General features: G+C 36.8%; 3 protein-coding genes across 4 annotated transcripts; all 3 read left to right on the top strand.

Annotated features, from left to right (window-relative positions):
• Positions 1 to 16,970: 16,970 nt before the first annotated feature.
• Positions 16,971 to 49,451, top strand: LOC131536484 (polymeric immunoglobulin receptor-like). Its single transcript, XM_058769445.1, has 3 exons — positions 16,971 to 17,521; positions 48,689 to 49,006; positions 49,084 to 49,451. Exons 1-3 carry the CDS (start codon positions 17,224 to 17,226, stop codon positions 49,449 to 49,451), a joined length of 984 nt encoding a protein of 327 aa, XP_058625428.1. The 5' UTR covers positions 16,971 to 17,223.
• Positions 33,498 to 41,487, top strand: LOC131548327 (CMRF35-like molecule 5). The gene is made up of 6 exons (XM_058789937.1): positions 33,498 to 33,631; positions 33,768 to 34,085; positions 34,913 to 35,029; positions 35,129 to 35,227; positions 36,393 to 36,448; positions 37,967 to 41,487. The coding sequence occupies exons 1-6, from the start codon at positions 33,592 to 33,594 to the stop codon at positions 38,228 to 38,230; spliced, it is 894 nt and encodes a 297-aa protein (XP_058645920.1). The 5' UTR covers positions 33,498 to 33,591; the 3' UTR covers positions 38,231 to 41,487.
• Positions 49,452 to 56,287: 6,836 nt separating the features above from the next.
• LOC131547232 (polymeric immunoglobulin receptor-like) lies at positions 56,288 to 61,634 on the top strand. 2 transcript variants are annotated; one of them, XM_058787997.1, is made up of 7 exons: positions 56,288 to 56,412; positions 56,500 to 56,796; positions 57,314 to 57,628; positions 57,706 to 58,017; positions 58,101 to 58,418; positions 58,496 to 58,771; positions 61,206 to 61,634. In XM_058787997.1, the coding sequence occupies exons 1-7, from the start codon at positions 56,370 to 56,372 to the stop codon at positions 61,457 to 61,459; spliced, it is 1,815 nt and encodes a 604-aa protein (XP_058643980.1). In that variant the 5' UTR covers positions 56,288 to 56,369; the 3' UTR covers positions 61,460 to 61,634. The 2 variants fall into 2 exon arrangements, with proteins under 2 accessions (XP_058643980.1, XP_058644701.1); XM_058788718.1 differs by lacking the exon at positions 56,288 to 56,412 and having other exon boundaries at positions 56,668 to 57,217.
• Positions 61,635 to 72,089: the final 10,455 nt, after the last annotated feature.

Genomic DNA, 72,089 nt, shown 5'->3' with positions numbered 1-72,089 from the left:
AGACATTATAGTGCACTATCCAAACTTAATTTTTTATAATTCATGAATGAAAATATTTTGTAACATGATTTTAATGTACCATTTACATGGTAATGCAATGTCTGATTTTAAAATGGGTTTCAAAGGATGAATTTTGAAATTTTAAGTTTTCTACTGATAAATAATTTCTTATGATTTCTAATTCGTGATAGAGAAAAAGGCAACTAAGAAGACTTTCTGTGACAAAGGTCAGAATTCATGTCATGATGTAGATTTTTTTCAGGTGCACTCTTGTCATAAACAGAGGTGTCAAATCCAGGGTCAGAAAGTAAAAGTCCTGCCATGTGTTTATTCCACCCATGAACTCAGCAGCTGATTTCACCAGAGGAGGAACCAACTCATTACTTTCAAGTCACAAGCAAGTTTCGAGTCAAATCCCAAGACCTCAATGAGTTGAGGTAATTAAGAGATAATTGAGAGACTAATTAAATGATGATTGTGCATTAGTGATGAACACCTGCTGTTACTGTGAATCACAGAGGATCAGATGTTGATGTTTTATTGGTTAAAATGATACCACCATCATGTAGATCAGTGTTTGCTTTAGTTGGGCTCTTGACCCTTGACTCCTGTGTTAGATCTCTCTGTAGCAATGCATGTGCTGTTGTAAAGCGGAGAGATCAGTGCTGTGCAGTGAGCAACTGTTAGTTGTTTTCATATGATGTCATGATATAATCATCAGGTGCTTATCTGTTTGCATCCAATATACTGTGTATATATATATATATATATATATATATGCATACACATACAACATTTTTCATTTTTTTAATTTATGTTCTGCTTTTGAATAAACAACTCTGTGAAGCCACAGTACGCAATGAATTTACTGCTGTAGTAGTTATAGAGAAAGAATTTTAAATCTAATGCATTTAAATATTTAAACTCCAGTCCTACTCAGACACACACAGACATCAAGAACCAGCGTATGAATCTCAACAATGGTGACAATCAACAAAATGCTTCATGCTGCAATGCATGCTGGGTAACACCACAGTATGAATAATTATTGTCACCACTGTTGAGGATCGTATGATAAGTGTTCATGTCTAAAAGCCTGAGCAATATAATTCTTAATTTTTTCCAATATTTAATATTACGATGGCATTTGTTTAATAGTAAATTCCTGCAGTTCTGTAACAGCTGAACGTCAGTAAATAAACCAAAGAGAGACACCTTCATGATGTTCATTCAAGTGACATAAAAGCCAAAAGTGTAAGCTCATCTGCTTCCTCAAGCTTTTAATTCAGCAATGTGCAAATGTTTGTTGCGAAGCAATATTGCAATTGCTTAAAAGCAATCTATTCTCAGTTACTAATAGGGTCAAGAGCCCAACTAAAGCAAACACTGATCTCCATGATGGTGGCATCATTTTAACCAATAAAACATCAACATCTGATCCTCTGTGATTCACAGTAACAGCAGATGTTCATCACTAATGCACAATCAACATTTAATTAGTCTCTCAATTATCTCTTAATTACCTCAACTCGTTGAGGTCTTGGGATTTGACTCGAAACTTGCTTGTGACTTGAAAGGAATGAGTTGGTTCCTCCTCTGGTGAAATCAGCTGCTGAGTTCATGGGTGGAATAAACACATGGCAGGACTTTTACTTTCTGACCCTGGATTTGACACCTCTGGTCATAAATTAATCTATTACTTTTCCAACATAATTTTTTAACAGAAAAAGTGGTAAAATACCTATTTAGGAGTCTTAGACCTTTCCAACGATATATAGTTTGTCATGATTAGATTAGGATTTAATTGTAAAATAGTGAAGTAAAGGTAGGCGTCCCACAGGGTGGACGGTGACAGTTAAGAGGTTAATCACTTACCCCCATGTTATTTTAGATGAAAATCGGGAGGCTTGTGACTATCCCATTGACTGGGGCAGTTTGCGTCCAGCGGATACTCACAAAAATGGTGCTACGGTGACGCTACAGTGCCCAATTGTTGAATAAAGTCGTTATTTTTGTTTTCTTTCTGTACAAAAAGTATTCTCGTAGATTCATAAAGTTACGGTTGATGGCAGATAGACTATTCTGATGATGTCTTTCATACTTTTTCATCTAAAAATCTTAAATTGGCAGACTGATCGGTGTATGACATCAGTTCCTTATGTTTTAGAAGCACTCTTGAGGTACTTTGAATCAAAGCAATATAGAAATCCTGGCCAGGACATGTCCGGGAAAAATGGCACATATGGTCATCCTAAGTAACCCTTTAACTGCCTTCTCCAATGACAGCCAGCATGTAGCCGATGGTTGTTTTAGACTCAACAGGTCATGTGCCTCCATTTCACTGCATTGATGTAGAAGGTGTATAGGTTCCTCTTCAATCTGGTTTCCGAGCACATCACAGTACAGAGACAGCGCTTATTAAGATAATAAATGATATTCGCTTCAATTCTGATTCTGGCAAAATATCAGTGCTGGTACTACTAGATCTTAGTGCTGCGTTTGACACTGTTGATCATAACATACTTCTAGAGAGACTGGAAAACTGGATCGGGCTTTCTGGGATGGTACTCAAATGGTTCAGGTCATACTTAGAAGGGAGAGGTTATTATGTGAGTATAGGAGAGCATAAGTCTAAGTGGACGTCCATGACATGCAGAGTCCCACAAGGCTCAATTCTTGCACCACTCTTGTTTAGCCTGTATATGCTCCCACTAAGTCAAATAATGAGAAAGAACCAAATTACCTATCACAGCTATGCTGATGATACGCAGATTTACCTAGCCTTATCTCCAAATGACTATAGCCCCATTGACTCCCTCTGCCAATGCATTGATGAAATAAACTGTTGGATGTGCCAGAACTTTCTTCAGTTAAACAAGGAGAAAACTGAAGTCATTGCATTTGGAAACAAAGATGAAGTTCTCAAGGTGAATGCATACCTTGACTCTAGGGATCAAACAACTAAAAATCAAGTCAAAAATCTTGGGGTGATTCTGGAGACAGACTTTAGTTTTAGTAATCATGTCAAAGCAGTAAATAAATCAGCATACTATCATCTCAAAAAACATTGCAAGAATGAGATGTTTCGTGTCCAGTCAAGACTTGGAGAAACTTGTTCATGCCTTTACCACCAGCAGGATGGATTATTGTAATCCCAGTCAACACGTGAGATCACGCGATGATCACAGTGACATCACACCATTCTCATACGGTGATCCTCACAGTGTGAGTAATATGTGAACTCATTGTGAACTCAAAATGTTGAGCAGGTTGAGAGGAGGCAGCTCAAATATCAGTCGCTGGGGGACATTCTGCTTCCTGTTTCTCAACACTATCACAGAGATATCACAGTGCTCTCACATGATGAGCTCATGAGTGCACGCCCAGCTAACAGATTTCTGTTATAAGAACTTTCTCCAAACATACAACTGACTTCCAGACACAGCCTTCGATGAAATCAACTTAAATAAACAAATCCACAGCTTCACTCATTATTCACTCATGATGTTTTATTGTTTTGTTTGACGTTACCATCAAAGTGATTAGTGTTTACTTTAGTTGGGCTCTTGACCCTTGACTTTATAACATTATATTTTTTGGGGCTGCTGTAACTGTGTTTGTGAAGCACATTTGTTATGGCAAGGAAACCCAAAAAGAGACTGCAACCAGGTGATATTGGTTTGTTATTGATGATAACAACACAGTCATCACCTAGATTCCATATGCAGTCTTGGGAAGTTGTGGCCTAATGGTTAGAGAGTCAGGCTCATAATCCAAAGGTTGCGGGTTTGAGTCTTGGGCAGGCAAGGATTGTAGGTGGGAGAGAGAATGTACAGCGCTCTCCACCCTCAATACCATGACTGAGGTGTCCTTGAGCAAGGTACAGAACCCCCAACTGCACCCCAGGAACTGCAACATAAATGGCTGCCTGCTGCTCTGGGTGTGTGCACTTTGGATGGGTTAATTGCAGAGCACAAATTCTGAGTCACGTCACTTTCACAATCATTTATGGAGAATTATAAAAGCATAAGACACAAACATTATTAACTGCTTTGATTCTTGATGTTTCTCTTTGTGTTTAAATGACAGCGTATGAATCTCAACAATGGTGACAATCAAAAGCTTCATGCTGCAATGCATGCTGGGTACCTAGTCTCTGTGCAGTGAGTGCACTTTGACCTCACATTAGTATGAGCACACAGTGAGGGCGCTGTGAGGTTACACTTTTAGCTCACTGTTACCTCACATTGTGACCTCATCACGAGTATCCTGTGAGCTCATGGTGACATCACTGTGAGATCAAATTGTTGACTGGGAATGGTTCCAAAGAAGACCATTAGACAGCTGCAGCTCATCCAGAACGCTGCTGCCAGGATTATGACTAGAACCAGAAAATCTGAGCATATCACACCAGTCCTCAGGTCCTTACACTGGCTTCCAGTTACATTTAGGATTGATTTTAAAGTAATTTTACTCGTTTATAAATCACTCAATGGCCTAGGACCTAAATACATTGCAAATATACTCACTGAATATAAACCTAACAGACCACTCAGATCATTAGGATCGAGTCAGTTAGAAATACCAAGAGTTCACACAAAACAAGGGGAGTCCGCTTTTAGCTATTATGCCGCCCGCAGTTAGAACCAGTTTCCAGAGGAGATCAGATGTGCTAAAACATTAGCGACATTTAAATCCAGACTCAAAACTCATCTGTTTAGCTGTGCATTTGTAAAATGAGCACTGTGCTACGTCCGAACTGATTGCACTATGTATAAACATTTTCTATTCTTAACTGTTTTAAATTCTTTTTAAATCAATTTTTATCTTGTTTTTATTATTATTATTTTTTTAATTCCTTGTTTTTATTATTGTGATTTTTTTTTTCACTTCCTTTTATGTAAAGCACTTTGAATTACCACTGTGTATGAAATGTGCTATATAAATAAACTTGCCTTGCCTTACTAATAGCAGAAGACCCCGTGTAGCAGACTTCTACTAAGTTGCTGGTATTGGTAATAGGAGTGAGCAACAACAACAGTTATGGACAGACGGTTGCACCACATGATATTTTGACACTTTGAATAACAGAAAAATTACAAATAACTAATCTTTTTTGAAAAGTTAAAGTGGGTCCATGCATAGGAGAGATACTTCATATATATGGCATCTTTTTAATGCATTTAAATTTTTAGCTGAAAAAATGCAATCGGACAGAAAATTTAGGTGTCATGTCATTGACCCATTATAGAACATATTGCATATTCAGATTTGCCACAATGACAATATACAATAGGGCCAATGAGGTTTAAGGCCATTTTCCTACTCCCTTTTCTCCTTATATGACACTGAGTGCTGCGCGTCTGTTTGAATGAAAACAAAGTTTGCGGGTGAATCAGAATTTGAACAGTCAAAGCAGAAAGGAAGATTTTCCGTGAGTATTAATTTACACTCTGACCTGTTCTTGACACAAAGGTAGTTTGTAGGCTCAAGAAAACTTGCATTACAGATCATGAAGTGTACTGTGAACAATTGTATGGTCGTTTTTAAAGCTTCTTAGGAGTTTGACAGAAGTAGGTGAATCTAACGACAATGAGAGTGGAACAGTCGTGCTGGGACTTGTGAATTATTCACAATATCATACTAAATATGTACACAAACAACACTGTTAAAAGACTAAAAGGTTAAAAGTTTAAAAGGTAAATAATGAAAATGCTTAATTTGACTTTCTACTCTTCTGTATAATCGGCTGTTTCCAGAATAGGCAAAGAAGTTAGTGCCTGTGCCTCCTCAAAAATTAAATGTGAAAATCCACTACACAAAAATAAAACAAAGCCAATTTTAATAAAATATAGGATTAAAGTCTGTATGGATGTTTTTTTTCTTTCCAGTACACCTGTTCATCATTTTTAAATAGTCCTGAATACTTTAATTAGCTTGGTCAGGTGTGTTTAATTAGGGTTGTAACTAAACTCTGCAGGACACTGGCCCTCCAGGAGCCGACTTGAAGAGTCCTGCTATACAGAGAACATGAAAACTGTATGACAGGGGAGCACAACCCTGTTCCTGGAGATCTACCTTCCTGCAGAGTTCAGCTCCAACCCTGATCAAACATAACTGAACCAACTAATTAGGATCTGAAGGAGCACTTGATAATTACAGACAGATGTGTTTGATCAGGGTTGGAACTGAACTCTGCAGGAAGGTAGATCTCCAGGAACAGGGTTGTGCTCCCCTGCTGTATGAGCTCTTAGTATCAGACACTGTATCCTCCAGTAGGTGGTGCTCTTTCAGTGTGATTAATGTGATATTCAGTCAGTGGTGATGGTGGGAGGAGCCAGTAAAGCTGCTCATTACTGATAAAGAGCTGAATAAAGCAAGTACACCCGGCTGCAGCCTGCAGATCGAGGCGGGGCTGCACCTGGGGCGGGGCTGCACGTGTCGCCCCGCCCACAAAACTTATCATTGGTTAGTGGCAAAGTAATGACGTCGACGCCACGATGACGTCGACGCCGCGGTAAATAGGAAATGCAGTTGAAACAATAGACCTACATGGTATTAATACTTAATTATATAAAACAAAACTGTGAATCCGTTAATTACTTATACCTGGTAAAAATATATAGTATTAAACAATACACTGTAAATTTGTTAATTTTTGGAAAACGTTTCATTATGTACATTTCCAAACAATAATCCAAGTACTGCTTTTGACTTGTCACATTGCAATCGCAATGTCAACGAATATAGTTTATTTACAACTTTTAAGTTATTTCTATTAATGTGCATTGGTCATTTACCACTTATAAGTTATTCATGGTCGTTTTTTTTTATTTTAATTGCAGTATATGCTTTATGTATTATTAATATTTAAATAAAAGTTAAATATTCTCAGCAAGTGTCATATCTTAAGATGTTATTAAAATTAATGGTCACACTTTACAATAAGGTTCATTAAACATTCATGTATTAACTAACATGAACTAACCATGAGCAACACATTTGTTATTGTATTTACTAATATTCGTTTACGTTAGTTATTGAAAATACAGTTGTTTATTGTTTGTTCATGTTAGTTAACAGAGCATTAACTAATGTTAGCAAGATTAATAATGTATTAGTAAATGTTGAGATTAACAAAGATTAATAAATGCTGTATAAGTGCAGTTCATTATTAGTTCATGTTAACTAATGAACCATATTGATAACAAATTAATAATTTTTGGATTTACTTGACAATGAAAAGCTTATGGTAAAAATAGCAGCATTGTTTGTATATGAATAACATGCCAAGACAATTATTTCCTTGTTATTTATTTAGGTATGAAAGTTTAATTCTGATAAAGAAAGGTGAAATTTGTACATCTGTATATAACACATATTTTTGTACATATAAATGTCTGGTTAAACATTAACATCCTTTACACACTTTCTTCAGAATCAGAATCAGAAAGAGCTTTTATTGCTAAGTATGCTTGTGCATAAAAGGAATTTGTTTTAGTGTCATAAGCTTCCAGTTTACAGAGACAACAACGACACACAGACAATAAAAATAAGATGAGAATAAAAAAATACACATATATAAATATAAATAAACAAACAAATTTAACTGTTCTTAAGTTGGATTGCCTGGAGGAAGAAACTGTTATAATAAATACATGTAATAATAAATACAACAACAGCTGAGAGTATTAACATTCTGAACACTGTCTACAAAAGTAAGTATACGTCAGCCAAGGAGCTGCGTAAAAGGATAGACAGTGCACCCAAAAATGAAAATTTTGGTCTATGACTGTACATGTATATACTTCCATAGTATTTTTTTCCCCCCAATACAATGGAAGTCAATGGGGACCACCAACTGTTTGGTTACCAGTCATTGTCTTCATTTTTTGTGTGAACTCCAAACACAAAAGACTGAGGCAGTGGCTGCTGGACCGAGGAGTAAGACTGAGGCAGTGGCTGCTGGACCGAGGAGTAAGACTGAGGCTACGGCTGCTGGACCGAGGAGTAAGACTGAGGCTACGGCTGCTGGACCGAGGAAGACTGAGGCAGTGTCTGCTGCACCGATGAGGAAGACTGAGGCAGTGTCTGCTGGACCAAGGAGGACTGAGGCATTGTGTCTGCTGGACCGATGAGGAAGACTGAGGCAGTGTCTCCTGGACCGATGAGGAAGACTGAGGCAGTGTCTCCTGGACCGATGAGGAAGACTGAGGCAGTGTCTGCTGGACCAAGGAGGAAGACTGAGGCTGCGGCTGCTGGACCGAGGAGGAAGACTGAGGCAGCAGCTACTGGACCGAGGAGGAAGACTGAGGCTACGGCTGCTGGACCGAGGAGGAAGACTGAGGCAGCAGCTACTGGACCGAGGAGGAAGACTGAGGCTACGGCTGCTGGACCGAGGAGGACTGAGGCTGAGGCTGCGGCTGCTGTACCGAGGAGGAAGACCGAGGCTGGATTGGTGGTGAAGCATTGGTGGCGATGTGGCGATGTGCAAATTTGGACTACATTTTAAAATGGTGAAATCTGAAAGGGTAAAAAATGAAAATAAGTTTGTTGAAAATTGCCTAAATTGAACCTTCACTGGTTTGCATTTTGCTCTGGACGGTGGACAGTCGCAAGACAGAATTTTCATCAGCACCATCCATTTGCAAGTACATTTTTTTGTGATTTGAGCAACAAAGACCCATGGTCAATGTGCGGAATGCAGAAAATGAAGTTTACCTGAGCCTTAAAATTAAACATTCACAAACAATTAAATCAGAAGCATGCACAGTGCATTGCTGGCTGGTTCGGCACCATATTAAACTTTAACTAAAGTGACATAAGCAAAAGACAGTTAAACTCACCATGCTGTTGCACTGCCCACTGAAAGTGATTTTTGATGTGATAATACATCAGTTGTGGTATACTGGTGTAATTGCAGAATGGGCACTCACTAGTGCAGTTTTTTAAATACTGCTCACATTTCCCCTTGCTTAACACAGTTTTGTGCATTTTTGCAAGGGATTTGGCACCTGCTCTAGGACATATACTGTATAGCAGCCTAACAGTATGTAATATAAAAAAACAAGCTCTACTTTCAAGGACTGTTAAACTTAATCATATTTTTTTGTTGAATTATTATTATTAAATGTAGTTCACTGTTTATTTTAATAGATGTATACTTAATAATAATAATAATAATAATAAAATCTAAATATTTTACATTTAATCATTTTATTCACAGAAAAACAATATAAATTTGTATAGCTATTGTTAATATGAACTTGTCCTATATTACTTCTGCTGGTTCAGTTTTGCCACTGTATTTCTTTTTAAGGGGCTTATTTTGGGAACACTATATCCTAATCATAATCCCACCAAAACCACACACACTAACGTTTCTAATGCTGCCTTCAAGTGCTCTCGGAATTATCGTAAATACGAGTTTCCTCGGTAAATATGAACGCTCTTCCATTTCATAATCACAACTTCAATAGTGAGAATTATCAAATTTCCGATAGAACGTGAAGGCGGCATTAGGCCTGATGCTTTTGGGAAACGCAGACCTGGTTATTTTAAAAGCAGACCTTCACACCTTGCATGACATGGTTGAGTGATTAAAGTTATGCGATTTTATTTTGAAACTACTTCACATTTCATTTTAACAACACACTAAACACCACTTTAGAATTAAAAATTGTGATTAAACAAATTAGACAAGAACTCACCATGCAGCGAAGAACAGCGTAAATGAAAACCCGCTAGAATCGACGTTATGACTTGACGCCACTAACCAATGAGAACAGTTGTAGGCAGGACGAGACGTACAGCCCCGCCCCAGATACAGCCCCGCCTCGATCTACGTCATTACTCTGTCTGCAGGCAGCAGACGGGTGCTTCTCGAATAAAGAGGAAGTAACTAAAGCAGACAGATGTAGAGACAGAGAGATTCACACAGAGATCATTCAGCATAAAGAAGACTGAACTCAAGTCACAATGAAGATCCTCCTCATCTTCTTCACTTTCTACCTGATCTCAGGTCAGAGCTTTTCTCTTTCATCACTGCAGTAATGATGCTGTTTTCTGTTCATCAGCTTTCTGATCACATTATCAATCTGATTGACAGATGCAGTGAGAAGCTTTAATGTCACTGGATATTCTGGAGGAAGCGTGCTTGTTGATACTGGGGAACTTTGGTTCAGTGACTCTGTTAAATATATGTATAAGCTACATGAGTGGAAAACAATAATAAATTATACAAAACATGCAAAGTGGATTAATGAGGGACATTTCACACTCTTTTGTGACAGTAAGGGAAACCTCATGATCTTTATCAGAGAACTGAACAAACATGATGCTAGAATTTATCGGATTATAGTTAATGACCAGTGGTACGCTGATATGACTTTGAATGTGAAAGAAGGTCAGTTATTTCAAAATCAAAGTCTTTGTGTAGTAAAACTACTGCTAATGTTTATATTTGTATTATAAATAATTGTAATTGTTATTAATTGTTATTTCATTACATTAATTACAGATTCATGTTGCATTGTGTCAAAAAGAGTGATGGTGAATAGTGGAGAATCTGCAACCTTCAGCTGTGAATATTCACAGAATCATATTACTGATATCAAGCTCATATTCAAAGAAGAAAAAGACTTGAGAGTTGAGATGATTGACAGCACATGGAATAAGAACAGAAGATTTAGCATTTCAGATGACAAACATAAAAACAAGTTATGTGTGAGGATTACTGCTGTGACACCAGATGATGGAGGAGTTTATTTGTGTGGAGTTTGGATCAACAGACACTCGTACAATTACTCCATTATTAATACTGTTCATCTGCACATTATTGGTAAAGCAAACTCTGAATCAAATTTGGTTTTAAACAGAGCCGGACAATCCAGGGGTCAGAAAGTAAAAGTCCAAGAGGAACCAAGACATTCCTTTCAAGTCAAAAGCAAGTCTCCAGTCAAATCCCAAGTCCTCAAAGAGTTAAAGTTAATGAGATAATTAAGTGACTAATTAAATGATGAGTGTGCGTTAGTGATGAACACCTGCTGTTACTGAGAATTACAGAGGATCAGATGTTGATGTGTTATTGGTTAAAATGATGCTTGCTTTAGTTGGGCTCTTGACCCTTTTAGGAACTCAAAGTAATTTGCTTTGAAGCAAATGCAATATTGTTTCACAGCAAACATTTGTGCATTGCTGAATCAAAAGCTTGATGTAGCAGATTAGGTTACGTTTTCTGCTTTTAAATCATTTGAGTGAGCATCGTGCAGGTGTCTTGCTTTGGTTTACTGAGTGATATTCAGCATTACTGAATTGCAGAAAAAAAAAAGTTCTATTAAACAAATGCCACTTTAGTGATTATGTAGCAGAGGCCAGCAGGCAAGCGCTCCGATCTCAAGAGGTGCTTTAGCGACTGAAGCTAGAGGCCTTTAGCCTCCTTGTTAGAGCGCCCGCATCCCATGCCAGAGACCTCAGTGCAATTCCCACTCTGAACAGGGCTAGTATGACTGCAACAATTACGTATTAGGGGAGAAAGTGCCTCAGCTCAGGCTTTTAGACATGAACACTTATCATACAATCCTCAACGGTGGTGAAAATAGTTCATACTGCAGTGCATGATGGGAGTTTTTACTATGGTCTTACCCAGCATACATTGCAGCATGAAGAATTTTTTTGGTTGTCACCATTGTTGAGATTCATATTCTGGTTCATTATGTCTGTGTGCGTCTAAATAGCAGAAAAATTCAAATGTTTATATGCATTGCATGCAGTGGATTTCAAGTGAATTCTTTGTAACTGTTAGAATAACATGTTCCTTGCATCTTTAACTTTTTGAGGACTTGGGATTTGATTTCAGACTTGCTTGTGATTTGAAAGGAGTGACTTGGTTCCTTCTCTGGTGAATTAAGCTGCTGAATTTATGGGTGGAACAAAAATATGTCAGGACTTTTACTTTCTGATCCCTGGATTGTCCGCCTCTGGTTTAAAAGTCTCTACCATCTGTATTGGTGGCAGATATAATGCTATTTGTGATTGACAGCTAAAGTGGGCGTGTCTAGAGTGAGCGGGTACTCAGGAGGTGGTCTGATGATCAAGTGTGAACATCCTCAATACAAAACCAAGCCAAAATACATCTGTAAAGAATCAGATGGATGTTCAGAGAGGAAGAATCCAGGGGCCTCATTTATAAAGCGTGCGTACGCACAGATTTGATCGTAGAGTGTGCGTACACTTAAATCCACGCCAACGCTCATATTTATAAAAACGGTCTTTGACGTGGAAAAGTTCTTAGCGTCACGTCAGGGTCCGAGCAGACGTATGCACTTTTTATTGTCGGAGTAATGCAGAATTTTTCAAATGTAAGTTGTTCTTGCAGGTCGCTGTTCTAAATTATGATGATTGGTGATATTTTATATGTTAATGATATTAATTAGGAGTCGTTTACAAGGCAGAGAGCTGAAACCATTCAATTGCACGCAAGTTCAAGTTAATTTGCAATTCATAGATTTCACATCTGAAATAGGCGCGTACGCTCGTTTTCTGTTCGTACGTTCATTCTATGAATTACACGTACGCATTTCTGAGAAACGATCGTAAGATCAAATTTAGGACGGTTTCTGCACAACATTTTATAAATGGACAACACGAAAAAGATGGCGCCGGTGCGTTTGGCTTGCCGTCTTCGATCTACCTGGTTGTTTGTTATTGTTCTATTTTTATCTCTGATTGTTCATCATGTTTCAACTATACTTGTCTATGACAAGCAAACACTTTTTGATATTCGAAATGCAGCCGAAATATCGATTAAGAAGGATCTAAGGGAATCGAATGGCAGTTTTCCTCCGCCTTATTCCGGAAAGCTTACGCCGGTTACCTTGTGCCTTTCCCGGGAGAAAGCGACGTCGGAGACGTGGAAAGCGAGGTGGTGTACTTATCAGATGGAAATCGTACCTGGCGTCTTTTGATGTGTCCCATTTCTACTCCTCTGCCCACCGATACGAGTTGGTCCGGGATCGTTATTTTTCTTGGAGTTGCCTGGAGCCGTTGTACTGTTGGATTCGGCCTGTTGTACCTGTTTTCCACTCAATTCCCTCGAAGGTACGTTTGCCTCGTTTGCGTAGAGGTGGTGTGGATCTGATTAATTTTCGGCCGCTATGTCATGCATCATGGTCGGTTGTTGACCCGATTGTGGTCAGGATGGCTCAGGTTAACTCAAGATCATTAGTAAATAAGTCCTTTATATTGAACGACTTTTTTACTTCACGCGGTCTGGACTTTTTATTTGTGACTGAGACTTGGCTAAATGTCGGGGATCTCAGCCCCTTTTCGGAACTTGTGCCACCGGAGTGTATGTTTTTTAATTCTCCTCGGACTACTGGTCGATGTGGAGGACTTGCATCAGTTTTTAAAAGACATTTCGGCTGTCGGAAACTGCCGGCTGATGTATACTCTAGTTTTGAACTGCAATTGTTGCAAATTGATTTAACCAATCCAGTGCTATGTGCGCTGGTTTATCGACCTCCTAAATTACATAAAGATTTTATTTCTGAGTTTACTGAATTTTTAGGAGGAAGTATGACAGATTATTAATTCTTGGGGATTTTAATATTCATGTTTGTTGTCCTTCAAACTCTCTGGCTAAAGAATTCTTAAATCTTATTGACTCTTTTAACCCCTTAACTGTCACCCACAGTTTTGAACAGAGACATTATAGTGCACTATCCAAACTTAATTTTTTATAATTCATGAATGAAAATATTTTGTAACATGATTTTAATGTACCATTTACATGGTAATGCAATGTCTGATTTTAAAATGGGTTTCAAAGGATGAATTTCGAAATTTTAAGTTTTCTACTGATAAATAATTTCTTATGATTTCTAATTCGTGATAGAGAAAAGGCAACTAAGAAGACTTTCTGTGACAAAGGTCAGAATTCATGTCATGATGTAGATTTTTTCAGGTGCACTCTTGTCATAAACAGAGGTGTCAAATCCAGGGTCAGAAAGTAAAGTCCTGCCATGTGTTTATTCCACCCATGAACTCAGCAGCTGATTTCACCAGAGGAGGAACCAACTCATTCCTTTCAAGTCACAAGCAAGTTTCGAGTCAAATCCCAAGACCTCAACGAGTTGAGGTAATTAAGAGATAATTGAGAGACTAATTAAATGATGATTGTGCATTAGTGATGAACACCTGCTGTTACTGTGAATCACAGAGGATCAGATGTTGATGTTTTATTGGTTAAAATGATACCACCATCATGGAGATCAGTGTTTGCTTTAGTTGGGCTCTTGACCCTTGACTCCTGTGTTAGATCTCTGTAGCAATGCATGTGCTGTTGTAAAGCGGAGAGATCAGTGCTGTGCAGTGAGCAACTGTTAGTTGTTTTCATATGATGAGGTAATCATCAGGTGCTTACCTGTTTGCATCCAATATACTGTGTGTGTATATATATATATATATATATATACACATACAACATTTTTCATTTTTTAAATTTATGTTCTGCTTTTGAATAAACAACTCTGTGAAACCACAGTACGCAATGAATTTACTACTGTAGCAGTTATAGAGAAAGAATTTTAAATCTAATGCATTTAAATATTTAAACTCCAGTCCTACTCAGACACACACAGACATCAAGAACCAGCGTATGAATCTCAACAATGGTGACAATCAACAAAATGCTTCATGCTGCAATGCATGCTGGGTAACACCACAGTATGAATAATTATGGTCACCACTGTTGAGGATCGTATGATAAGTGTTCATGTCTAAAAGCCTGAGCAATATAATTCTTAATTTTTCCAATATTTAATATTACGATGGCATTTGTTTAATAGTAAATTCCTGCAGTTCTGTAACGGCTGAACGTCAGTAAATAAACCAAAGAGAGACACCTTCATGATGTTCATTCAAGTGACATAAAAGCCAAAAGTGTAAGCTCATCTGCTTCCTCAAGCAATGAATTTTAATTCAGCAATGTGCAAATGTTTGTTGTGAAGCAATATTGCAATTGTTTAAAAGCAATCCATTCTCAGTTACTAAAAGGGTCAAGAGCCCAACTAAAGCAAACACTGATCTCCATGATGGTGGCATCATTTTAACCAATAAAACATCAACATCTGATCCTCTGTAATTCTCAATAACAGCAGGTGTTCATCACTAATGCACAATCAACATTTAATTAGTCTCTCAATTATCTCTTAATTACCTCAACTCGTTGAGGTCTTGGGATTTGACTCGAAACTTGCTTGTGACTTGAAAGGAATGAGTTGGTTCCTCCTCTGGTGAAATCAGCTGCTGAGTTCATGGGTGGAATAAACACATGGCAGGACTTTTACTTTCTGACCCTGGATTTGACACCTCTGGTCATAAATTAATCTATTACTTTTCCTACATAATTTTTTAACAGAAAAAGTGGTAAATTACCTATTTAGGAGTCTTAGACCTATCCAACGATATATAGTTTGTCATGATTAGATTAGGATTTAATTGTAAAATAGTGAAGTAAAGGTAGGCGTCCCACAGGGTGGACGGTGACAGTTAAGAGGTTAATCTTGTTCAGTCCATAACTGGGTCAACGCATGAACATGGTCATACTTTAGATCTTGTCCTATCCCATGGTTTTACTGTATGTGATATTGAAATCTCTGATACTGGTTTTTCTGACCATAAGTCTGTTGTGTTTGAAATTTCTCTACCCTGTTCTGTTGTCAAACCATATGTGGCTGCCCGCTGTCTTCGTACAGTGAATTCTGAAACTATCAATGATTTTTGTACTGCTTATAATGATTTTTTTTCTCCTCTAAATTTGGATTGTGTAAACTTATCTTCGCAATTATGTGCTGAAGAGTTACTCTCTCTGTTTAATTCTACATGTACCAGTATCTTAGATTCTATTGCACCTTTAAAGGTTAAGCGTGTAAAACATAAATCAAAGCCTTGGCAAAATGAATCTACTCGTGCCCTCCGACAGATTTGTAGACGAGCGGAGCACAAATGGAAAAAGGACAAGCTTCAAATTTCTTATGAGATTTTTAGGGATTCTCTAGCAAATTATCAGAAGTTTTTAAATAGAGCGAGGGCAAATTATTTCTCCTTGGCCCTCTGGCCTCGTATAATAAGATGGTGGTGAAAAACCTCGGTGTTTTATTTGATAAAGCTTTTAAATTTGACATGCAAATAAATGCTGTCGTTAAATCCTGCTTTTTCCACTGGAGACTTTTGGCTAAGGTAAAGATATTTCTCTCTTTTAAAGACCTTGAGAAAGTCATCCATGCTTTTATTTTTTCCAAGGCTTGAATATTGTAATTCCCTTTATATAGGAGTTACCCAGAAAGCGTTGTTGCGTTTGCAGGCAGTCCAAAATGCAGCAGCCAGGATGCTGACCGGTACTCAAAAACGAGACCATATTACACCAGTTCTATTTTCCCTTCATTGGCTGCCAGTACGTTTCCAAATAGAATTTAAGCTTTTATTGTTTTTTTTTAAATCATTAAATGGTTTGGCACCTCCTTATCTTGCAGACCTTCTGAAACGACACACGCCTACTAGATCCCTTAGGTCCTCTGATCAGCTGCTTCTAAATATTCCTAGGTCTAGATTAAAACTTAGGGGTGATCGGGCCTTTTCAGTAATTGCACCTAGACTGTGGAATTCATTACCCCTGTATGTTAGAGCAGCTCCAACTATATTTACATTTAAAACTCGGTTAAAAACTCATTTATTATCTCAGGCTTTTGATTCTACTGGGTAATGAGGGGTTGTCATTGAATTTTTAGTGTTTATTTTGAATTTATTTTCTGTATATTTTCTTGGTTTTATTTGTTTTACTTTGTTTGTACAGCACCTTGGGCAACAAACAGGTTGTATTAATGTGTGCTTTAAAAGTGAAATAAACAGAAACAGAAACAAACAGAAACATTTTATAAATGAGGCCCCAGGAGTTCAGGATGAATGGATGGAGAATGGAGATGTTTCTTTATATGACGACACCAGAGCAGGAGTCTTGATGGTGTTTTTTAGAGAGCTGAAAGCTGCAGATGCAGGAACATACAGGTGTGGAGTGATAGTATCTGACTATACTGAGAGCTTCACTCAACTTCAGCTGAGCGTCAAACACGGTGAGGAACAGATAATACTGAATCTTTTTTTTTAAAAAGTATTTTTTCTCATCTTTATGTTAACTTGCCTTGTTTTGTAGATGCAAAATATCCAATGGGTGTGACTAAAACTGCTTATCTTTGTGAAGAAGTCAGCATCAGCTGTCAGATCTCAGAGGAACATAAAGTTCATTTCTGCAAAGAGGATGATAATCACATCTGTCAGAACATCAGCTCATCTAAAGTGACACAAATGAGTGGTTCATCTGAGAGAAATGAAGAGAGAGTTTTTACAGTGAGCATCAGTAATGTGAGCGTGAGAGATGCTGGAGTTTACTGGTGTGGAGCAGAAACCAGAGACACATATTTGACTTTCATCTCCCTGACCACGAAAATTCAGCTCAACCTCATCAGTGAGTCCATTCAGATGATTTCACTGTAAATACAGTCTATTCAGAATAATTTGTGTGAAAGGTCTGTTTGTTTTTAGTGCCTCCCCAGTCAACATGTGAGATAACGCTATGATCACAGTGATATCACATCATTCTCATACGGTGATCCTCACAGTGTGAGTAATATATGAGTTCATTGTGATTTAACCTCTTAACTGTCACCGTCCACCCTGTGGGACGCCTACCTTTACTTCACTATTTTACAATTAAATCCTAATCTAATCATGACAAACTATATATCGTTGGAAAGGTCTAAGACTCCTAAATAGGTATTTTACCACTTTTCTGTTAAAAAATTATGTAGGAAAAGTAATAGATTAATTTATGACCAGAGGTGTCAAATCCAGGGTCAGAAAGTAAAAGTCCTGCCATGTGTTTATTCCACCCATGAACTCAGCAGCTGATTTCACCAGAGGAGGAACCAACTCATTCCTTTCAAGTCACAAGCAAGTTTCGAGTCAAATCCCAAGACCTCAACGAGTTGAGGTAATTAAGAGATAATTGAGAGACTAATTAAATGTTGATTGTGCATTAGTGATGAACACCTGCTGTTATTGAGAATTACAGAGGATCAGATGTTGATGTTTTATTGGTTAAAATGATGCCACCATCATGGAGATCAGTGTTTGCTTTAGTTGGGCTCTTGACCCTTTTAGTAACTGAGAATGGATTGCTTTTAAGCAATTGAAATATTGCTTCACAACAAACATTTGCACATTGCTGAATTAAAAGCTTGAGGAAGCAGATGAGCTTACACTTTTGGCTTTTATGTCACTTGAATGAACATCATGAAGGTGTCTCTCTTTGGTTTATTTACTGACGCTCAGCCGTTACAGAACTGCAGGAATTTACTATTAAACAAATGCCATCGTAATATTAAATATTGGAAAAAATTAAGAATTATATTGCTCAGGCTTTTAGACATGAACACTTATCATACGATCCTCAACAGTGGTGACAATAATTATTCATACTGTGGTGTTACCCAGCATGCATTGCAGCATGAAGCATTTTGTTGATTGTCACCATTGTTGAGATTCATACGCTGGTTCTTGATGTCTGTGTGTGTCTGAGTAGGACTGGAGTTTAAATATTTAAATGCATTAGATTTAAAATTATTTCTCTATAACTACTACAGCAGTAAATTCATTGCGTACTGTGGTTTCACAGAGTTGTTTATTCAAAAGCAGAACATAAATTAAAAAATGAAAATGTTGTATGTGCATATATATATATATATATATACACACACAGTATATTGATGCAAACAGGTAAGCACCTGATGATTACCTCATCATATGAAAACAACTAACAGTTGCTTACTGCACAGCACTGATCTCTCCGCTTTACAACAGCACATGCATTGCTACAGAGAGATCTAACACAGGAGTCAAGGGTCAAGAGCCCAACTAAAGCAAACACTGATCTACATGATGGTGGTATCATTTTAACCAATAAAACATCAACATCTGATCCTCTGTGATTCACAGTAACAGCAGGTGTTCATCACTAATGCACAATCATCATTTAATTAGTCTCTCAATTATCTTCTTAATTACCTCAACTCGTTGAGGTCTTGGGATTTGACTCGAAACTTGCTTGTGACTTGAAAGGAATGAGTTGGTTCCTCCTCTGGTGAAATCAGCTGCTGAGTTCATGGGTGGAATAAACACATGGCAGGACTTTTACTTTCTGACCCTGGATTTGACACCTCTGTTTATGACAAGAGTGCACCTGAAAAATCTACATCATGACATGAATTCTGACCTTTGTCACAGAAAGTCTTCTTAGTTGCCTTTTTCTCTATCACGAATTAGAAATCATAAGAAATTATTTATCAGTAGAAAACTTAAAATTTCAAAATTCATCCTTTGAAACCCATTTTAAAATCAGACATTGCATTACCATGTAAATGGTACATTAAAATCATGTTACAAAATATTTTCATTCATGAATTATAAAAATTAAGTTTGGATAGTGCACTATAATGTCTCTGTTCAAAACTGTGGGTGACAGTTAAGGGGTTAAAAATGATGAGCAAGTTGAGAGGAGGCAGTTCAAATATCAGTCGCTAGGGGACATTCTACTTCCTGTTTCTCAACACTATCACAGATATATCACAGTGCTCTCACATGATGAGCTCATGAGTGCACGCCCAGCTAACAGATTTCTGTTATAAGAACCTTCTCCAAACATACAACTGACTTCCAGACACAGCCTTCGATGAAATCAACTGGAATAAAAGAAGACATTAAATCTCTCATGATCTCTGCAGAGATTAAACAACTCCACAAACAGCATCACCTGCTCCACTCATTACTAACCAGACTGACTTTATTTCTGATATCTACAAAAGTGTTTATTGAGTATTAGATGTTTTATTGTTTTGTTGATGTTACCATCAAAGTGATTATTGTTTGCTTTAGTTGGGCTCTTGACCCTTGACTTTATAACATTATATTTTTTGGGGGTTGCTGTAACTGTGTTTGTAAATCACATTTGTTATGGCAAGTAACACCACAAAGAGATTGCCATCAGGTGATATTGGTTTGTTGTTAACAACAAATCATCAGCTAGATTCAGTATGCAGTCTTTGTGAAGTGTTATTAATCTGAATGTTTTAATTATAACAGCTTTTTGATTATACAGTATAGGGTCAAACAGTGTAATAATTTATTTTAAAAGCATAAGTCACAAACGTTTTGAACTATGGTGTCACTTAAAAACAGAGAGAGACATCAAGAATCAGTGTATGAATCTCAACAATGGTGACAATCAAAAGCTTCATGCTGCAATGCATGCTGGGTATCTAGTCTCTGTGCAGTGAGTGCACTTTGACCTCACATTAGTATGAGCACACAGTGAGGGCGCTGTGAGGTTACACTTTTAGCTCACTGTTACCTCACATTGTGACCTCATCACGAGTATCCTGGGAGATCATGGTGACATCACTGTGAGATCAAATTGTTGACTGGCTCCAGTAGTGAGACGTGAAGGAGAATCTGCTGAGATCATCTGTCCTTATGATTCAATCTATAAATCAAACACAAAGTCTCTCTGTAAGGGGAAGTGCTCCACTAGAGACAGCAATCCTCTCAGTGATACTGTGAGAGAAGAGAAAGAGACCAAGACTGACAGACTGACTCTGAAAGATAACGTTACTGCAAGTGTCTTCACTGGGACCATCACTGGACTGACAGCAGAGGATGCTGGGAAATACTGGTGTGCAGTGACATTAGAAACAGACCTCAATTATCTTTACACTCATCTGATGGTCATCATGAACGAGGGTGAGGAAGGTTTATTCATCTGAATATGTGAAGCTACGGCTGTGAATTGATGTTCTTGTGTTTGTAATCATTTCCAGAGCTGAACTTGACTAAGTATGAAGGAGACGACGTGTCAATCCAGTGCAAACATCATGATGAAGATCAGAAAAGCTTCTGCAAAGCACATGAAGCCTCCATGTGTGTGAAGGATGGGGTTTCATTGGAGACGATCAGAGATGATCGATTCTCTTTCAGTGATGAAGCATCTACTGGAGTCTTTACTGTGAACATCACTGATCTGAGAGAAGAGGATTCTGGGATATACTGGTGTGGAGCTCACGTCACCACTAGAGTCAGTATCACTGTTAAAAAGGGTATGAAACATTAATGTTGCTTGTTTCTTTATTGCATGTTTAAATATGAAGAGTTTGGTTCCAAAACGCGATAAACACAATTTTAAATAAAAAAATAAAAAATGAGTTTCCGCCTAAATCAGTATTGTTTCTGGTCAGTATTGAAAAGCCAATTTTTAGTTTTACGCAAAATTCAGTATCTGCCATGTTATTCTGTCATGTTCTCTCCCTATTTTTTCCAAAGCCAGTCTCTCTTTTCTGCAGAATGCGATATATCCACTCAACCAATCACAGCGCACCATTCCACGCACTGTAGACTGTAATGGTGGCGCTTTGAATTCACCCGGCATCCTAGTTTTCCTTATCTACTTTGTGATCAACAAACAAACAAACAAAAAAAATAAGGCTGCAGGATAAATCGCATGTGATTGTCATGCGCATCTCATCAGTAAAGCGGTTCTGTGTGATCTACTTCACGTGCTTTCAGATGGAGCGGCATTTAATACACAGAGCCATACATCACTGACAAGCTATATCGCGTTCATAATCTCAGATGAATCGCATTCGATTATGAACGCAAGTTGAATGTAAGGGAAATATCATTTTGGAATTTCTGTGGTCTAATGTGATGTTTTGTGTGTTCATGTTCTTGTTCATGAAGAAATTTTATTTTATTGTTGTAATTAATTTATATCATTAACAAGATGACCTGTTGAATTCATTTTGGAAGCGATGACTGATTAAATGCATTTTTAGTCCAGTGCCTGTATATAAGATTAGAATTGACCAAGTTCAGAGGCTGTCATATGTGGATCAACTTACTTTGTTGTGTATTTTCAACAGTTTCAATATGAAAAATAACTTTTAAATTGATTCAATAGATTTTGAAGAAAAAAAAAAGGAACCAAACTCTTCATATACATCTGTACAACTCCATTCTCTCTAATCATCACTGTATGTGTTTATGTATTTTCAGATTTCTCTTTGTTCAACATTATTTCTATGTGTTTGACAATGCTGCTGATTGGAGGATTCACTGTGACTGAGTGTTTATTGAGATAATGTGTTGCTGTCTTTCATAAACACACACACACAAACATATCATATATTTTTTTGTTTAATACCATGCTGAGTGTAACTACAGAGTAGCAGTCTGGTAGTATAGTATTTTTCTTTTTCTTTTTTTTTTTTAAATGAGGAATTTTTTGTATCATTTCGTATCAGGGTTTTGAGATCATATGATTGCATTCATCATCAGACGAGACAGATCGTTTGAATTTTATCGATTCCGATTCCGCTTATCGATTCCGATACTTTTCGATTCCAACATGATTAAATAATGATATTAAACATTTATCCTGTGTCTCTTTTTTTGCAAACCATTTATTGGAGCTGAATACCATGAACAAAAATCAACAGGCTACATTAAAACTAGACTCTTTAAGAGCTGTTTTTGTGCAAAAAAAAAATAATAATAATTTTTTTTTTTTTTCTTCTTTTTTTTTTTTCCCCCCCAATGGAAGTTGTGGTTCTCTCATGACTCTGAAGAAAAAACATCAGACAACTAAACAAAATCACATGTAATTTATGAATGAATGATTCAATGACTCACTCCAGATGTACTTGTGTCATTACTGGATGAATCAGCTTTCTTGAACGAATCTCTTGTATGACAAATACATTTTACAGTTTTTCTCGATTGCTAACACACTATAACTGATTCATTTGGCCCAATTTTCCAAACCATTCATATAGTTCTCAAAACAAAGACATGTTTCTCAAAACCTTTAACACATTTCACCTGTTTACACACACGTTCCAATTTGCTCAATGTTTTCTGCAAAACTCTACACAAAAATGGCAGCATTTTGCACAGGTTTAACCATGTTCTCATTCAGAAAACACAAACACACAATATAATTAACTCAAGCATCAAAAAATAAACTCAAACAGCGCACATTTATCCATGTGTGAACATTCAGTAGCAAAACTGATGACACACAGGTCAGAATCTCATGGTGATATGAACAAGAGCACAGTTGATTAAGTGTTTTGGAAAATGAATCCTGGCAGTGGGAGACAAAGAGGAATAGGAGGAGAAAAGAAAAATGAAGGGGATGAGGTCAAAGGTCATTTGTTCCTGATGAAATACAAAGCACTATAGTTGACCATGTTCTTCAGCATGGACTGACCATGAGGGAAGATGGCCTACAGGCTCATCTACAAGGTCTCAATACTACTGACACATACAATATAATTACAGTACATAGCAGCAGTACTTCAGATGAGACAACTTTCATTATTCTATGTACAGTACATATTGTAGCACATGTTGTGCACCCTCAAACTCATTACTGTTGAATTGATTTGTAGCCAAGTAGTCCTTACATCTACTCTATTTTTGCAGAACTGAGAGTTGTCTGTCTAGGGGAGGCAGATAAGTCTTTTTTCAGAAGACTAAGAAACTGCTATAACAAATAAGGATACTACCAATACTGTAATTGGCTGAGGATGCTGAATTAATTAATTAATTAATTTATTTACAGTAAATGACATTATATTCCAGTGTGTGTTTACTGTATATTCAGTTGTTTGGTCTTCGAACTTTTCTCTTCTAGTGCTTTTCATCTACTAGAAGATCTCTTTACAGAAGTGTAATGAAAGTAAACTTTTCTTAAAGTTTATTTTTGAATTTTACTGTATCTGCACCCCTTTATTTATGCCTTATACTGTAACAGTCATTGACTAGCAAAAGGATTCCTGTTTCCCAAAATGATGTTTTTGTAACAGTGTTTTGAATAGATCTCACTAGTGTTCTCTAGACAGGAAAGTAGTCTGAGTATTTGACAGGTTTGTGTATCATCTGAGGCCAAAGTTTGAGTCTGACAAAAGAGAACAGGTTTTTGACTAAACTATTTGATTTTGACCTGGAAGTTTGAAGTTTGCACAAGTTGGTGTGTAGTTTTGAGATTGTGTCTATAGTTGTGAGAAAATGGTGAATTGTTTCATGAATTGTGTGTTAGCAATCGAGAAAAACTGTAACAGCCCCTTTTCGCCACCTACTGGTGTAACAATGTAATCGATAAATCTTCATTTGAAGTGTCAAATCACTTTCAAAAAGTGATTTACTCTATTTTAATTGCTACCATACACAGAGTTTATATCTTAACTATAAACTTTTATCCCAGTAATTCTGTGATTTGAATGTTTGTAACAGAAATGACGATACTGTGTGGTTTAAAAGACTGTGCGTATCATTCATGACAGATGACAGCTGCTCTCTGTAGGTCAGTGGCAGCACAAACACAGATTTAAATGTTTAAATCACACTGATGTGATCTTATGCTGCACGGACAAACCAAGAGTGATCACAATGTTGTGATCGCACACGTCAAAGGTTGAATGAAACAGATTGTTTTGCTCACATCTGACACAGATCAGAATTTGTAAACACAAAAACCCGCGTGAGATCCGATTTTTTTTACATCCGATCTGAGACACTTCCAAATGTGGATTTTAATCGGATACACGTCCGATATCTGGATATCCGACCTTCGTCTAAACACACATATCCGATTTTCCACTGAACTCCCAATGCGAAGGCGACACGTTTGCTCATAAAGATTTTTAATGGCGTTTTAATGCCGGCGTGCTGTATGCGTTCGCATTTTATTGGGATGGAAACTTTTTATAGGTAAGAAATTGCACATTCAGGAGATGTTTTTCAACCTCTGCCCCGTAAATTTTGAAAATACAACAGCTAAAAGCTACGTTATTTTGCTTAACGAGGTGATAACTTAGCAGAAAGTGAATGTAAACAGACGGGCCAAAAGATCGGATTTGTGCATTAAGACTTGCAGTGTAAACGCAGCCATTGTAATTTAGTTTAATCATGTTGGTGTTTGAATCGTGTTCGTGATCTTTAAAGGGGTGGTTTATTGCAATTTCACTTTTTTAACGTTAGTTAGTGTGTAATGTTGCTGTTTGAGCATAAACAACATCTGCAAAGTTGCAGCGCTGAAAGTTCAATGCAAACAGAGATATCGTCTTTTAAAATCCTGGAAGTTTAATGCCCACAAAAACGGCTGGTAAGGGCCTAAAACGAACTACTTCCCGGGTCTGATACGTCACTGACCCAGATAAACCCCGCCCTCTGGAACATGTAAGGAAGGGGGCGGGGCCATGCTGTGCTGCTTTAGAGAAGAGGAAGAGAAAACTAGGGGTGCAGGTAAAAATCTATTCATATATGAATCACGATTCTGTCTTCTATGGATTCTAATGGATTCACAAGTTTCAAAATCAATGTTCTAAAACAGCCTCTTAATACTGTTCCTCACATCGCCCTGCTCTGCATCTCTCTTTCTCTCTCTCTCTCTCATTCAGATCGTCAGATCAGCTCCAACAAACTGTTCCAATTATACATTTTCACATAGCAATGAGAAGCGTTATACATGGACGCGTGTGCGGTTGCCGTACTGTATCAAAGCTTTAATCAGAATAAAACCGTATATTAAAATCTAACATAAGCAGTAGCATAATAACAGCTTATCTAAACGTATGAGACGACAAACAAACATAATTAAGAGCCGTGCTTGCACAGGTTCTGCGTGATCCTCTTCACTAATATCCTCTTCGTCTTAATCGGGCTCAAATTGATAAGCAATATAGACGTTTCTATATTGTTATAAATCGTTTACAATACAACCAGAGCACATGCTGCTGAGCTGAGGGGCGGGACATTTAGACACACGCTCGGCGGTTTAGTGAATCACAACACACTGAGCCAGCTAACCAATCAGAGCCCATCACGTATTTCTGAGGGAGGGGCTTCATAAAAACAGGAAGTAATCGAGGTGTTTGTCAGAGAAGGGACAGAGCGGTGTGGAATAAAGGTAAATTATATGAAAAATAATGCGTTTTTAAAAAAATGAAGCATGAACACATGTTAGACTGCACCCCATAAACACAATCAAGCCTAGAAAAAAAACAGTAAACCACCCCTTTAACAATCTATTAAATTAAAGTGCTTTGTCATGTTGGTGGTGACGGTCCGTGTATCATCTGATCATTCGTTTTTTGATTTAATATTGATAGTAGAAAAACGAGAAAACGGTGCCTATTTTCGTTTTTTCATTTGTTCAAAAAAAGGAGAAAACGAGAATTCAGCTTAATTTTTCGTTTTTCGTTCGGGCATAGAAAAATGAATAAACAGCTTAAGTATTCGATGTCTACACGTGGGGGGGAATTACACGCCCCTTTCTGCTGATTGGTCAGCCAAAGATCAACCGTGCAGTCATCAGTACTTCTGCAGTTACCGCTGCAGAATAGTAGTCCTCCGCTGCTGCAGGTGTACGGATTTATAACCGTTTTATTGCAACTAAATTTCCTCTTTTTCTCATCAAACAAGCAGACTAATGAATAGCTCGACACAACTCGTGCCGAGGCAGTCTCTAGACAAGGCTTTTTTTCTGTGTAGACCAGCGGTTCTTAAAGTGATCCGCGAAATAATTTCCTATAGCCTACCATATTTTTCACACTGTAAAGTCACTTTTTTTTTTTTTATCATGATACATACAGTGATTTTTTTTCCCAAAGTGACTTATATGATGCATTTAAGGCCAAATAATCTAAATGTAGACTTTTAAAAGTAGGCGCGTCAAGTATTCACTGTGGATTGGTTCCTGTGGTGGCGTGCGACAGAAAGATGTTCAGGGAGACCAAGACGCGCCAAAAGTGTTGCATGCATTTGTTTTCTTTATTTTTCAAAGGCATGACATTTTGTAGTTATTTTGAATGTACACACAAAAAAAAAAAAATAGAGTAAAAATAGATAAAATTATAGAGTATTTAGTTATTTCCCCTCTTGAGGAAAAAAATATAAGTGAACATAAATTAATACTCAATATGAATTAAATAACTGCTTTAAAATGACTGCTGCATATTTCCTGTGCACTGCAATACTGGTCTGTGCTTGACTGGTCTGTGCTGGTCTGTGCAGCCGTGTGTCTGCTTATTGATTTAACCGCTCGCACTTGCCCATTTAATGGCAGATAATGTTCTTTTTTTTCTTTTCTTTTTGAAGCAGATGCAGATCTGTCGTAAAATAATTTGTGGTGTATATTCCAAGCGTTCTGAGGGTATATCATATGGGTTTGGTGAGAAACAACCAAAATGGCAAGTTTTTACTTTTCTTAAAATCTCACATTCCTATGTGCGAGTGGGCAGCAGCTCGCGCAAGAGCATATTTTGTTATACAAATTCTAATCAATTTTAATAAAATACAAGACTACATTATAAAACTCAGGAGAGTATGTATTTTAATATCTCTGTTCTCCGGTTGTCAGTCATAATGACAGTTTCTTGCGTGAACGTTATAGGCCTATTATACCCAATTGTATTCTTTCCTTTTCGTATTAGTGTTTAAAATATTTATTTTGAAATGAATTAAGTAATTATTTACTTAATTAAACAAACAAACAATTAAGCAGGGTAGGGTATAACAGCTGTCATAGAATAGAATTTATATCTACACAGAAGCAAGCCCAGTCTATAGACAACCAAGAATGAATACGTTTGTTGGGAAGCTTTGAGGTCGTTACCATTAAAGAGAAACAAAACTTTTGTATAGATTTATAAATAGTTTTATAAAACTTTTTGGAATGGCATTTATAACGTGCATAAATTGTTTACGTTCAGTAGCTATTTAGAACACAAGTCACTGAAGGATAACAAACTCCTCATTCAATAAATGAAGAACTAGCCTAACCAAACACCCCTTTCAAGCCAACCAAGAGTACATAGCCTAAATAGCCTGTTGTTCTATATTGGGGTTCTGTGTGGAATGAAGGTGTGATTATATAATCTTTTTCAATACAGCAAAACCTGTTGGTGTCTTTGTTTTTGGGTTTTTTCTATCTTTTCTTATCTGTGCTTCTCATCCACTCTGCACAGTGCAGCTTCACACTGATTTAACTCTGCACAGCTAAATAAAACAGGCTTGGTGCTGATAAAAATTTCTGAAATAAACATTTCTGTAAAACGCTTAGTTTGCACAGTAGAAAGCCCGATCTAGGACCTGCCCCGTACAATTTAAGATCGGTATACTGATACAGCAGCAGAGGACTATTATTTTCTTGAACGGAACAGAGGAAAGACTGATGACGTCACGGGTTTAGATTTGGTTGACCAATCGGCAGAAAGGGGCGTCTCATGACCGAATTTTGAAGTCGTTTATCCGTTTTCTACCCCATGAACCAAAAAATGAGAATCGAGCCAAAATCTTGTTTTTGCGCTTCTCTGAACAAATGAAAAAACTAAAATAGGTGCCTTTTTCTCATTTTTCTACTATCAATATTAAATCAAAAAACTAATGATCAGATGATACACGGACCGAATTGATAGGCGGAAGCAACATTTTAATTTGAATCGGAATCGATTTTCGATTCCCAACCCTACTGCAGACTGAATTCATTCACTCACAGCAGAAATCACAGATCATCACACATGACCCTGTTATTCACCCTGTCAAACAAAGAGTTGTTCTTAGAAGTTTCTCATGAATGCTAGAGGTGCTTTTATGTTTCATGAGAAACAGGTCATTTTTCTTTCCAATTGAAAGACACAGAAAACAGGTGACACACGGTGTCTCAATTTAGTTTAATTGTGAAGATTAAACAGACTTATTCAGGAAACCCACAGTGAGACACATAAGGCTGAGAAGTAAGCAGAACATTGTAAGCAGAAAACGAAGACTAAGCTGCTTGTTTAATAATTCATCCTGCATCTACTCAAAGTGTTCAATGAGGTTTGCAATACTTTTTTATTATCAAGAAATTGCCTTACTATGTTAAAGAGACTGGCTGGTAAAGGTCTCAGTGCTTTGTGTTTGCAGGGTTTTGTCTAGTGTGCTAAAGATGAACCCACATTAAATGCTTACATGCTTGTGGTTTTATTTTGTTCTTTCATGTAAATTATTCGGGTCAAACCAAGAAGACCTTCACCCACAGATGTAATAAGAACAGAAAACTGGTTTCTGTAGACAAACTTTCCACTCCAAAAAAAATTTAATAAAAAAATGCTGTGAATTTGTGTAATATATGAAAAATAAAAACATTTTTATATAATATATATATATATATATATATATATATATATATATATATATATATCAGTTCTTCCTCCAAAAGGTTTTATTCAGGACAGATTAAATATTTAACACAAGTCAAGAGGCTTCTGCTCTTTTTTTTTTTTTTCTGTCATGGTCTGGCAAGGATGAATTGATGCAAGGATCTAAATGCAGCAGTTATTTAAGAAAATCCAAAAAGCAGAAATGTATAACATTGTATAACAGTGACCAAAAAAAACAAACAAACAAAAAAAAACACAACAGTTATGATGTATAGAGAACTACAGACAAACAAAGACTGCAACACATAGAGTATGAATACACAGCGGACTTGAGCTAGTTGCACAAGGGGCCACCAGCCTGGAGATGCCAGCCGCTCACACTGACATTAGCGGTGTAAGGGAGACAGGTCAGTTTAGCTCAAAGGGAATTATTTATGATTTAATAGGGAATTTTATCAGAATCACTGTTTTACAGCTGATCCAGGACCATGCACAGACATTTTGAGGGGCATGTGCTGAAACTGAAAAAGGACCCCATATTATTATTTTTTTTTTTTTTTCTCGGTCATATCTTAATGACAAATTAAATAACACAAAATAATAGTCTCAAAAGCTTTAGATTTATTCACGACTAATAATACAGTTTGAAGAATTTTTTTTTTTTTTTTTTTTTTTTTAGCTATTTCGGTTTTATAAACTCATTTGTATTATTTGGTTAACATGTTTATGTACATTGTAAAAAAAAAAAAAAAAGCTGTAGTTTTTACAAAATAATTTTGACAGCTGTGGTTGCCATACTAATTTTGTAAAAAATACAGAAAAAAATAAACACATTTACGGCCAAAAATTGTAAAGTATACAGCTGTAATTTACAAATGAGAAAAATTTAATTTAAACCAGTCAATTCAACAACACTGTAAAAAAAAAAAAGTTGATGCAACTTAAAATGTTAAGGCAACCATCTTCAGCAGATTTTTGTGGGAGCTTCTCACATTTTTGTTGTATAAACTTAAAACGACAAGTTGAGAAAACTCAAAAATCTGCTGAAGCTGGTTGCCTTAAATTTTTAAGTTGGCTCAACTTTTCTTTTGTTTTTTGTTTTTTTTTTGGGGGGGGGGGGGGTTGCAGTGAAGGCACACTGCTATTAAAATCTGTTTTGTATCTTTAACATATTGACAACCACCATTAAAATGCAGGTGATAAAAGAGAAAGCCACATGAACAGAGGTGGGTAGTCCAGGGGCCAAAGAGTAAAAGTAAAAGTCCTGCCATATTTTTGTTTTTGATCTAAAATACAGTAAATTATCATCATTTACGTATAAAATCCCAATTTAGTGCTAATCTGCGGCCTGCCGATGCTCAAGGAAATATATGAATGAAGTGCTGCAGCCTGAAGAACCCGGAGGTGCCGTCAAGAGTTTATTTGTAAACGACTTCATCTGATTAAAATTACCATGGTTACTAAACAGATAATAATTAAGATAGGCCTATGATTCTAGAGTTAGCACATACTATTTCTGTAATATGGCCAAATCAATTACAAAATCGTACACAAAAGAATGCACATGCTCGGGTCTACACCAATAAGATTTGCCGTGTTATAAACCAATGGAATTGGGGGTGGGTGGAGCGACACGTGTCGCCCCGCCCCAATGTGTCGCCCTGCCCCATCATCCAGATTGCACTCTGGAGTACTTGCTTTACACCTCTGTCTGTAATATATCTGCTTGTTTTACACTCTTTGGCCACCAGGTGGTATTGTGAGCAAATGAAGGCTCCAGAAATTAACTCTTTTGTGAAACACTTGGCTGAAAAGCTGAAAAGCTTCTTGAGGCTTCCTCTGCCCATCACTAGTTACATCTACTAACAGTTATGCTTCAGTAAAACTTTTTTTTTCAGGTTGGTTGAATTCAGTTATAATCAGTAACCTTAAATCATTTATTTCATTTAAACAAAACCAGTTATTGTAGATGTTACCAGTTGACGTTCAATTTCTAAGTTGAACTAACTAAACATTTTTTTTTCAGTGCATAAGCAGAAGAGACGCTCCTCCATTTTGACATTGTCTGCACATCAACCTGATACTCTGATTTATAGCACACCGAATGTCACTGCACAAACAGACAGTCTGAACTATTCCTCTGTGCAGTTTATCAAAGAACCCAGATGCAGTGTGAAGATATGTGAGATGTTTGAAATGAACCCAAATGAATTGGCAGAAACACTTTATTCATCTGTTCAAACTGAACACCAGTCAGACATCACTGATTCGAACTCAATCTATTCCAGTCTTCGTAAAGGACTGTAGATTAGGTCGATTTGACAAGTGAACTTTTAATTTAGAGATTAAATGTCTTTCTATTATTGTCAATGCACTGCATACAGATAGAGGCGTTTGCTAGAACATTTTTATATCTACATTAATATTTTTATACAGCGGAAGTCAGCTAAATATCCTTCAGATTATGAGGCAGTACACTCTTAAAACAGATGTGTTAAAAACAAAGCAACTTAGAGTTATATTTTAATACAAAATGTGTTGTCCTTAACTTGACACACAGGTGTGTTAATTTCAACTCAACCAGGTTGATATTCTTCAAATATTTAACACACTAATGTGTCATAAATTGCACACACTATAGTGCACCTTTATAAAACAAAATTATAAAATAAAATAGTACATCTATGACACAAATTAGTATGTAAAAAAAAAAAAAAAAGAAAAAAAAAAAAGATTTGTGTTAGATTTGTTCAACTTGTGTTATATCTTAACACACCTGTGTGTCAAGTTAGGGACAACACATTTTGTGTTAATTAAATTTTAACACAACCAGTGTGTTATTCTTCTTAACACAGGCAGTGTGTTCACATATGCTATTCTTGCAGTTAAAATTAATGCAATACAAAAAATATGTACCGTTGGGACCAATCAGACATACCATTTTTCATTAGATTTAACTAATCAATTATTCATTAGACTAACAAATAGTCACAGACCCCTCACCCAATACACATACTGGGTGCCAGGATGTATGTGAACGACCCACAGCCCCTGGTTACCATGGCAACCAGGACACCCGAGCCAGATCAGATAAACTTTACAACCTAAAAGTATGTAGAGAGAATTCCTCTGAAAACTCTGTTTGTCTCTTCTCTTTTTTTTCTGTTTCTCTTTCCTTCAGTAATTCTGCTTGTTAACATTCTCATTAAGTTCAACTCTGCTTCAGTGTTACTTTGTTACTTTAACACTCTGTATTGTGGGACCAAACACACTCTGAGCAGTGTTAATCCCTGAAGGTCTTCCAAATAACGTCCCCCAACCCTTTAAAGAGCTCCACATCATGAGCATCTCGGGAAACGTTCTGGGAACGTCATTGACACCAGCGGGACATGCTGAGAATGCTCTGGGAACTTTACATTTCTAGCTGGGAAATCCATACCTGACATGAGTGCATCCATGTAATCCACCAATGAAAAAAGAGGCGCGAATTTGGTTAATACAAATTAGTTAACATATTGTGTTGGACACACTGTGTTATTTCTCTCTCTCTCTTTCTTTTTACACACAAATGATAAACTTAAAATTACACAAAATGTGTTAAAATGGCTATAACACAAAAAAATGTGTTATTATTTATCGCATCCTTTTTGAGAGTGTACATACGGCATTTCCCCACCCTCTGTTACAAGGTATTTGAAGGAGAGGTTTGTAATTTCTGGATAATAAAATACTTTCATATCCAGTTAATATGCAGAAGTAAGCCATAGATGTTAGTTTTCATAAATGATCAAAATGTGCCTTTTACAAGTTGGAGAGTAAACAGACTAAAGAGTAAACCTAGATATATGACTGATCATTCCCTTGAGTTATTATTATCATTTGGTACTATTATGGTACTATTACTATTATATGACTGTTAGCATATTACAACTTGACTGATTCATTGTCATTATTGTCATTTAATGTCACTCTGGCAGAGTTTGTTTGATAGTTTATGTGATGCAATGATATTCACACATTTTTAAGTGAGTGAAGTATCCAAATACTCTCTGAGGCCACATAAAAGCATAATAACGTTAACAAATTATATGAATTAAGTATGTTCTGATATTGGTTTGATATATAGTAATGTCAAGATATGCTAGGTGTGTGTGTAGTGGTAAGAAAAACAGGGAAGGGGAAGGAGTTAAGCATTGCAGCATACACTTGTCAGTACGGAAGAAAGAAACATTTGTCAGTGTTTACGAGTTTTATTTAGTCAAAAGTGCCGTAAATCCTCACCATGTGGAGCTTTCTTCTTCTCTGGTCCTGCATGCGTATCAGTGAGTTCAGGAGTTCTGCATGTGACAGTTTTGCACTTCTCTAATTTTCCACTTTTCTAATATTTTACAATCAGCAGTCGGGATTTCTTAATACATTAAATGTGCTCATCCTGTCTAATGATGTTTCTGTTTTCAGTTGTTGTTGGTGCTCCTGAAACAGTCACAGGACACAGAGGAGAGAGACTTGACATCAGATGTGCATATAAATCTGGATATGAATCAAATTCAAAGTATTTGTGTAAAGGCGAGTGTAAATTTGGAAATAAAAACATCATGGTTAAATCAGGATCTCCAGCTGAAGACGAGAGAGTCTCTCTGACTGACAACACGACGACCAGAGTTTTCACCGTCAGCATCACTGACCTGAGAACAGAGGATGAGGGACAATACTGGTGTGCTGTGGAGAGGACTTTACCTGATGTCTATTCAGAGATTTTGTTGCTCGTTAAACAGGGTAATGTGACTTAAACAAATGGACCTATAGTAGAAATGTATGAAAACAAGTCAGTAACTGCTCTCATGTATGCATGTGACTTTTCTCATTTAGGGTCACGAATGTGCATGCAAAGTTTCAACGCATAGATGTGTTTTAGAAAGACTGTGCAAATTTTAGTTACATTAATTGGGTTGAGGTCAAATCGACCTCCATTGGTTTCCATGCAGTTCACCAAAAATCTTCTGAATCATCCAATGAGAATTTGCAGTGTCTTCATCTATTTGAGTTTCACAGTCAAAAAGTCTGTGAATATATGTAATTGGTTGTTAGTTTTTTGCATCTCAATTACTAGCCCGTTGCCGCACTGAAAATAAGCCATGGGAAACACGTTTTAAACCTGCAAGGGTTTGAGTAAATACTATAATTATACAAATAAGTTTAGAAATTATTTATAACTAATTGTAGTTATTTGCACCTCAGGCTACAAATAAACATTACAAGTATTAATTAAAAAAACAAAACAAGAAAAAAAAAAAAAAAAACAAGTAGTCATTCATTTTGTGTCTGTGCAGCTAATTTTGAACAAAAATACACAGCTCAAATTGATCCTAACACAAAGGGAAGAACTTATTTTTTTTAGAATATTTTGTTTATTTATTTTATTTATTAGATATTTTAGACTCTGACAAGCTACAGTAGAAGTTTCATGTTTTTACACAACTCTTTATACATCATATTCTTGGAGATATTGCATCATATTGCATGGAAACCAATGGGGTAACACATTTTTTATTGTAATGTATTAGTATAACTGAAGTAGTCCATCTTTATTGTCATCCCTTTAGATGAGAGGACAACTGAAGTTCCAACCATCAGCCTGTTTTCACAAACAAGCACATGTGTTTCAACAGCTCCTCTGACTCATCAAACCCTGTTAGCACAGACGTCTCCACCTGACTCAGGTAAACACCTCTCCACATCCCACACACTCACTGCTCATGTTTCTCTCGCATGCACATCTGAACCAGCTGAGTGGTTTATTTTGTCATTTGTATTTTCAGGTTCATTTGTCGTCATCATCATCACAGCAGGAGGTTTGGTTGTGCTCCTGATCTGTGCTGTATTGCTTATTGTGGCTGCACGGAAGAAAAATATGTGTGGTAATATAAGTATATACAAATGAATGAATGGAAGAAATAATTAAATCTACATTTGTCTACATTCAGATCAGTCTTATTTTAGTACCACTGATATTCTATTATAGGTTTTATTGATGTTTTGAATTACTGTCCATTTTTATATTTTCCGTTTTCATCTCAGTTTTAAAGTTTTAGTAACGTTGGTGTGTGTTTTTATCATTTTTATTTATTTATTTATTTTTAAAATATGTAGTTTTTCACTAATTAATTACCATTTCAATTTTAGTACATCAAGTTAAATTAAATGAAAATGAGAGATGTTGGCAACTAAAAGAAAATATATATTTGTTTAATTATTTATTTATTTCAGTTAATGTTTCTTTCAAGTAACACTTTTTTTTTTTTTTTTTAATGGGTTTATTTAACTATAATAATAACCCTGATTCAGACAACATAGTACGGAAGAGGATTAGGGCCAAGCAATAATAAAAATAATAAAACCATCTCGAGATTAAAGTCATTAAATTTCGAGAAAAAAAGTCAAAATAACATGTTGAGAATAAACTTGTTAAATTAAGAGAAAAAAAGTCGTTCAATTTAGAGAAAATACTCGTTAAATTTCGAGAAAAAAAGTCTAAATAAAATGCGGAAAATAAACACTCGTGTCAGGTTCATTTTATCTCGTTGGACTACGTCAATCAGCATCTGTGGTGGCGTAGGTCGGACAGTGATTTAAACTAGAGTTTAAAGGCAGATGAAACAACGCTGCCATTCTCAACAACACTGACGCGGAAAACAGGAGAAACACTGTGCGACAACAATCAGTTAGAATACTTTTCAGTCCACAAATTAATATTTTCAGTGGATTTACTGTAGTAACACTAAACCTACCCAATTAATACATTATTATTAAACACTTGTTAGGCAGTTGATTTCCACTTTTCCGATGTGATGTGATGAGAAAAAGAAGAAAAGAGTTCAGCAAAAGATGTATTCGAACTCCAGTCGGTCACATCGTACACCTTACCCCAGTGCATTACTCTCCATCCTACACCACTGCAGCCGCTGATTGATGTGGTCCAACGAGAAGAAATGAACCTGAACGTGACTAACTGTCTGGCTAAAGTGAAGAACTGAATTCAGTTACTAGACGTTTTAAAACTAAAATAACATTCATCTATCGCAGATCTGGTTTCCTTCATCGCTGAAGCGCTTCATCTGACATTAAGAAAAGAAGAAGAGGTGAGTCATTATCATCTTTAAAATTTCTATAATTTATTGCATTATGAACAGAGGTGGGTAGAGTACCCAAAAACTGTACTCAAGTAAAAGTACTTCTAGAAATATTTACTCAAGTAAAAGTAAAAGTAAAAGTAAAAGTAATAGTCTGAATAGTTACTTGAGTAAGAGTAAAAAAGTATTGGATAAAAAAAACTAAAAAAAAAAAAACTACTCAAGTAGTTAGTTACTAGTTACTTTGGATCATATACTGTATATCTATAGTCTATTTTTATTTAGATATATAGATACATTTATGTAACGTGTGTCTGTCTGTCTGTCTATCTATCTATCTATGTATACACACACACACACACACACACACAAACACACTGTCATTCAAAAGATTTGTAATGTTTTTTTTTTTTTTAAATGTAATATATTTCAGTGATGCAAATCAGAATTTTCATCAGCCTTTACACCAGTCTTCAATGTCACATAATCCTTTAGAAATCATTCCAATATGTTAATTTATTATCAATGCTGTTCTTTTTAGCTCTCTTTTCATCAAAGAATCCTGACCAAAATGTCCAAATATGTTCCAAAACATATTAAGCGGCAAAACTGTTTCCAACACTGGTAATACATCAATATATTAATGATTTCAGAAGGATCATATGACTCTGAAAACTGGAGTAACAGCTGATGAAATTTCTGATTTGCATCACTGAATTAAATTATATTTCAAAGTATATTAATTAGGCCTATGTATTATAGCCTATATTTATATAACCTCTGACACCGAGAAGAGTGAAAACTCCTCACATGACCGCTACCAAACATCTGAACATAACGAAACAAATGCACATTGACGGATCTTCTTCCGTCTGTTCTGCAAAATGTAAACAAATGTAGCATATATTTCTGCAAGCATAAATATTGTGAAAATATCAATATAAATTATGTCTAGGCAAAGGCATTCCTCCTGGAACAGGTCGCACGCCGCTGCGCTCAACGCTCTTGATGTTCTTAAACTTTCTGTCACAACTCTGAGTGAAAACCACTTCAGACAACTCAGCGCGTGCGGTAGGGAACTCAAGGAATCATTCAAACTGATTCGCGAACCGATTCACTGGTTTGCCAACTGGTTTGATCAAGCCTTTGAACAGAATTGACTCAAAATAATGAATCATTCGCGAATGGGCATCGCTCATTGCCCAGAGAAAAGTAGACGGCGCATTTGGAATAAATTGAAGCTTTTTTTAACTTGTATTGCATTAAGATAAAGTAAGGAGAGGAGCGTTGCCCACAGTAACGAAGTAAAAGTACCGTTTTTTCACAAAAAATGTACTTGAGTAAGAGTAAAAGTACCCATTTTTAAATATACTCTAAAAGTAATAGTTACCCAAAAAATGTACTCAAGTAAATGTAACGAAGTAAATGTAACTCGTTACTACCCAACTCTGATCATGAACTTAGTTCTTCTCAAGTCAGTGTCAAGGTTCACATTCTTACTCAATTCTTCCTTCTTCCAATTTACAGAATGCTTATGAGACAGAAAACCCAGTTGTTGTCCCAAACTCTCATACAGCTCAGAGTAATGACGGTTCTGCTGCAAACACTGAAGCAGTCGACACAGACCTCGACTACATGAATGTTGCTGCTGCAGTGAGAAATTGTGTGAATCCAGATCAGATCTACACAGAACTGAACGCCAGTAGACAGAATCACATTTATCAGAGTCTTACCGCTGATTCTCTTCAAGAAGAGTCCATCTATCACAGTATCTATCAATCAATCGAGTGAACACTAAAGCCTCATCATCAAATGATCAACCCTTTTTTTACAGAGTGGCCTTTTATTGTGGCCAGCCTAAGGCACACCTGTACAATAATCATGCTGTCTAATCTGCATCTTGATATGCCACACCTGTGAGGTGGATGGATTATCTCGGCAAAGGAGAAGTGCTCACTAACACAGATTTAGACAGATTTGTGAACACTATTTGAGAGAAATAGGCCTTTTGTGTACATAGAAAAAGTCTTAGATCTTTGAGTTCAGCTCATGAAAAATGGGGGCAAAAACAAAAGTGTTGTGTTTATAATTTTGTTCAGTGTAATTAAGCTTTCCATTGATGTATGGTTTGTTAGGATCGGACAATATTTGGCTGAGATACAACTATTTGAAAATCTGGAATCTGAGGGTGCAAAAAAAAAAAAAAAATGTAAATAATGAGAAAATTGCCTTTAAAGCTGTCAAAATTTATTCCTTGTATGTATATATACAGTATCTCACAGAAGTGAGTACACCCCTCACATTTTTGTAAATATTTTATTATATCTTTTCATGTGACAACAATGAAGAAATTACACTTTGCTACAATGTGAAGTAGTGAGTGTACAGCTTGTATAACAGTGTAAATTTGCTGTCCCGCCGAAATAACTCAACGCACAGCCATTAATGTCTGAATCGCTGGCCACAAAAGTGAGTACACCCCTAAGTGAAAATGTCCAAATTGGGTCCAATTAGCCATTTTCCCGGTGTCATGTGACTCGTTAGTGTTACAAGGTCTTAGGTGTGAATGGGGAGAAGGTGTGTTAAATTTGGTGTTATCGCTCTCACTCTCTCATACTGGTCATTGGAAGTTCAACATGGCACCTCATGGCAAAGAACTCTCTGACGATCTGAAAAAAAAGAATTGTTGCTCTACATAAAGATGGCTTAAGCCAGGGGTGCCAAATCCTGCTCCTGGCGATCGCCTGTCCTGCAAAGTTCAGCTCCAACTCTAATCAAACACACCTGAAGCAACTAATTATGTTCTGTAAGTAGCTCAGTGAGTATAAATATGTATTGCCATTTCTGTGGAATACAGTAAGAAGTGCTTCCAAAGTTTTGTGGTTCATGCAGAAAAAATTAAAAGAGGTATTAAAAGATGGGCTTTTCCAGCTGTGTGTTAAATTTTGGTCATTACTGATGTTATTTGTGCATTATTTGTTTATTCATGTGAAATGCAGGCAGTGGCTCATCTTATCTTATGAGTTTACAGCTCCATATGTTTTGCATAGTTGAACAGTTGTGTTTATGGCCAGACAGCTGCTGAAGTGAAGTACAACACAAAGTGCTTTGATTAATTAAATGACAAGGAAACAGACAGAAAAACAAATACAAACACATAAGAGCTTCACAGCTTTGTGACAAAGGTCTCATTTGTGTTTAACATGATCCAGATTCAAATCATAATACAGGCGAGCCTACAGTTTATGGACAACTTAATTCATGTGTAATATTAAACTCACTTTTATTTTATAAGAAACTTCTCTTTTACAGCTTCACTTCTGCTTTAGTGATTATTGGCTCCTGATAAATTACTGGTGTGTTTCCTCATTTGTTTGTATTTTCTCTTATGGTAAATATGTCTGCATAATGATTAAATGTAATATTTTAATTGTATTGTGATCATTTACTTAAGTGAATTATCAAGCATGTTTTAAAGTGAGTGTTATGGGATCAATTTTACATCTAAATGTAACAAAACTGTAAGTCTCGCTTCGTAGGGGAAATGAAAACGTTACACTGGAAGACTTAAAAGTGAAAGGATCCTAGCCCCCACTCTGGTGCTTTGAGTCTCAATATGCACAATGTGTGAATATGTTTTATCTTACACTATTGTATAATATATTATAGGAACAGGTAGTGTGGGCTTCAGGTCAGTAGGTGTCAACACGGAGGCTTCCTGAAGTGTAAACGTGATGTAAAGTGACAACTCAAATTCACATTCCCACCCTCCTAAACCTGATTGTGCAAGTAAGACGTCCCTACTCCAAGGTAAGTAAAAAAAAAAAAAAAAAATAAATAAATAAATAAATAACTTTCAACTGTATTGCTTTAACAATTACTGATTTGTTTTTCCTTTCCTTAGGAAACTGGATTTCTGTCTTAAAAGTTGTTTCAATAAAATAAAATAATAAAATGAGAAATAAAAATAATAACAAGTTCTCTGGAATTTCCTTTCAACCTTGGTAAACCTTCAAAAATATTGACAATTTCAAACATTTCTGTATAACACCTCAAAATTAAGTTTCACAAAATTGTTTTCAATATCAGGACACAAGCTGTTTAACAAATGGATGGATGGTCACAAACTCTTATACTGTAGTTCAATTCGAATAGCTCACTTCGAATTACTCGCTCCAAATAACTCATTTCAAACGATTCTTATGAATCAATTAATGATTCGGTTTCCTTTGAGAGTGTCGATTTGAACTGTGTTTGTGAGGACTCAGTCAGTTCATTCCAACACTCAGTTCGGTTCAGTCAATATCAGTAAAGTGTTTGTGTACATGTAAAGAACTGTTGTACCGGTCTGTAGCAACGATGGCTTGGAGGCAACAACGAGTCAAACAGCTGAAATAGGACAGTGAGATGTGATAAGGATGGCAGGGTAATAAAAAAAAAAACAACACGAGAAGTTTCAGCGCGGCCCAGGAAAAAAAAAATTCGGGAACCTTCTGGAACAAAATGGAGCAGATCAGCCACAGGATGCACGCGACACACCTGAACAGGGTCTGACTTGCAGGAAAAAGTGCTTCTCAAAAGCAAAACTTAATCGTAGACGATTGTCAGTCTCTCCAAAAGTGCAAAAATACTAAAAAAATAAATCACTCCGTGGAAAACTATCGTTCAGTTCAAAAACGCATCCTCGGGCACTAACAAGTGCACTTAAGTGATTCGTAGGAAGAAATCAATGTCTCTCGCTCTATAACACAGTTCGTGGATGACTTGTAAAAACAGCAGAACTCTCAAAAATGCTTACTGTCAGAATGACGGAAAAAAAACAACCGTGTTGTGAATGAAACTCATGGCTCCAGTAATTCTCTCTCGTGCTCTCAGCCAGTCTCCAACACCGTTCTCCATCCGATGACGCACTCAACCGAACTTCTGCTTCAACTACGTCTCTAGTTCCACACGATAATGTCAGTATACACTAAACTCACGAAACTTAAACTGACCGTGCACCACTGTCTTCCATTAAACCTCAGGTGGAAAAAAATATCGACTTCTCACACAGCAATCATTAAAAATGAAAGCAAAAGTTTTCAGAATAGCAAACAATGGTCACGGATCGAAAAATAATGACCGTAAATCAAAAATGTAATAACACATTTTAAAAAATAATAAGCATAACTCAAAGCTTTAAAGACATTTAAAATAATATTGCACGAAACTGAAATATTAATGCAAAATTATCCAACTTGCACGCAAAATCATGTTTTCCTTGGTAATATTTCTCTGTTTTTTTGTGCTCTCAGACATTTTATGCTCATATTTTTATTTTTTTGTATGCTTATGCTGTAAAAAAAGAAAATAAGTTTGTTGAAAATTGCCTAAATTGAACCTTCACTTGTTTGCATTTTGCTCTGGACGGTGGACAGTCGCAAGACAGAATTTTCGTCAGCACCATCCATGTGCAAGTACATTTTTTTTGTGATTTGAGCAACAAAGACCCATGGTCAATGTGCGGAATGCAGAAAATGAAGTTTACCTGAGCCTTAAAATTAAACATTCACAAACAATTAAATCAGAAGCATGCACAGTGCATTGCTGGCTGGTTCGGCACCATATTAAACTTTAACTAAAGTGACATAAGCAAAAGACAGTTAAACTCACCATAACTCACTGCCCACTGAAAGTGATTTTTGATGTGATAATACATCAGTTGTGGCATACTGGTGTAATTGCAGAATGGGCACTCACTAGTGCAGTTTTTTAAATACTTCTCACATTTCCCCTTGCTTAACACAGTTTTGTGCATTTTTGCAAGGGATTTGGCACCTGCTCTAGGACATATACTGTATAGCAGCATAACAGTATGTAATATAAAAAACGAGCTCTACTTTCAAGGACTGTTAAACTTAATCATATTTTGTGTTGAATTATTATTATCAAATGTAGTTCACTGTTTGTTTTAATAGATGTATACTTAATAATAATAATAATAATAATAAAATCTAAATATTTTACATTTAATCATTTTATTCACAGAAAAACAATATAAATTTGTATAGCTATTGTTAATATGAACTTGTCCTATATTACTTCTGCTGGTTCAGTTTTGCCACTGTATTTCTTTTTAAGGGGCTTATTTTGGAAACACTATATCCTAATCATAATCCCACCAAAACCACACACACTAACGTTTCTAATGCTGCCTTCAAGTGCTCTCGGAATTATCCTAAATACGAGTTTCCTAAGTAAACATGAACGCTCTTCCATTTCATAATCACAACTTCAATAGAGAGATTTATCAAATTTCCGATAGAACGTGAAGGCGGCATTAGGCCTGATGCTTTTGGGAAACGCAGACCTGGTTATTTTAAAAGCAGACCTTCACACCTTGCGTGACATGGTTGAGTGATTAAAGTTATGCAATTTTATTTTGAAACTACTTCACATTTCCTTTTAACAACACACTAAACGCCACTTTAGAATTAAAAATTGTAATGAAACAAATTAGACAAGAACTCACCATGCAGCGAAGAACAGCGTAAAAAACCCGCTAGAATCGACGTTATGACTTGACGCCACTAACCAATGAGAACAGTTGTAGGCGGGACGAGACGTGCAGCCTCGCCCCAGATACAGCCCCGCCTCGATCTACGTCATTACTTTGCCACTAACCAATGAGAAGTTTTGTGCAGCCCCGCCTCGATCTGCAGGCTGCAGCCGGGTGCTTCTTGTCTGATCCCTGGACTTTACACCTCTGTCTGTAATATATCGGTTTGTTTTACACTCTTTGGCCACCAGGTGGTATTGTACGGAGCCCTTTACAGGACATTGTGGTGGGAAAAATTCGGGGTGAATGGAAAAAATTCAGGGTGGGAGGGAATTTTTTTTTTCAAATGTTTTATGCGTTCTCGCAAAACTTTTATGCGTTCCTCGAGAAACTTTATGCCTCGCAAAGATATTTGCATTCTCTCGCAAAACTTTTGCGTTCCCTCGCAAAACCATTTGAGTTCAGACAAACGCTTCCTGTTTACTTTGCAGCTTGCAGTGGTTATAGCTCGTATGTTCACAATGAGCGGTTCATAAAGTTTTATTTTGAACTTGGACTCAAATAAATTAATAAGTCAGTGCTTAGTTCAAGGCACGGTTTTGGGACATAATAAAACGCTTAATGTGGATTAATGTTTTAAAACAGTGACTTGGAGGACCAAATTCGCTAATAATAAAAGCTGATACAATTATTAGGCTAATATTAATAACCTTATTAATAATATTACTAAACAGAATAGCCCAGAATATGAGCAACGCCTGCACGTAGCCTAAGCTTTTCTCCCCATAAAAGCTTAGTAGGCTATAATGAAAACGGTGATTTAAAAATACCAAATCCGTTGCATTCATATTCTGGGCTATTCTCCTTTATTAATAGTAATATTATTAATAAGGTTATTAATATAAACCTTACAATTTTATTAGTATTTATTATTATTGAATTTGGTCCTAATGTCACTGTTTAAAGCCACATTAAGCGTTTTAGAATGTCCCAAAACCGTGCCTTGAACTAACCACTGACTGACTGTATTTCTTTATACTTGAATCAAAGTTCAAAATAAAACTCTATGAACCGCCCATTGTGAACATACCAGCTGCATGAACCTTTCATTATAGCCTACCTTAAGCGTTTTCTATGGGGAAGAAAAGGCTTAACATGCAGGGCGTTATGCGTTCATATTCTGCTTTATTAATAGGAATATTATTAATAAGGTTATTAATGTTAGCCTAATAATTTTTATCAGGATTTATTATTATCAAATTTAGTCCTCCAATGTCACTGTTTTAAAACATTAAGCCACATTAAGCGTTTTAGAATGTCCCAAAACCGTGCTTCGACATAAGCACTGACTGTATTACTTTGAGTGCAAGTTCAAAATAAAACTCTATGAACCGCTCCATTGTGAACATACGAGCTATAACCACTGCAAGCTGCAAAGTAAACAGGAAGCATTTGTCCGAACTCAAATGGTTTTGAGAGAACGCATAAAAGTTTTGCGAGAGAGCATAAATATCTTTGCGAGAGAGCATAAAAGTTTTGCGAGAGAGCATAAATATCTTTCTTGAGGAAAGCATAAAAGTTTCTCGAGGGAATGCAAAAGTTTTGCGAGAGAGCATAAAACATTTGAAAAAATTTTTTCCTCCACCCTGAATTTTTTTCATTCACCCCGAATTTTTCCCACCACAATGTCCTGTAAAGGGCTCCGTAGTATTGTGAGCAAATGAAGGCTCCAGAAATTAACCCTTTTGCTACCTAGGAGCTTGCTGTTCTTCTAAAATGAATCCGTGAGTACAGTTTACAAACCCGCGGGAACGGATTGCAAAAGCTTGCGCACGGATTCAAAATGGTTTACAAAATCTGAGCGCACGGATTGGAAATTCGTGGGTACGGTTTATTAATCCGTGGGCACCGAGGGAGCAGTTTAAGAATTCGTGAGTACGGTTTATAAACTGAGGGGACGGATTGCAAAACCGTCGCCACGGATTGTTTTTTGTTTTTTTTCTCCTACAGGTGACGTTCCGGGCTCCGTGAGTAGCATCTGCCTGCAAAACCGGAGGCTGCATTTTCAGGAACGCAGTCCTAGGACCCTAGGTTTTTAGTGACAGCGCCACCTACCGAATTAGAGGACCAGCGAAGATGGCTGACAGTCAGAGTGTGAGTATCAAATGTGAATAAATTTTTATTTGTTTAACATTAAAAATAATTGTGATGCATTTCATTGGAAAGTTAACGTAGCCGAAGTGATCGTGATTTGCTAAATAGTCTTGAATGCATAGCCATCATATATTAGCCTCTAATGCTGTAAAATGAATTGTTAGCATGATAAGCCTGTAATGAATTATTGACAGCACAATAAACTATAGCACGTTCGTTGTGAAAGCTTGTTAATTACTCATTGTGTTTCCATTTTAATTAAGTTAAAATAATCTTAATGTTTTAACTGTCACGTGCTCATTCAGCCTGTTTAACGTTACCCCACAATACATGTTATGAGTACGTCTCTTCATTTTGACATGGTTTTATAATGTTGTTTGAGACATATGACATTTTAATAGTCAGACATAAGAGAGGCCATCATAATAATTGACTGTTAAAATACCACGTGTTAGATTGTGTCATTTACTGTGTACTGTACTCTATATGAAGTGTTTTCAAGGACACAGCTCAGGGCAGGCAATAGTATGACAAAAGATAAATAAATAAATTGGTCAAGTATTGGAATTGTTTTTACACAATGTCCAATGTATCCTTTTTTTAAGCGTTAACAGTATTTATGTTAACCTAGCAGTGATTATGTTCTCCATTAACTATTTCAGTGAAGTGGAAGAATTGAACAGGGTGATAGAGAAACAACTGAGAAAAGAGGGGAGAGCATCCAGGTGGAAGGTAGTGCTGCTGCATACATCACAACGTGTGCTTTAAATATTTAAATTCATGTCAATAATATGTTATTTCTATTCAGATTTCTTGCATCTCTCTCTATTATTTTTTTTTTCTCAGTTCAGATGGGCTTTATTGACATGAATGTTTCAAGAACCTTTTTTACCAAAACATCAAAATAAAATTTTTCCAAATCTTTAAACAGTATGCAATAATAGTATTATGAACATTAATTGGTATGAAGATTGATATAATTATTTTTGGATCGTATATGTGTGTGCGCTCTGTGGTAACTAAGATCTTTTAAATGTGAAATTTAAAATTAGAGAGTAGAACGTGTTCAACTAAATGTTACTTATTTCATTCACTTCTCTCTCTTTCTCTCTCTTAGGAGTCAGTGAAGACGTCGTCCATGAAGTTCTTTCTATGTGGTTCACATCATGAACAAATTTGTTTTTGTGTGTGTTCAAGTTCAACTGTTGTAATATATTATTTTATAAAATATACACAATCTTAAATCTACCCCCAGAGTCATCCTTGTGTCCCTCTGTACTTGAAAATGTGGTTGATCTAGTGACTGAAAAGACTATGATTCCTTGTTTATTTTATTTGAGTTATTATATTATGCTACTTAGACCCAATGATTACTCAACATTCCTAGGAACCTGGTTTAATTGTAATAAAGAAAGTAGTATTTGGGTGTAATAAAACTTTTAAAAAACTCTAAAATTCTAATGTAGTTAAAACTGGGTGGAAATACTGCCTTAGTGGCACTTTTTTTAGTCCTCCAAAACTAGGGTCCTGGAAATGCGTTCCTGGGACTGCGGTTCTCCGGCTCGGTAGGTGGCGCTGTCACAAAAAACTAGGGTCCTAGAAGTGCGGTCCTACAACTGCGGTCCTGAAAGTACAGCCTCCGGTATTGCAGACAGATAATATTGGGCTCCGTAGATTTGCTTCAGTGTCATTTGTCCTGAAAAAAAAATGAAACCTGTATGAGCTTTCAGTATCAGACACTGTATCCTCCAGTAGGTGGCGCTCTTTCAGTGTGATTAATGTGATATTCAGTCAGTGGTGATGGTGAGAGGAGCCAGTAAAGCTGCTCATTACTGATAAAGAGCTGAATAAAGAGGAAGTAACTAAAGCAGACAGATGTAGAGACAGAGAGATTCACACAGAGATCATTCAGCATAAAGAAGACTGAACTCAAGTCACAATGAAGATCCTCCTCATCTTCTTCACTTTCTACCTGATCTCAGGTCAGAGCTTTTCTCTTTCATCACTGCAGTAATGATGCTGTTTTCTGTTCATCAGCTTTCTGATCACATTATCAATCTGATTGACAGATGCAGTGAGATGCTTTAGCGTCACTGGATATTCTGGAGGAAGCCTTCTTGTTACATCATGGAAGCCTTGGCACAAAAACAGTGCTAAATACATGCAAAAGCTACAGAATGCAAAATCAATAAATAACAGGAAACATGATCAGTGGACTAATGAAGGAAGATTCACTTTATTTTGCAATGAAAATGAAAACCTCATGATATACATCAAAGAACTGGTCATACTCAATGCTGGAAGTTACAGGATTGAAGTTGATGGCCAATGTGGAAGAAGGTCAGTCATTTTAAAAGTCTTTGTGTAGTAAAATTACTGATCATTTCAAAGTTTTTTTAAATCTATATATATGTCTTTGTGGGGGACAGATTCATGTTGTAAAGTGTCAAAGAGAGTGATGGTGATTGTTGGAGATATTGCCAATTTCAGCTGTGAATATTCACAAAATCATATTAATGATGTCAAGATCATATTCAAAGAAGGAAAAGACTCCATTGAGACGATTTACAGCACAAGTAATGGAAGAAGAAAGAAAGATTCAGTATTTCTGATGACAAACATAAAAACCTCATAATTGTGAGGATTACTGCTGTGACACAAGATGATGGAGGAGTTTATTTGTGTGGAGTTTGGATCTACAGACACTCGTACAGTTACACAATTTTTAATACTGTTCATCTCCATATTATTAGTAAGTAGATACTATACTGTGCTAGACTAACTGGGACTTACATGTCGTTGACCTTTTGTTTGTTAATTTCTTCTATTTGTTTTCCTAATTTGTAAGTTGCTTTCGATAAAAGCATCTGCTGAATGATTCAATGTAAATGGAAAGTAGAACAAACTCAAATCTATAAAAGTAGATAAAAAGTATAAAAGTTTCCATGTTCTGTGTCTGCAGCAAAATTGCTTAGAAGTGATATTTATGTTTGACAGATAAATTGAATGTGTATAAAGTGAGCGGCTACTCAGGAGGTGGTCTGATGATCAAGTGTGAATATCCTCAATACAAAACCAAGCCAAAATACATCTGTAAAGAATCAGATGGATGTTCAGAGAGAAGAATCCAGGAGTTCAGGATGAATGGATGGAGAATGGAGATGTTTCTTTATATGACGACACCAGAGCAGGAGTCTTGATGGTGTTTTTTAGAGAGCTGAAAGCTGCAGATGAAGGAACATACAGGTGTGGAGTGAAAGTATCTGACTATACTGAGAGCTTCACTCAACTTCAGCTGAGCGTTAAACACGGTGAGTAACCAGAAATACTTTATCTTAAATGTTTGGAGTATCTTTCTGATTTTTATTTATATATTTTATTTTTTTATCATTATTTTTATTTGTATTTTTTTGGTTAACAGATGCAAAATTTCCAAAAAGGAAATTTTCCTGACCACGAAAATACAGATCAACTTCATCAGTGAGTCGATTCAGATGATTTCACTGTAAATAGAGTCTATTCAGAATCATGGTTGTTTAATGTTTGTTTGTTTTTAGTGGCTCCAGTAGTGAGACGTGAAGGAGAATCTGCTGAGATCATCTGTCCTTATGATTCAATCTATAAATCAAACACAAAGTCTCTCTGTAAGGGGAAGTGCTCCACTAGAGACAGCAATCCTCTCAGTGAGACTGTGAGAGAAGAGAAAGATACCAAGACTGACAGACTGACTCTGAAAGATAACGTCACTGCAAGTGTCTTCACTGGGACCATCACTGGACTGACAGCAGAGGATGCTGGGAAATACTGGTGTGCAGTGACATTAGAAACAGATCTCAATTATCTTTACACTCATCTGATGGTCATCATGAACGAGGGTGAGGAAGGTTTATTCATCTGAATATGTGAAGCTACGGCTGTGAATTGATGTTCTTGTGTTTGTAATCATTTCCAGAGCTGAACTTGACTAAGTATGAAGGAGACGACGTGTCAATCCAGTGCAAACATCATGATGAAGATCAGAAAAGCTTCTGCAAAGCACATGAAGCCTCCATGTGTGTGAAGGATGGAGTTTCATTGGAGACGATCAGAGATGATCGATTCTCTTTCAGTGATGAAGCATCTACTGGAGTCTTTACTGTGAACATCACTGATCTGAGAGAAGAGGATTCTGGGATATACTGGTGTGGAGCTCACGTCATGTCCAAAGTGCATTTAAACATCAGCAAAGATAAGGACAGCAGTAAGATAACTTTATTTTATTTTTTATTGTCAAATATGAACACTTACAGATCTTCCAGTGTGACATTGACGTTGTTCTAAAGTCATTCTTGTTGTTTTTAATATATTGTTTCTCGTAAATGAAATATACTAAAATTGAGGTTTTATTATTTCACATAATTAAGTAGATATCAATATAGTAATTAATCCTCACTAGATGAAATGATTGACCTACTGCACATCTGGGTCTCTGGATTATTTTTTTCAGACATGTATTATTTTTCTGTATAATTTTTTGGAAATTTGACAGATTTGTGTCTCTTTTTTTTTTTTTTTTTTTTGTGATTCCTTGCAATTCCATATAAAATTTTCCTTTATTGCTTAAGAAACCTTTGAATCTTATTTTGTGACATTGCTCATAAATGCAGGAGGTGTTTAGTGTTTGATGAAGAGGGTGTTTTCATTTCACATCAAAACCACAGAGATGAGCTGAAGGTTCAGAGTCTCAGTTTAATTCAGCTGTGAAGAACTAACTGTCTTTATTCAGGAAACCCACATGAGACTCAACAGAGAGAGACGTGCTAATTTCCCCCTATAATTTATTTTAATTGATCAATTTATTGTATTTCTAATGCATGACGTTTAACTATCACTCTGTGTTTGTGTGTTTTATTGTCAGATTTCTCCATGATCATCATTAGTGTCTGTGTGATTCTGCTTTTGATTGGTGGATTCACTCTGACTGTGTGGAAACTAAAACACGAGAGACAAGGTGAAGCTTGGTTTCATTATTTATCTCCTGAATCGTTTAATTAAATTGTTTGATTGTTTCAGAGCTGCTTCAGTAAATCTCACTCAGAGAGTTTCTGTCTCAGATGCTGCAGACAATTTATGTTAATCTAGTTTGTCTTTCTCTGATCAATTCATTTTGTTTGGGGTAATTAGGAAGAATCTCAACATCAGACAAGAGAAAGAGGAAGAAAAATACAATGGTGAGTTACAGTTTGTGTGTTGTGTGCTTGTATATTGTATATTTCCGCTGCTGCTCATGTTGTTTCTGTCACGTGTTTAAAATAGTTTGTCATCTCCGTTTATCTGAGGGTGTGATAAAAACAGGAAATAATTTACAGTTTTAGAATATACTGTAAAGCCGGGGTACCCAATCCTGGTCCTGGAGATCTACCTTCCAGCAGAGTTCAGTTCCAACCCTGATCAAACACACTTGTCTGTAATTATCAAGTGCTCCTTCAGATCGTAATTAGTTGGTTCAGTTATGTTTGATCAAGGTTGGAGCTGAACTCTACTGGAAGGTAAATCGCCAGGGTTGGGCAACCCTGAACCCTGAAATCTGAATAATAATTTTATGCATTTTATTTTGAAAATGAACTGTATTCATTTGCATTTTTTAAATGATTTGTTACTATTGTATTATTCACAAACTTGAAAATGGCATGTTTGATGCTTTCTGTCACAAACGCTGGAGGTGTTTTTTGTGTTTGCATGATGAACAGACTGTTTTTCCGTCCATCTCAAAGCCACAGAAAACAGGGGAAGGTTCAGGGTCTCAGTTTGGTTTGAGTGTGAAGATTAAACAGACTTATTCAGGAAACCCACAGTGAGACACATGAGATGAAGACTGAACCCAGACAGCAACATAGTTTTGGCCCAGATCCAGCCCACATCTGGCCCGCATGGATTTCACACAGGCCAGATGTGGGCTGGATCTGGGCCGACACTGCTTGCTGTCTGGGAAGATGAACATTGATTGTGCAGAAGACAAAGAGCTGCTCATTCAGTAATTCACCTAAAAAAAAAAAATGACTGGAAATGTTCATTTCTTATCAAAGAATTGTCCATGTGTGCTTTGATTTTTTAGTTCAAAAACAGATTAAAGACAATCAAAACCATGAGCAGAGAATGAACACTGGACAGAGAATGTCTGTAATCATTATTTAATTGTCACACATTTGTGTTGCTAGTACATTTATGTCAATACACTTTAAACAAGCAACATCTGCAAGATGTACTTTATATTTTGCGGTGTCTTCAGATTTTCCATTATTATCTCTCTGGTCAAATTCAAAATATCATAGCATATTTTTGTTTGGCAGTAATAGTGAGAGCTGAGAGCTGAACACTAGTTTGCTTTTCTAAATTCAGTCAGTCAGTCAGTCAAAAAAAAAAAACTTTAGGATAAAGTGACCTGCTTGTAAATGTCTCAGTGCTTTGTTTTCTTTTGTTCTATTTATATTTCAAACCAAAAACCATCAGCCACCTGCAGGTGTGATTAAAAAAATAAATAAAAATCTAAGATTGCGAGATTAAAGTCGTAATATTTCGAGAATAAAGTCGAAACATTACGAGAATAAAGTCGAAATATTACGAGAATAAAGTCGAAATGTTTCGAGATTAAAGTCTAAATGTTATGAGAATAAAGATTATATAATATTTTGAGATAGGCTATTCTAGCCTTTTGCTCATGCAAATAGCCCGGATTTGGAGCACCGGGAGAGATTCCAAATTAAATTTTTCAAAATCTGTTAGTTTTATAGCGAAATACAAACAATATGTAGGCTATATTGCAATAATGTGTTTGTTAAGCGGCATGTGAGTCAATCATCTGTCCGATTACAATAACGAACGACGAGACATTTTCATTATAAATTAGGCTAAACTTTTTTTTTTTTTATGCCTTATGATGTTCCTTCAATTTATATCTTGCTATAAACTTGAAATAAAGAGCAAAAACACATTTACAATTTGTATTTCGTTATAAAACCGGCAGAATTTGAAAGCTGAGCTGTGTGTAAAAGCAACAAAGCACAAAATTGTTGTGATTACTGGTTGGCTGGCGTGCTACAAATAATGAATGGAAGACATTAAATATTATGTCCTCATTTACAGTATACCATGAATAAAACAGTTTGTGAATAGTCACTTACTATTTATAGCAGAAAAGACAACAATATAACGTATGTTAACAAATTTGAGTCCACTTCAACCTTTAGAACGTTTTATTGCTGTTTAATTAAACAGGCAATGTGAGGAATGAAAGTTTGGGACGTTTTTGCGGAGTAGGTGGTGGAATTTTCACAATAATTTAATGAATTTATTCACATAAATACAACGATCTGTCAGTGTCATTTCTCGGGTAACGTAGAGCAATCATGTTCCGTACACAATGATGTTCCATACAGGGGTCATTCTACAGAAACGTCCACTTTTGGTATGGCAAAATGTCTTAATTTTTATTTATTTTTTACATTTAAACTTAGACCACATTATTAGATTACCTTTTGAATACATATAAATGACAGCTTAATTATATATTTTTTAGCTTTTTTGTGCAATTATTTCAAGACCATATGTATCAGTTTGTCACTGGTGTTACCTTCTTTAGCAATATTAAAAGTTTTTATGAAATATTATTTCTAAAAAAAAAATTTCAGCACATGTAGTCAGAGTTACAGAAAAATAATGAAAATGCAAGAAATAAGGAATTATGTTTTATTTATTTAATGTGACAGACAAAAACAGTACAGTAACACAGTAACACAGCACAGTAACACCAGTGACAGTAACACCAGTGACAATTTTCATGAAAAATGCATTTTACCTAATGTCTGCTGCAAGGTATCAAGCCACATGTTGTCAATCATGGTATACTCACTAAATTAAGTAGTTTAATCCATTTATATTATAGTTTTTTTTACATTTTCCTAACAATAAATAGGTCACACCAGTGACATCAACTAAAAGCTTCATATGAAACTAAACATGGGCCTTTTTTCATAGATGTTTAGAAAATAGGAAGGAGTAAGTCGAGTGATGTCATCAGTGTGAATTTTTTATTTCAAAATAAAAGACTTTTGTTAAGCGGTAACACCAGTGACACAACTCCAGGGGACCACTATTTTCATTATACATTTTATAATATTTATTTGGCATTTTGTTTTATTATGCCATTTATATCATATATTTGATAGTTATAAATAGACTTTTGTATTTTAAATGGTAGAAAATCCTGTTTTTGACCTCAAAATAAAGCACTTTCCTGCTGTACATGGCTGTGGGGATGAGCAGTTTTGTGGTACTTGGAATTCTATATAATTAATTTTAAAAAAATGATGCCACATTGATGGCTCAGGAAGGTGTAATTGTTCAAATAACATATTGTTTCATTTTAAAATATAAAAAAATTGTAACCCTAATGTGTATTTCAATTGTAATATTTCTTTAAAGTCTAGGGACAGAAAAGTGGACGTTTCTGTAGCATGATGTTTTGGCGCCGATCGCTAAATAAATACTTCCAGGTCGTACACAAACGACATATCTGTGTCGTCATTTCTCCCTCTTTCACCCTCAATCAAGACAGAGACCCATTCACCGGTTGTTTCAGTGTTGAAATAAATAATATTTGGCTTACTACCGAGGCAGATAACATGGCTAATTAACTAGCTAACGTCAACTAGTTTCCTCCCTCACGTTACTTTACAGAGGGGGGACTAAAGTACTACATTTCTGCGATTTAGTACAATAAATTTAGCTGGTATCACGTCTATAATTTTAAGCCTCCTGTCATTGTTTACATCTGTTCAAAATCCCGTCATTTAAAAAAGAAACAAACAGTGGCAAAACAGGTGTTTTGCCACTGTTTGAGTATTATACGGAGAGAGACCGTGTGTGTGTGTGTGTGTGTGTGTGACACACTCGCGCACTCTCCTTATGTGTATGTGCACACATCTTTGTACCTCACCGCTCATAACTTGGACTGAAAGATGAATGTGTATAAAGTGAGCATATCTCCAAAAACCTTGTTGAACTGCAGGTCTAATGACTGCATTTTTTATTTTTTACAGAAATTGTTTTGATTTATGTTTTTTTACAGAAAATAATTTATGTTCTGATTATTGTTGAGCTGCAGGTTTGGGCTCACTTAAGTGACTGCACGTAATTTAATTAACAAGAATTCAATTATTTATATTAATTATTTAGCCTGACATGTTTACCGTTCCAAAATGTTCTATATGTTTCTTAAAAATAAAATGTATTGTGTTCAGTGGAAAAAAACATTGTTGTATGTTAAAAATAACATATTTTAGAGCTGTAATCGCAATACCGTGATACCGTGAAACCATTATATTTTTTATCTAAGGTTATCATACCGTCAGAATCTCATAACGGCCCATACCTAGTCAGTCACAATGCCAAGTTTATTATACAATAATAATCAAGTGCTATGATTATCACAAATGAAACAAGATTTTGACGCACATCTTTCTTATTAAATTGTTGTATTCCACCTTGTACCTGTTACAATAGATAGAGAATCACTTAAGACAATATGCTGTGGGCCTATTACACATAATAATATGCAATAAAACAATAATAGGCTACAATATGATTCGTTAACACGTAGGCTACCTAAGAGCTTGCTGTTGTGTGAAAAATGAATGAGTGAGTACAGTTTACAAACCCGCGGGAACGGATTGCGAATGCGTGCGCATGGATTATGAATTTGTGGGTACGGATTCAAAAACTGAGGGAACTGTTTAAGAATTCGTGAGTACGGTTTATAAACTGAGGGGACGGATTGCAAAACCGTCGCCACAGATTTATTTATTTATTTTCTCCTACAGGTGATGTGCTAGGCTCCGTAGATTTGCTTCAGTGTCATTTGTCTAGCCTGACTATGTCAGACTTTGTACTTCCGCTCAATTTCAGTTCGCTTCTGTACTCAGTCTGATATAGCAAACCATCTCCCAGTTTATCTCCGGCTCCGCAGCAGCCGGCCAACCAACGAACAGAGGGCGGGCTAAAAGCCGTGACGTAGATGCTAAGCGCCGAATTTAAGATTGTAGTTTAGGTGAGGGAAATCTAAAACGACAGAGGACATGGAGACACGGGATGCTATTCGCTCTGTTGTGGAGAATATTCCCGGCATTTTCCAACTGAAGCCCAAACAAGACGAGTGTTTGCTTCACATTTTGAATGGAGGTGATGTTGTGGCCCTACTCCCGACAGGTTTTGGGAAAAGTTTAATTGATTTAATTTACCGTGGAAGCGTAGATTTACTTCACATAATCTGCAAAAGTCGTTCACAGCCATCTTCACTCCGGTATTTCGCTCGATGGTTTTGTTTTCGCCACATACCTGTGTTTACAGCGGAAGTTCGAGGCGGCTGAGCCGGCACATAACATACATCATAACCAAACGTTATGTGATTGACTTTCGGGTACAGCAATGATTTTAAACTTCAGACAAGCGCCCCCCACGTGAAAGTAAATGCTTGTCAATTATGCCCTTCCAGTATGGAATTAGATTTGTGCCAAATAAAATGAATGTAATTTTTCAAGAAACGTATGAAAATATAAATTGAAACTGAATAAAATGTCTTTGAAACTAAAAAATAAATAAATTACAGGCAAAATCTTTGACCTCGTTTTTTTAATATACTGCATGTTTTGCAACTGTTTTCTCATCTTTCATTCGTTGACGAAAACTCTGGAAGTGCATTTGTAAGTACAGATCAGCGAATGAAAGATGAGAAAACAGTTGTAAAACATGCAGTATATTAAAAACGAGGTCAAAGATTTTGCCTGTAATTTATTCATTTTTTAGTTTCAAAGACATTTTATTCAGATTCAATTTATATTTTCATACGTTTCTTTAAAAATTACATTCATTTTATTTGGCACAAATCTAATTCCATATTCCAGACTCTGTCTACGAAGCAAAGCGAAGTAGCAGAGTTTGGTATTACCAGGCTATCATTTGTCCTGAAGATAAAATGAAACCTGTATGAACTCTCAGTATCAGACACTGTATCCTCCAGTAGGTGGCGCTCTTTCAGTGTGATTAATGTGATATTCAGTCAGTGGTGATGGTGGGAGGAGCCAGTAAAGCTGCTCATTATTGATAAAGAGCTGAATAAAGAGGAAGTAACTAAAGCAGACAGATGTAGAGACAGAGAGATTCACAGAGATCATTCAGCATAAAGAAGACTGAACTCAAGTCACAATGAAGATCCTCCTCATCTTCTTCACTTTCTACCTGATCTCAGGTCAGAGCTTTTCTCTTTCATCACTGCAGTAATGATGCTGTTTTCTGTTCATCAGCTTTCTGATCACATTATCAATCTGATTGACAGATGCAGTGAGATGCTTTAATGTCACTGGATATTCTGGAGGAAGCCTTCTTGTTGATTTTGGGGAGTTTTGGTCCAGTGACTCTGTTAAATATATGGCTAAATTAACTGAGTGGAGAAGAATAAAAAATGATAAGAAACACGATCAATGGATTAATGAGGGGGGAGTATCAATGTTTCGCAATAACAAGGGAAACGTCTTGATCTTCATCCGAGAACTGAACCAACAGGATGCTGGAAGATACAGGATTGGGGTTTCTGGCACGAAGTCTGAATATATGAATTTAATTGTGGCAGAGGGTAAGTTTCATTGAGATCTAAATGGGCGTATTTACATTAATGTTAAATTCTAAAGCCTTAATACATATAAATCTTTTGTTTTCTACATGAACGATAGATTCGTGTTGTGGGTTATCAAAGACAGTAATTGTAAATCATGGAGATAATGTCATGATCAGCTGCAAATATTCAGAGAAATATAAAAATTATCCCAAAATAATGTTCAAAAAAAAAAAAGCCTCCGTGGAGTTGATTTACACCACTGAGACATGGGAGAATAAAAAAGAATTGAGTTTTTCCGATGACAAACATAAAAACCTCTTCAGTGTGAGGATTACTGCTGTGACACCAGATGATGGAGGAGTTTATTTGTGTGGAGTTTGGATCAACAGACACTCGTACAGTTACTCTATTATTACTACTGTTCATCTGCATATTATTAGTAAGTCGGGGAACAAACATACTCAAATAATGCAAAAAAATAAAATAAAATACAATCTGTGTTTACTAAAGATTTAATGATATTTTTGATTGACAGATAAATTGAATGTGTATAAAGTGACTGGCTACTCAGGAGGTGGTCTGATGATCAAGTGTGAACATCCTCAATACAAAACCAAGCCAAAATACATCTGTAAAGAATCAGATGGATGTTCAGAGAGGAAGAATCCAGGAGTTCAGGATGAATGGATGGAGAATGGAGATGTTTCTTTATATGACGACACCAGAGCAGGAGTCTTGATGGTGTTTTTTAGAGAGCTGAAAGCTGCAGATGCAGGAACATACAGGTGTGGAGTGAAAGTATCTGACTATACTGAGAGCTTCACTCAACTTCAGCTGAGCGTCAAACATGGTGAGTAACCTCAGATACTGTATCTTGTTTTATAAAATATCTGTTCTGATTTTTAAGTCATTTCTATTGGTTTATAGATGCAAAATATCTACAGATGGTGACTGAATCTGCTTATGTTGGTGAAGAAGTCAACATCAGCTGTCAGATCCCAGAGGAACATAAAGTCCATTTCTGTAAAGAGGATGATAATCACATCTGTCAGAACATCAGCTCATCTAAAGTGACACAAATGAGTGGTTCATCTGAGAGAAATGAAGAGAGAGTTTTTACAGTGAGCATCAGTAATGTGAGCGTGAGAGATGCTGGAGTTTACTGGTGTGGAGCAGAAACCAGAGACACATATTTGACTTTGATCTTCCCGACCACGAAAATACAGCTCAACTTCATTAGTAAGTCGATTCAGATGATTTCACTGTAAATACAGTCTATTCAGAATCATGTTTGTTAAATGTCTGTGTGTGTTTGATTTTAGTGGCTCCAGTAGTGAGACATGAAGGAGAATCTGCTGAGATCATCTGTCCTTATGATTCAATCTATAAATCAAACACAAAGTCTCTCTGTAAGGGGAAGTGCTCCACTAGAGACAGCAATCCTCTCAGTGAGACTGTGAGAGAAGAGAAAGAGACCAAGACTGACAGACTGACTCTGAAAGATAACGTCACTGCAAGTGTCTTCACTGGGACCATCACTGGACTGACAGCAGAGGATGCTGGGAAATACTGGTGTGCAGTGACATTAGAAACAGACCTCAATTATCTTTACACTCATCTGATGGTCATCATGAACGAGGGTGAGGAAGGTTTATTCATCTGAATATGTGAAGCTACGGCTGTGAATTGATGTTCTTGTGTTTGCAATCATTTCCAGAGCTGAACTTGACTAAGTATGAAGGAGACGACGTGTCAATCCAGTGCAAACATCATGATGAAGATCAGAAAAGCTTCTGCAAAGCACATGAAGCCTCCATGTGTGTGAAGGATGGAGTTTCATTGGAGACGATCAGAGATGATCGATTCTCTTTCAGTGATGAAGCATCTACTGGAGTCTTTACTGTGAACATCACTGATCTGAGAGAAGAGGATTCTGGGATATACTGGTGTGGAGCTCACGTCATCACTAGAGTCAGTCTCACTGTTAAAAAGGGTAAGATAGTTTACTGTTTTTAAATTTTCTTTGAGGCAGATTTAAATTTCAGATATCAACTCGTGGAATCACTCAAGGTAAAAATGATTAACCTTCTGCTACACATCAAACAGGTGAATAATAATAGTTACTATGTGTTAATGTTTTATTCAGGTCTGTTAAAATTATTATTAGCTAAGTGGTTTTAATCATGTGCGAATCAAAATGTTTGTGTTTATCTTCTTGCATAACAGATAAAAAAAAAAAAAAACAGTTTTCCACTAACTCAGAGGTCCCCTAATGTATTTCTGTCTGGATAGTTATTTTCCTCATTTATTTTTGATCTTTTTTGAGTATTGTAACTTTTATAGTGGGAATGTGATCTGTAATATTTCCCCATATGGATTTTTTATTCATTTTGTTTATTATTATCTACATTTACGTATATAAATATATTGATTTTGTTTATTATTTGTTGTATTTTTTTTAAGCCAGGATGTTTTCAGTGTTTTCATTTCACATTAAAACCACGGAGATGAGCTGAAGGTTCAAAGTCTCAGTTTAATTTGGCTGTGAAGAATTAACGGCCTTTATTCAGACAAAGAAACTAAAATACACTTACAGTGGGGCAAAAAAGTATTTAGTCAGCCACCAATTGTGTGGTTGACTAAAAGTTCTCCCACTTAAAAAGATGAGAGAGGCCTGTAATTTTCATCATAGGTATACCTCAACTATGAGAGACAAAATGAGAAAAAAAAAATCCAGAAAATCACATTGTAGGATTTTTAAAGAATTAATTGGTAAATTCCTCGGTAAAATAAGTATTTGGTCACCTACAAACAAGCAAGATTTCTGGCTCTCACAGACCTGTAACTTCTTCTTTAAAAGGCTCCTCTGTCCTCCACTCGTTACCTGTATTAATGGCATCTGTTTGAACTCGTTATCAGTATAAAAGACACCTGTCCACAACCTCAAACAGTCCAACTCCAAACTCCACCATGGCCAAGAACAAAGAGCTGTCAAAGGACACCAGAAACAAAATTGTAGACCTGCACCAGGCTGGGAAGACTGAATCTGCAATAGGTAAGCAGCTTGGTGTGAAGAAATCAACTGTGGGAGCAATTATTAGAAAATGGAAGACATACAAGACCACTGATAATCTCCCTCGATCTGGGGCTCCACGCAAGATCTCACCCCGTGGGGTCAAAATGATCACAAGAACTGTGAGCAAAAATCCCAGAAGCACACGGGGGGGACCTAGTGAATGACCTGCAGAGAGCTGGGACCAAAGTAACAAAGGCTACCATCAGTAACACACTGCGCCGCCAGGGACTCAAATCCTGCAGTGCCAGACGTGTCCCCCTGCTTAAGCCAGTACATGTCCGGGCCCGTCTGAAGTTTGCTAGAGAGCATTTGGATGATCATATGGTCAGATGAAACCAAAATAGAACTTTTTGGTAAAAACTCAACTTGTCGTGTTTGGAGGAGAAAGAATGCTGAGTTGCATCCAAAGAACACCATACCCACTGTGAAGCATGGGGGTGGGAACATCATGCTTTGGGGCTGTTTTTCTGCAAAGGGACCAGGACGACTGATCCGTGTAAACGAAAGAATGAATGGGGCCATGTATCGGGAGATTTTGAGTGAAAACCTCCTTCCATCAGCAAGGGCATTGAAGATGAAACGTGGCTGGGTCTTTCAGCATGACGATAATCCCAAACACACCGCCCGGGCAACAAAGGAGTGGCTTCGTAAGAAGCATTTCAAGGTCCTGGAGTGGCCTAGCCAGTCTCTAGATCTCAACCCCATCGAAAATCTTTGGAGTCCGTGTTGCCCAGCGACAGCCCCAAAACATTACTGCTCTAGAGGAGATCTGCATGGAGGAATGGGCCAAAATACCAGCAAGGTTGTGTGAAAACCTTGTGAAGACTTACAGAAAACGTTTGACCTCTGTCATTGCCAACAAAGGGTATATAACAAAGTATTGAGATGAAATTTTGTTATTGACCAAATACTTATTTTCCACCATAATTTGCAAATAAATTCTTAAAAAATCCTACAATGTGATTTTCTGGAATTTTTTTTCTCATTTTGTCTCTCATAGTTGAGGTATACCTATGATGAAAATTACAGGCCTCTCTCATCATTTTAAGTGGGAGAACTTGCACAATTGGTGGCTGACTAAATCCTTTTTTGCCCCACTGTATGTGATGTGTGTCAGCTTTAAAAAGGGAATGAAATGTATTTATAATTACAATTTATATTGTTTTACTCACAGTTGTTCTATAACCTGTATGTGGGCTGTGTTAAAACAGACAGTTTTTTTTGGTAAGAAAAGTGCTGAAAACGAATGGCACCAATGCTAATATTTGTGTAGATAATATTGTATTTATGCACATACAGTATCTCTGTTTCTCTTTAATTAACACTCTGTCTTTGTGTGTTTTACTCTCAGATTTCTCCATGATCATCATTATTAGTGTGTGTGTGATTCTGCTGCTGATTGGTGGATTCACTCTGACTGTGTGGAAATTAAGACACAAGAGACGAGGTGATGCTCACTCACAGTTACCCACAAACCCCTCTGATGGGCTCCTGTACGCTGCTGTCAGTCTTCAGAAGCATCAAGAGTCTCTCAGTGACGCTACAGTCAGATTCAGTAAGAATGAGATTCACTCTGATTACACCACGATCAGATTCACCTCATGAGACTCAACTAACTATAACAGATCACAGATCATGTTACATTTGTTTACACTTGCAGTTCATTCATAAAAAAATCTAAAATTAAAAAAATTACAAATTCTTATGATTTGTACATACAAGAGATACTAAAAGAGAGATTATGAGAAAGATAATTTTTAATAACACCATTATTTTAGCACATTGAAAACTATTTCTGATTTCTGAACTGTTTCTCAGTTCATTCTTGTTCTGTTTGTTCTTAGTTCATGTTTTATGATGTAACAACTCTTTATATTTTACTGTAGAATTATTTTATTAATTGAAAAATAAATGTCATTTTTTGGGGCTGTTATTTCTTGTATATTGTCCAAAGCTGTTATTTAAAATTTTACATTAAGAATGCAATCCTTACAATAAGAAAGTTTTTAATTTATGCAAAGGAGAAAGTCTGAGTCTGAAATCTTAATAAATGTATTTATTTTGTTTTATTTTATTTTCACTAATTTAAATATTCACATTTTAATAACAGTCAGGTAATTTAAAATATGAATTGTTATGTAGCGCCCTCTTCAGGTATTAGGTGAATCTACCTGTTTGAACCGTTGATGCAAGAACCCGGATTCTTTTGATTGTGTTGTGTCTCTCAGGGGCGGCGTTTTCGTATGGCAGAGTATGGCAGTTGCCATACCCTTGCCCAGTCAGGTGCTGTGAAAAATTATCCAAACTCGAGTCTATTATAATTCGTTATTATTATTTTAAATCAGAGGGTTTTAAAAATAGTTAACCAATGATAAGCATTAAAAAGAGCTTGTCAGAAAAACTTGGTAACGCCATTGGATCATAAAGCTCTCAGCGAAACCTCGTAACTTCACCCCGCCTCCATTCAGATTGACGCGCCGCGCACAGCCTGGAGGAGACAGATCTCCGCTTTTTCGCAATGAAAGGGTAAATAAATCATTGATGTTTAAATAGTACAGCATTTTCTTTACTCAAACACTACGTCTGTAAAGGATAATGTTTTTGTGTGTTTGAAGAGCGGAGAATAATTAGGTTATTTGCCTTCTAGCCAATATACTATATGCTTCATTTGAGATTTTGGCCAAGTGTAAAAACTAAGTGCCCATATAGCTACAATCACTGATATATAACCTGTAAAAGTTGATGAAAGCATATAATGCACTTGCTGCCTCAGATAACAGTTACAGCCGTAAAATACTCCATCTCTGTCATTCTCTGGTCAAAAACATTGTTAACTCCATTTGAGCTTGATTTTCATATAATGTTAAGTGGAAGTCCCAGTCAACACGTGAGATCACGCGATGATCACAGTGACATCACACCATTCTCATACGGTGATACTCACAGTGTGAGTAATATGTGAGCTCATTGTGAATTCAAAATGTTGAGCAGGTTGAGAGGAGGCAGTTCAAATATCAGTCACCGGGGGACATTCTACTTCCTGTTTCTCAACACTATCACAGTGATATCACAGTGCTCTCACATGATGAGCTCATGAGTGCACGCCCAGCTAACAGATTTATGTTATAAGAACTTTCTCCAAACATACAGCTGACTTCCAGACACAGCCTTCGATGAAATCAACTTAAATAAACAAATCCACAGCTTCACTCATTATTCATTCATGATGTTTTATTGTTTTGTTTGATATTACCATCATAGTGATTAGTGTTTGCTTTAGTTGGGCTCTTGACCCTTTACTTTATAACATTATATTTTTTGAGGTTGCTGTAACTGTGTTTGTAAAGCACATTTGTTATGGCAAGGAAACCCAAAAAGAGACTGCAACCAGGTGATATTGGTTTGTTATTGATGATAACAACACAGTCATCACCTAGATTCCATATGCAGTCTTGGGAAGTTGTGGCCTAATGGTTAGAGAGTCAGGCTCATAATCCAAAGGTTGCGGGTTTGAGTCTTGGGCAGGCAAGGATTGTAGGTGGGGAGAGAGAATGTACAGCGGTCTCTCCACCCTCAATACCATGACTGAGGTGCCCTTGAGCAAGGTACAGAACCCCCAACTGCTCCCCGGGCGCTGCAACATAAATGGCTGCCCACTGCTCTGGGTGTGTGCACTTTGGATGGGTTAATTGCAGAGCAAAAATTCTGAGTCACGTCACTTTCATAATCATTTATGGAGAATTATGAAAGCACAAGACACAAACATTATTAACTACTCTGATTCTTGATGTTTCTCTTTGTGTTTAAATGACAGTGTATGAATCTCAACAATGGTGACAATCAAACGCTTCATGCTGCAATGCATGCTGGGTGCCTAGTCTCTGTGCAGTGAGTGCACTTTGACCTCACATTAGTATGAGCACACAGTGAGGGCGCTGTGAGGTTACACTTTTAGCTCACTGTTACCTCACATTGTGACCTCATCACAAGTATCCTGTGAGATCATGGTGACATCGCTGTGAGATCAAATTGTTGACTGGGATATAGCCTAGTATGTATGATTTTATAGTAGCCTATGATATGATTCTGTAGCCACAGACTCAAGTATGCTTTGTAAAATAAAAGGATGTACTTTGTACTATAAAAAAGGATATTTTATATCTGAGAAACTAATTATTATTGTTTAGCACGCTATTAAAATCTATTTGTGAACAGAATATTAATAATAAACATGGTCTAAACATTCTTAGATGTGTAGCATTCATCATGTTGTAGTTTGGGAAAAACCCAACTAACTGTTAGTAAATCTGTTCAGGTTTATGTCACAATAAAATGTTAACTAATGCAAAAAAGAAACATTACTTACTCATCAGATTGATCTCCTCTACTGGATGAAATCGTGTTCTTCTTTCGAGGGAAATCCTGCCTTTACTCAGCGCGTCTTCCAGAAACGAACAGTAGCCGCGATGAGGATCTCCGCTCTTTGTTTGTGTTGGGCGTTTGCACGTGCGCACGTCCCACGTGGCTATTTACATATGAACAGCGCGAGCCGTGCGAGGGCGGGATTTCATTAGAGATAATGAGTTAGACGGGAAAGACTGAACATCGTGTTGGTTTCATACGGATTATTTCATCACAGAATGTTTGTTTTCGATAATTGTTGCTTCATTTAAAAGTAGATACTTCAAACTTTCTATAGATATAACTCCCATGTCTCTGTGTTGAGTATTTGCTGAGTTACAGTTAATTTTAGTGACGCGTCTCTAAAAGCTGTTCGCGGAGACGGAGAAGACAGAGAGCGCACCCTGTTTGTTTTCTTTATTTTCCAAACCCACAATATTTTGTTTTTATTGTGTGTACCCAAAAAAAAATAGACACTGCAAAGTTTCAATTGATGTATAACACTTATCTGTATGACCAAAATTGACGGAGTATTTTTAGTGTCTTTCGCACTGATAAGAAAAAAAATTAGCTTGTCTCGCCGGCGAGACAGCCGACCCCAGAGAGTTAACATCCTTCGCCAGTCCCACATCCCATTCCTCGACAGAAAAGACATTACCTCTCTCAGACAGTTTCTGACGGAGTCAATCTTCCCACTGTTTTGGAATTGCTGACTTACTGAAATCAATCAGCTTTTGATCAATCCTCTTGGGTTTCGATGGGACAACAGATGCTGCAGTCACTGTATCGGTATGAAACATATGAGCCATGACTGTTCCAACTGGGATGGTTATATCTTTGCACGTCTCATTCTTAATCAGCACCTTGGGTTTGTTCTCCTCCACAGCAGAAGTGGGCAGTACAACTGGTAGAATGAAGAGTCCAGCAGGAAGTATGTCATCTGAAGAGGATTCTACCATACAAACTTCCTTCTGCAATGGTTGTTGTGACTCGACTGTACAGACAGCACACATCTCTCCTCTTGATGGTATGACGCAGGCATCTGGCCCGGCTCACTTCAGTTCTCCAGCAGGCATGTCAACAGCTTTCTCCTTCACAAGTTTTGTAGGTGATATTAGTTCTGCATTGTGAAGTTGAATTCTTAAAGCATGTGCTACATCTGTCTCAGGACCAGCGGTGTTAAGTCCAATCAGACGTTGGAAAAGAACTTCACTGTAAAACCCAACAAGTTAGGCTAACTCAAACCGTTTGAGTAAACCAATTCCCATTGGCTTAAACCATGCAAGTTTTAAAACAGAACACCTGCTGTTAACAAACAGAATTACTGAAGAAAAGAGAAACACAAGAACTACTACAACTGACTTCAGCCACAGCCTTAAATTAAATCAACTGAAATAAAATACATTAAATCTCTCAAAATCTGATTAAACAACCCCACAAACAGCATCACCAGCTCCACTTATTAATAACCAGACTGATTTTATTTTTGTCAGACATCTACAGAAGATCTTATTGAGAATTAACTAAGGTTTAGATGTTGATTTATTGTTTCATTTGAAGTAACCATGTTAGAGATCAGTGTCTGCTTTAGTTGGGCTCTTGACCCTTGACTTCTGTGTTATTCTTTTTTTTTTTTTTTCTGGCTGTTGTAACCATGCGTTCCTTGAGCATATTTGTTACAACTCAAAAGCCCAGAGAAAATGTCAATCAATATTTGGTTGTTATATATTAATAATGGTAATCATCTGTTGGTAAACTTATCTCATTGAGAGTGAACATAGACTCATTGTGTCTCTAATCTCTGGTTAAATTAATTTATTGATTATAGTAAAAGTGACTCTAAGAGCCACTGGTTCTGCAGCAGTCAGTTAATAGAAAGGGCTTTCTAAACAGCTTGTCCACAAAAAGTTTTAATCTATGGCAGCAATTAGACTCACACAGACATCAAGAATCAGCTTGTGAACCTCAATAATGGTGACCATTAAGAAATAAATTTAAAAAAATCATGCAGCAATGCATGCTGGGAGCCATGGATGAGTTTTGTGCTATGCTAGTACCCAGCATGCATTGCAGAATTATTATTATTATTTTTTTAATGGTCACCATTGTTGAGGTTCACAAGCTGATTCTTGATGTCTGTGCGAGTCTGATTGCTACCATAGGTTAAAACTTTTTGTGGACAAGCTGTTTAGAAAGTTCTTTCTATTAACTGACTGTCGCAGAACCAGTGGCTTTTAGAATCGCTTTTACTATAATCAATACAACATCCGTTTAATCAGAGATTAGACAAACAATGAGTCTATGTTCACTCTCAATGAGATCAGTTCACTAATAGATGATTACCACTATAAATATATAACAACCAACTACTGATCATTTCCTCTGGGCTTTCGAGTTGTAACAAAAATGTTTGAGAAACACATGGTTACAACAGCCAAAGAAAAAAAAACAACTAACACAGAAGTCAAGGGTCAAGAGCCCAACTAAAGCAGACACTGCTCTCTAACATGGTAACTTCAATTGAAACAATAAATCAACATCTAAACCTTAGTTAATTCTCAATAAGTTCTTCTGTAGATGTCTGACAGAAATAAAGTCAGTCTGGTTATTAATAAGTGGAGCTTGTGATGCTGTTTTGTGGGGTTGTTTAATCAGATTTTGAGAGATTTAAAGTATTTTATTCAGTTGATTTCATCTAAGCATGTGTCTAAAGTTAGTTGTTCTTGTGTTTCTCTTTTCTGTCAGTGATTCTGTTTGTTAACAGCAGGTGTTCATCACTAACGCTCAATCAGCACTTAATTAATCACTTATTTACTTAACTGCAATGTATATCTTATTTTAGTGAACTCAACTGAAATAAGTTCAGAGCACTCATAATTATTAGTTTTAAAAACTTAAATGTTTTAAGGCAGTCAGTTGCCTCAAACGGTTTGAGTTAACCTAACTTGGGTTTTTAAGGCAATCGGTTTACTCAAATGGTTAGAGTTACCGTGACTTGTCGGGCATATATCTTATTTAGTGAACTCAACTGAAATAAGTTCAGAGTACCCATTACTGTTAGTTTTATGAAACTTAAATGTTTTAAGGCAATAAGTTGCCTCAAACGGTTTGAGTTAACCTAACTTGTTAGGTTTTTAAGGCAATTGGTTTACTCAAACGGTTTGAGTTACCCTAACTTGTTGGATTTTACAGTGTTGCATTTGCCCCAACGATCACAGGCACTTGCTCAGGGCCCTCAGGTTCAGGTCAAACCAGCGCAAGGATGGAAACAATCTCTTCCACACCCATGACAGAAGCTGGAATGGAAACATCTACCAAGACATAACCCTTGTAGGGGTAACTGGCTGTACTAAGGCCCCAAATAGACAGGCCGGAAAGAGGCTGAATGGGCACTGAAGACAAATATTTAAAGTACCATGACTCAAAGATGATAGTGACCTGAGACCCACTATCTAGTAAGGCTTCACAGGATTGTCCATTGATCTTCATGGTGATTGTCAGAGTCGCACCCACCAACCCTACAGGAAGGCTACTCTTCTCAACCACAACTGTCTGGCTTTTCCGGGAGAAACTGGCTGTATCCCCAGTGAGTTTGCTGCTCTGATCCATTCTTTCACTTCTGGCCTTTCGTAATGATCGCACAAGCTTCTGTATCACCAGGCTGTAATTCTCAGTAGCTTTGCACCTTGGAGTGATGTGGCCATCTTCCCCACATTTGTAGCAAATGTAATCTTCTTTAGTCATTTCAAGTCTGGGTTTCGTAACAGCGAAGTAACAGCCTGCTCAGGTGGTTGTGGTTTTTTGATGACTGTAACGACTGTCTGACACTCAGCAAAGCCAGCTGCTCTTCTAGTCTTTGTACCTGTCTCCTTAGCGAGTGTACTTCCAAGTCTGCTGGTGTGTCACCTCCTCTCCCTCTTGGTTCAGGCTTTGACTCCAACATCACCTCTGACACAGGTACTTTAGAAGGACCCTCTGTTACTTTTGTCTGCAGCTCTTGAATCTCAGCCTTCAACTCTCTCACCGCAGCCAAACCAGAAAATTTCTGTCATGGTCGAGGGACAGGTTTTGCTGTGGCACCCAGACTATGTCTGGCAGCTTCGTTTTCTTCAGCCTCCCTGATCTCATTTAGGAGCGCTAAAAACATAGGTGGATTCTCTCATCTCTCTTTCAATCGCAATTGAAGTAACAGCAAGTCGGATTCAACAGCTCCTCGAATTAGCTGCTCAATTCTTGTTCTATCGATATTGTGCCAAGGCAACCCACCTTTTTGCGTTACTCTTGTTAGAGATTTCTCCATTCTCTTCAAGAAATCAGAAAGAGCTTCACCAGGATCCTGCCTCAACATCCTGAAAGCAAAATATAAATCTTCTCCTGATTCAGGAGTTCCGAAAGCACCCTCCAAAGCCTCAAAATACTGAAGAGAAGTTGCATCTGGGTTAGCAAATCTGATAGCCTTCACAACATTCAGGGCGGAACCCTTTAGGCTTTCAATGATACGTCGACGCTTCTCCTTCTCTGAGCATTCACATTCCATGACCATCATTCTTGCTTGATCCATCCAGGTCTCCAAGGCTTCTTCCCCTGTTGGAGTAGGAACAGTACTTTAGAAGATTATCAAGCGTCGGTATGCACTTCCATCACTGACAGGTTTCGAGGTCTTTTCCAGCAGCTCACCCACCGTACGCATTATTGCTTCTGGAGACCCTGCATTGGAGCTAGGTGAAGAAAACATAGCTTGAAGATCAGAGACAGACTTTCCTTCCTGTATTAATAGCTTTGATAGTTTCTCAGCAAACCCAGCAGGCGGTGACTCAGCACTTCTTGCTGAAACCATCTTCCAAGGCTTTCCACCCCCTTCAGGTATTACTTCTCCAGGTAGGTGAGAAAGATCAACAACTTCTTTGCACTCACATAGCACAAGTAGAAATCCTGGTGTTGGCCCTTCTTTATAATCCCTGACTCTCACTCTTCCCAAAGTTTTGACTTTTTGGACAGCTTCCTCAATGTGAGCCACCTCCAAATTAGCAGGCACTCCCAACAGTAACACTGCATGTTTCCGATCAACTTGCTTTCTGACACCAGTCATCCAGTTTAGTTTGTGAGAAAGAATCATCTACATCCATTTTCTCCTGACCCACATGAACACCAGCTTTCCTCAAAGGCAGAATAAGTTCTCTGCACTAACTTTCAAGCAGTATATCAGCAGTAATCGATCCCGGACGAGCCCCAACTTTATGTAGCACCCTCTTCAGGTATTAGGTGAATCTACCAGTTTGAACCATTGACGCTAGAACCCGGATTCTTTTGATTGTGTCTCTCGACGTGATTTTACTTAAAATCAAACTGTGATCCTGCTTTTTATACTACTACTTACAAAGTGCAACTCTGATCTCTGTAAATTACTTTCCACAAATATTAGCTACCTCTCAATACATTGGAGTGACCACACTATGTAGCAGAAATACACAAATTTATAAACAGAAGTACTCAAAGTTGAATCAGAATCTGTTCTCTCAGCTTATAAGTAAACTTTTACCTTCAAATACAGTGCTTGATTGACTCCCCCCCCCCCCATAAATAGAAAAAGAGCTTAATGTGGGCCCACCACACTCACTCACACACACTCACAACACAGCACAACCCCCCGTTGCAGGCCTGAAACGTCGCTTGAGTGTGTTGAGGCCGAGTGAAACGTAAAATGGCTGCTTCACTCTTGAAGAACACAAATAAACAAACAAATATACCTGAATGAACTTTTAAGAGTTCAAGGATCCTGTCACCCGTCAGATCAGTCCACGTGAAGCTGTGGTCGGCAAGCTCCATGATGCTCCCGCGATGCCAGAGGAACCCCTAACCCCTCTGCGATTAGGAGCGCTATCTGGATTTCCTCAATACACTTCTCAGTCGATGCAGTAACAGTCTTTGGCGATCACTTTGATCACCTATAACTCCCTAATACAGGCGCTGATTTAAATGATAAACCTGATTTAAGTTTCTCACCGGCGGTCCACGTTAGTCTCGTTTACAGCAATGCCGATCAAGCGTTAAAACAGCATTTCTTCCGAGTCGCGTCGCGTCGACTTTGTGTCGTCGTGTTGACTTCACAACAGAATAATATGCTGATTAAAACTCAAACAATAGCGTTCTGACTATTCACAAATAAAGTGACGCATTTTCTGTTCTCATGCCAACAACATCACCTACGCACTTTTTTTCTTCTAGTCTCTTCCTCTCTCTGACTGACAAACTCGCTGACCAATCACAGTGTCCCTTCTTGACATTAGGCGGGATTAAGTCAATTCTTTAAACAATAACCTTAAATCAAACACAACTTGTTGAAACAGACATGTCTGAACGGGTACATTTCTTTAAAACATAAACACTTTTGCCACAAGGAAAAATAAAGTAGTAAATAAATGTAAATATTAATAATAAATTAACCCAGGGTTACAGTTATAATCCTAGTATTTATACGATTTGTCATTATTCACTTTTAATCTGAGATCTTTTTTGTCACAAAGTTGCTCATAAATACTGGAGGTATATTTTTTGTGTTTGCGTGATAAACATGACATTTTTCCGTCCAGCTCAAAACCACAGAAAACTGCTAAAGGTTCAGAGTCTCAGTTTGGTTTGACTGTGAAGATTAAACAGACTTATTCAGGAAACCCACAGCGAGACATGAGACTGAACACAGAAAGACAGAAGACTGATTCTGAACAGAAGACAATAAAGACTAAGAGCTGCTCATTCCGTGATTCACCTTCAATATTTACTGAAATAATGAATTGAAAAAGACTAAAAATGTTTATGATCAACAGACTATCTATATGTGATTTTGCATTGTTACCTTCCAGATCAAACAAAAACAACAACGAGCCCACAAAGCAATGGCAGAAAAAATCTGGTAAAAATACTTTAAAGTGGAGGTCTAATGCTATTTCATGCATTCTGAGTTATTTACACTGTTAAAGAGTTGGATTCTCATGCTAAACATAAACAAAGTCTCAAAAAACTATTTCTGTGCCAAATACACTCCTTTTGGGTTCGTATAAGTGTCAGAAAGGGTTTTTTTTAACCGCAGGAGCTCGACTGTTTTCAGAGAGAAGCATAAATTAAGCTGCATCTGTCTAAAGACTCTTCGAAGATATGAAGGATGCAATACTGCTCTATAGCTACTCAAGATTAACATGAGATTTAGCGAAACTGTTTGTGTATTGTCTGCTTTAAACATCATTGTTGTATTGTTTAGTGCATTTAGTATATTTGCATAAACATTCTAGCATACAACTGACATCAGTATTGATTTAACAGAACATAACATAACAGAATTACTGAATATGTAATGTCAGTTTCTGATGTTGTGTTGTGATATTATGGGTGGGGTCATCATCAGACAGCAAACAGATGAGAAATTATGAGTCTGTACATTCACGATTGAATATGTACAAGAATATTTTAAGTAAAAAAAGAAAAAGGAAAACATAAGTTTGATTTGGTTATCTTTTTTTTTAATCAAGGTGTGTAATTTCAGAAAAAGTATCTTTAACCCTGTGTTTTATTTTTATTTATTTATTTTACTAGGTAAATTCACTTGCTTATAAGAGTCTCAGTGCTTTGTGTTTGTATAGACTTGTTTATTACTGTGGTCAGTGTGCTAAAGATCTACAGTGCTGCTCTTCAGCTTGTGGTTTTCTTATTGTGTTTAAATTCTTTGGGTCAAACCAAAGCCTTTCAGCCCCCTGCATGTGTGATAAAAACAGGAAATTGTTTTGTTTTTTTTGTTTTTTTTTAGTACCATTGGTAACAGATTTTCCATTCCATAAAAATT

This window comes from Onychostoma macrolepis, chromosome 01, assembly GCF_012432095.1.
Source record: "Onychostoma macrolepis isolate SWU-2019 chromosome 01, ASM1243209v1, whole genome shotgun sequence".
Classification (NCBI taxonomy): domain Eukaryota; kingdom Metazoa; phylum Chordata; class Actinopteri; order Cypriniformes; family Cyprinidae; genus Onychostoma; species Onychostoma macrolepis.
The sequence above is the reverse complement of the archived record's forward strand: the minus strand, read 5'-3'. Positions and strand labels throughout refer to the sequence as shown.

What these genes read in the sequence shown, in the direction of transcription:
- LOC131536484 (XM_058769445.1), top strand. Translation starts at nt 17,224, where the DNA reads ATGGGTGTGACTAAAACTGCTTATCTTTGTGAAGAAGTCAGCATCAGC. An exon ending in AATTCAGCTCAACCTCATCA is followed by an intron (nt 17,522 to 48,688) that starts GTGAGTCCATTC and finishes GTTTGTTTTTAG; the next exon opens with TGGCTCCAGTAGTGAGACGT. An exon ending in GATGGTCATCATGAACGAGG is followed by an intron (nt 49,007 to 49,083) that starts GTGAGGAAGGTT and finishes AATCATTTCCAG; the next exon opens with AGCTGAACTTGACTAAGTAT.
- LOC131547232 (XM_058787997.1), top strand. Translation starts at nt 56,370, where the DNA reads ATGAAGATCCTCCTCATCTTCTTCACTTTCTACCTGATCTCAG. An exon ending in GAATTTAATTGTGGCAGAGG is followed by an intron (nt 56,797 to 57,313) that starts GTAAGTTTCATT and finishes TTTGATTGACAG; the next exon opens with ATAAATTGAATGTGTATAAA. An exon ending in GATGGTCATCATGAACGAGG is followed by an intron (nt 58,419 to 58,495) that starts GTGAGGAAGGTT and finishes AATCATTTCCAG; the next exon opens with AGCTGAACTTGACTAAGTAT.
- LOC131548327 (XM_058789937.1), top strand. Translation starts at nt 33,592, where the DNA reads ATGTGGAGCTTTCTTCTTCTCTGGTCCTGCATGCGTATCA. An exon ending in GACGTCTCCACCTGACTCAG is followed by an intron (nt 35,030 to 35,128) that starts GTAAACACCTCT and finishes TTGTATTTTCAG; the next exon opens with GTTCATTTGTCGTCATCATC. An exon ending in CATTAAGAAAAGAAGAAGAG is followed by an intron (nt 36,449 to 37,966) that starts GTGAGTCATTAT and finishes TCCAATTTACAG; the next exon opens with AATGCTTATGAGACAGAAAA.